This window comes from Tribolium castaneum, chromosome 11 (genome assembly GCF_031307605.1).
Source record: "Tribolium castaneum strain GA2 chromosome 11, icTriCast1.1, whole genome shotgun sequence".
Lineage (NCBI taxonomy): Eukaryota > Metazoa > Arthropoda > Insecta > Coleoptera > Tenebrionidae > Tribolium > Tribolium castaneum.
The window spans coordinates 4819758-4891846 of record NC_087404.1 but is presented as its reverse complement, the minus strand read 5'-3'; the positions used below and the strand labels follow the sequence as shown (position 1 = coordinate 4891846).

The 72089-nt window shown below is 32.3% G+C and overlaps 2 long non-coding RNA genes across 3 annotated transcripts; one reads left to right on the top strand and one right to left on the bottom strand.

The window, feature by feature from the left end:
* Nucleotides 1-38989: 38989 nt before the first annotated feature.
* LOC135267333 (uncharacterized) lies at nt 38990-39913 on the bottom strand. The gene is made up of 4 exons (XR_010335771.1): nt 39899-39913; nt 39773-39831; nt 39221-39719; nt 38990-39168 (listed from the first exon to the last, which is right to left on the bottom strand). It is a non-coding gene; the product is annotated as an uncharacterized LOC135267333 (long non-coding RNA).
* Nucleotides 39914-49173: 9260 nt separating this feature from the next.
* LOC135267319 (uncharacterized) lies at nt 49174-55074 on the top strand. 2 transcript variants are annotated; one of them, XR_010335745.1, is made up of 5 exons: nt 49174-49964; nt 50021-50756; nt 50812-50970; nt 51027-51506; nt 51559-54855. It is a non-coding gene; the product is annotated as an uncharacterized LOC135267319 (long non-coding RNA). The 2 variants fall into 2 exon arrangements; XR_010335746.1 differs by lacking the exon at nt 49174-49964 and adding an exon at nt 54911-55074 and having other exon boundaries at nt 50467-50756; nt 51559-51740.
* Nucleotides 55075-72089: the final 17015 nt, after the last annotated feature.

Genomic DNA, 72089 nt, shown 5'->3' with positions numbered 1-72089 from the left:
CATGCCGATTAGAAAAATCGGCGTTTAAGGCGCATAAACCCGCCGTCGCGTCTATTAAATAAACTGCTGTTCCACAAAACGAAAATGGAAAAATATGGCGTTTATAACACAGTAAAATGCAAATGGCGGCCGCGCACCCATGTGCCTGACCCGAGCGGGCCTCTAATAACGGACTTCGGTGCTGGACGTGATAATCTGGGGGGTTGGAGGTCGTCTGCCAGGATGAGACGAACGGATGGCCGTAGGCCCGCATCCTGCTGGATGATGCGCGCAGAAAACCGGAACCAAATTGCCTATTAGAGCTCGCTTCATTTCGCCTCAGTCATTTTGAAAAACTTTCATTTTAGATCGTGATCTTTTATGTTTGTTTTAGTTGGGCATCGCCAATATTACACTTATATATCGGCTGGCAGGCGTTACTTAAAGAAATGAGCTCGGACGATATCGAACCCCACTTGCCGGGAAATTGATATGGGGATATTTCCAGAAACTAAACAAAAAAACACTTTCTGGGATGAACTCCCATGTTACTCTAGCGTCCCAAAAATTAATATATTAACCGTATTTTTTTTAACGGCTAGTTTATAAAGTACACACAGATATGCCAATTAATAGCAATAATAGCGAAATAGCTATTATTTTTAGTCGACAAATCGGCTCAAAAAGGGTAAGTAAAAATAAAAAACATTGAACAAAGGAGTACATATCTAACTCGTACTCAAAATTCCACTTATAAAAAGAAAATTTTTGTGGGTGTTACGTTTTTAATTATAATAAAAGTTATGTTTTCTACTAGCTCTAATTTAGTGATGTGGGTGACCTTATTAAGAGAATGTAGAATTTATTAAGGGCACAAGAATATTGCATTAGTGTTGACTACATCGACAATCGCTTCCAATTTACATAAGGTTAGTGGCTAGTGGCAATGCGGAACCCTTGAAGATGCCATCATAGTTGTTTATTCAAACTATTAAACTAGAAAATGTAATCAATTTTGAAGCTTTACTTTTTAACATCAAAATTAATAGCGAACTAAATAAGAGTAATCGTATATAAAATCATTTATAAATAAATATTTAATTAAAGTATGTTCAATGGAAATTATGATTTTAAAAGGCTGCATTTGGTTTAATGAAACAAATAATAACAAAAACGTGATACAGACCTAACACAAGCTATAATAAACTTTATATAGCATTATGCAGGCTAATCCACAAGTAATAATGTAAATATTTTTGTTTATTTTTTTTTATTTAAGAAGTAAGACATCTAAGGATTCAACGCTAAAGTTTGAAGTTATGTTTCACCTTTACGTTCATCTCTTTTTCTCTCAAAACAAAAGGTATTTTCTCTTTATTAGAATGTGCCCTTACGTTTACAATTGGGCGCCCTTACGTACTTTTACCTTTTGCCGCATTATTTTCTTATTTCTGTCAGTTTTATGCTCCGCTTTACGTTTATACGTCTATGTGTTCTCTCAATATCTTATATTTGCTTACGTGTTGTTCCACTTACCTTTTCTACACTTTTTTTTATAGAAAAATTGTTACCCTGATCCGGGTTCGAACACCCGACCTCCCCCCGTCGTAAGTGGCGCTTATACCACTAGGCCACCGGGCCCCAGGTACTGAGCGTCTTTTGCAGATATATTAACACAAACTTTTTAAATAAATCAACATTACAAACTATATAATTGCAATAATTCACCTAAAATGCAAATGCATTCAGTTCAAAACTCGGCGAATTAGCTCGAGAAAACATTTTTTTCCACTTTTTTTCAATTTAATTCTCTAATTTTTCACCAGATTTCATCAAAAGATACCGGGCGCATAAGTTGATTCTACACTTTTAAAATTGTTTTATTTTTTTGTGACTTTTAGCATGTTTTTGACCGAAAATGGACGTAATTTCTCTAAAAATCACCAAATTTGTGTATTTTCTAGTCAAAAATAGTGGACGTGTGCAAATTCTACTGGATTTGCAGTGGCCATGATTTATATTAACAATGTTTTTCGGGACATGACTAAACAAACTGAGTCAACTAAAAATTTTTAGAAATACATTAAATATTATCGTTTAATTTTTTTATAATTTAAGAAGTAAGTCATCTCAGGATTCAACGCTAAAGTTTAAAGTTATGTTTCACCTTTACGTTCATCTCTTTTTCTCTCAAAACAAAAGGGATTTTCTCTTTATTAGGATGTGCCCTTACATTTACAATTTGGCGCCTTTACGTACTTTGACCTTTTGTCGCATTATTTTCTTATTTCCGTCAGTTTTATGCTCCGCTTTACGTTTATACGTCTATGTGTTCTCTCAATATCTTATATTTGCTTACGTGTTGTTTCACTTACCTTTTCTACATTTTTTTTCATAGAAAAATTGTTACCCTGATCCGGGTTCGAACCCCGACCTCCCCCGTTGTAAGTGGCGCTTATACCACTGGGCCACCGGGCCCCAGGTATTGACCGTCTTCTGCAGATATTTTAACACAAACTTTTTAAATAAATCAACATTACAAACTATATTTACGCATTAAATTGCAACTAATATAGATAAAAATCATATATTTTATTAGTAATTTAAAATAAATATGGTAATTGATTGAGAAGAAATCAATGGAAAATTCCTGCTTTTTGTCATACATGTATTTACACATACAGGTTCGTTAAAAAGCAGTTGTCCTGTACATGAAAATCAGCTTATTTATGGTGTCTGAGTATTTAATTAAAACAGTTAGTTAAAATGAGATTGGAGAACTGAAACCACTTTATGCGAAATCCGATTGAAAAAGCAGCAAAATAAGATGGCGAGTTAATTCATCATAATAAAACGAATCGGCTTGGATAAAGCGACATTGCGCTTTTATTCGCAAAACCGGTTACGAATCGGCTCTTTTTCCGGCTTTACCCTCGACTTTGTATGTAAAATATTTTTATTGTAGGCAATCTAAGCTTTTCGGTTTGAGCATTGTTATTCTTTAATTTTGGGGATTGTATCATTTTGGTTGTGAAGAGGCTCTTAGCGGAAAGAAAGCTTACGCACAATCCACAATCTTCCCGTTAAAAAATCCTAGAAGTACGTAACAACAAAGAAAATGTTGGCAATTACGAGCCACCCTCAAGTTCCTTCATACTCATTTAAAAGAGCGTTATTATAGCGGAGGTCTCTGCACGCATTATCGCCCACGATCATTTTTACTATTATTAACTTTTGGGCGAACTTAAGACTGTGATTAGTTTGGAAATGATAAGTAATCGCAATTTTCATATCCGGAATAATTAACATCTCGAGACACGTAAATTTAAAAACGACGCAAAAGAGGAGATGGAAGTGGGAAACTTATTTAATTTAATATAATAAACGAATTTACGAAGTTCGCGCTAATGAGAATGGCACGAAAAGAGAAAAAGTTTTCATTCTAAACAACATAAATAAAACTCGTCTGCCAGGCGTCAAACGAATGAAGTTTTTAATTGATATAATTAGTTAATTCTAAATTATTAACGTTCACAGTAGCGTATAATACCAAGTTCTCGGCATTTTACTGCAAACAAACCACCAGCCGCAAAACAAAATTAACCAAATTAAAACAAAAAAAAACATCGGGCGGATTAAATAAGATTAAGACCGTTTCGTCTCTTGTGGAAAAAGCGACACTCATCTTCCCCGATTTTGTTTTAACATTGACTCCTTCTCCCTTGCATTCCTCGTAGAGTCCGGCTTAATCAGGCCGGGATCGAGGAACTCGTTCCAGCCATCACTGAAAAATGCTAATGAATCAATCACCGAACTTTACAGGAACGAAATTAAAATTTGGCGCACAAAAACAGCCATTCCCGGTTTTGTATTCACACCAGCACGGTTTCTGTCGCTTTGAATAGCGATGTTTTAACATTTAATTTTGTTTGGAGTGGAATTAACCGAATTTTGGCGCATTAGCCGATGAACAAAGACGTGAGGAAATAATCAGACATGACCTAGACATGTGTCGAAAAGATTGTATTGATCCGCTTAACATTTTAGGCGGGCCTTCAGGAATCAGGAGGTATAACATGACCTAAGGCTTAGTTTTTAGGGAAGGGCAGGGTTTTACGATTTACTTTTTCGCAAGACAGTTCCAATTAGATTTTAAATATTTGTGAAGATAGGTAGTTTATGCATTCATTGCAAAATGTGGCGATAAACCACTGCATAATGTGTTCAAGGTTCGAAATAGAAAATCGCTTCAGGCCATCACATTAAATTGCATCTAACCCAACTTGAATGTATAAATTTCCTGTAATAGTTTACTTGTCACGATGAAACCACCGCCCCAAAGTACTAATTTCCTTCTCTCATTCATATTAATCACCGTGTAAATAATACATGTGCGATTTTATGGCGACGTTCCTGATACCTATTCCTGAAGAATAATTACTTTCGATACGTTTACGAAATTAAATTAAAATTTTACTACAGCGTGTAAACCAGCCAATTAGGCCATCGAGGTGCAAGTGTGAAATTTTCGCTTTATTGCTATTTTTAGCTGGTTAATAAGCCACAAAATTTTTTAATCCCCGAGCGTAAAACCCAAAATTTCTCCGTATAAAATACTTAAAATTATCATAGTCGATAAAAATGTATTCGCGTTAACGATAGGCGGGGTCACTGCCATGAAACCTATAAAAATTTTACGGCAACGTGATACTGCGGGTGTTGATGTTATGTTTGTAGTAACCGGAAGTTGCTCGACGAAGTTTATGGCCAAATTGATGCCTCTATGGTCTTGAATTTAGCGTCGATTTGATAAATGTCTACTTTATTCCGTACCTACGCATGAACCTTATTAAAGGCACATAAATAAAATCCGTTTACACGTTATTGAACGCCAGCCACTTGTACAAAATATTTAATTTGGCTCGGCAATATTTCTGCACAAAATAAATCTCAGGCTGCCAATGAAAACCTAATAAATCCTCACATCTACGTGTGATATAATTTATAAATCCATCCTCCTCTAAATAAAAAATATGAATTGTTTGAACGGGACAATGCGAGCAACCTTGACGCTAGTAGTTTCATTAGAGAAGCTTTCTGTTTAATATCTTGAAAGCTTCATCTTTTAACCGCTCTCACTGAAAATTTGTCACAAATCCGGCGAATGGTTTATTTTCAGCACCTTTTTAAAGTAAGGGTAAGGTGTAGTTGAGTTGTTATTTTATTTCTCTTAAACACTGCGTTTTTTACTTTTCGCGAAAATCTTAATTCTCTTTGTGGTCCATTTTGTTTAAGTAAATAGCTATTGGTTGATTTCCCAATTTTTCTACTCGGTACAAGATGAAAATTATTGATATTGTAACAAAACACATGCTTAAAAAAACATAAATTCTTTAATTAAATGAAACAGCGGATCCTTTACTTGCGAGAGCTAAAAGCACCTTTGTTTCGTTTCATACCTTAAAGGAAAATTAGGTGTTCTAATTACATTTACACCTTTGTTGTGCTTTAATGCCATAGTAACGTCCAATGTTTATCAACTGTTAGTAATTCTGTTTCAGCACACTTCATCATGGAATACGTAGTAAAGGTCAGGACTTAAATAAAAGAGCATTGATGTTCTCCCAAGTGTTAAACAATCTTTTTTGTTTCTTGATAGTGTCTGCATTGTGATACAGTTTCTCTGCACTAAAGTCGCGCTATTAAAGAAATTTCGAGAGCGTTTTCAGTACAAAGCGTTAGTAACACAAGCACATGTGATTCGGTGATTCCGAAACTGCATTTCAATGTAAATTCACTGAATCGAAAACGTAAAATGACCCTGATAAGAAGAAAGCAAACTAGCGCAAGTTGTGTAAGGACGAGGAAATTTCAGCAGCGCATCCCTTGATCGCAATATTTATTGATACAAACGAATGTTTATTTTTATTGGCCGTTGTTTCTAACTGAGTAAATATTGTTTCAGGAAGACAACCATATGAAAATCAACTAGAAGCAAGTGGCAATTAAGCGGTGAGTGCGCAAGGTTTGAAAAAGCAATTTCATGTAGGGGATGATCGAGTTACATGGCTTTGTAACACGAGTCTCAAAAATTTATTACTTTTTCGGAGTAAGAGTATCCAAGACAAATACAAGACGCTTTCAGTGCAGCGGGGCACATTTTGAAAGAGTGTCGCGAGTTTGTGGAAGGCTTCATTATGCATTGCCCGATTCGGGAATAAAGCATTGGGGAGGACAGAAGGGTGGGAACAACCCGAATTTACGCCAGGACAGGCCCTAAACGCCCAACTTAAATATGAATAAAAGGGCGAAACGTTCAAGGTGAACGCGACTTCATCTCTTTCCGACTGGCGCCATCTGGACAGGGTACACTTTCTTATATTGCACTCGAGGGAAAAATGTTTTTTCTTATTCAGATAAATCCTTCACTTTTAAATTATGCAAATACTTTTACATGAATTTGAATGGGTAACACAATTTTGGAATTATTATTTGATGCCTTTTCCTTCTTTCGGATGATGAAAGAAAATCATTACTTCTCCCGAGCGCTCGTTAATAATTAAAAGAAACGAAAGTTTGCGCCTCTCGCGCTTATTTAATAGAGCAACTTCGTGAGCATAGTTCTAAATTTCGGTATTTGTCCGACTTTTCAATCTTAGATTATTTCAAGAAGTTTCCCGAAACGAATTTAATAACTCTGAAGTTATGCACGACGATGGAGACTAATAACGATTAAAAGCTTAATGGTAGTTACAGAAACTGAAGCCTCACAATCTTGTCCTGTCAACAGACTTAGCAACATTGTTCGAATCCGGCCCGAAATCCCTGATTGCATGAAATAAACGCGACTGCGAAATTTAAATAGTTTTAACTTTGGCAAAATTAACATTGGTTTTGCGATTAGTCAAACACTCGTGATGTTACAGCATATTTCAGCTACTTTGAGCGTTCCTCCTGTTATTTCAGACAATGTTTTCACAAAGATTTGGATTGTGTGTTAAACGGATCTGTCAATCTTGTGTCAATACGGCCTCGGGGAGCGTGTCATGGATGACGCAGCCACGAATTAATAACAAACACAACGCATTTACATCGATGTCAACAAATTCGACACAAATGCCCAGCGTTTTTGTATCGATGATCAAAAGTTACACAGACGAGTGGCTCACCGCCATAACGAGATTCTGCCATGAAAGCAGATTCGAAAATTGTTGTCAAAATTAAATTAAAAACACACAAAGGTCTGCCAAGGATTATCTATTAGAGAGTGAAATTGGAATTTGCACATCGAAATTGAAATGTTTGATCAAGTGATCAACCGTCTCATTTATTTACAAATTAACGAATTAAACCATTTATATGTAATACCAGTGGATTCAGTTTATCGGCACTTTTTATTTATTCACTTTTGCCTCCATTTGTTAAACTATTTTTAATTCGTGCCATTTAATTATTCAATCATTCGTTGGCTTGTTGTACTAGACAAGCATTTCTCCCACATTTCGCAAAATAAAACAAGTAATTAAGCAAAAAATGTAAACCAAACAGAAATTGCTGCACATTCCGGCGCTCAAAATTTGCGTAAGGCCGAATTTTTTCTGTGTACATAAGCCAGAAGCGTTTTGCGCTTTCAGCGCACGAATTGTTAGCAAACATCTTTAATTCCTGCTTATTCAGTCCAGTCTTGTGCTGCGTCCATGTTTTGTTTCGACTATGCAAATTGAACACAAAGTTATTCAAATTTACTCAGATTATTACGTGCGTCTTTTATAGTGCAAATAATACAACCAAATTGATTAAACAAAGCTTTGTCTCTGCCCACTAATTACTAGCAACTAGACGGCCTAGAGACAAACAGTAAAAATGAGTCGAAATATAATATCAGGCCGAGCGCGATCAAAGAGGAGCAATATTCTGCAGGCATTGTTCTACATCGAACAGGGAGACAAATGGAAATCAAACATAATTTGAGTCGGTAAATATTAACCTTAGAACACATGCGATGTTGGCTTTCTGTTACATTAACTCAACGTTATTAATTTAACAATAATATTAGCAAAACTGCGTTTTGTATTAATTTTAATGCGACTTGTCTACTCGTAAAGGGCCTCTGGGCCCGCAGAACTGGCTTATTCGAGACTACGGCGTGCGATGTTTGTTCCACGAGAAGACCAGAATATTGAAACACTCAATTTGGCAAAAATCGAAATAAACGTGTTTTGAATTGAGTGCGAGTCGCGACCGCCGGCTTAATAACTTTCTTAGAGCGAGTGGTAACCAAGTGCCCTCATTTAGTCAAAATTAACACGCATTATGACAGGGCTTATGATAAGTATAAACAGTGTGCTCGTAAACCGTCCGTAGAACAGGCCCCAGGCCCGTACACACTGTATAAATAATTGTTTACACTTCCCGCTCCGTAATTAAATATTTGTTAGAGCTCGGAGAGTTGGGTGCGAAAAGTTTTAAGTGAAAATATCCGAAATTGGGTTAGGTTTTAACAAAAGCCATTTGTCAGAGAAGACTAGTTGGGGAAAGCGAGCGTGTGTGTGTATGTGCGAGTTCCGGGAGTCCGGGTTTAGAGGAAGTGTTGTGCCTTTGCTAGGATCGACTGTGCAAGCTTTGTGTGTTTTTGTTTCATCTGTCGCAGAACGCTGAACACCACCATAAATCATGTTCTGCAGATGTACGTGTTCGTAAATAAATCAAAACAAATCTTCGAACTGTTACGTCGTTACTGAATCGGCGAGTTGAGGAAAAAACGAACTAGACATTGAAGCGTTTTTTAATAATTGCAAATCTGGGTTGCGCGGAATTAGTGATTGATTGAAACCAATATAAGGCGAAAGAAAGATGGGTAGGAAGGACGGGAAAAGTCAACGGTCTCAGCATCAGCAGTGGTGTGAGCAAACTGCAAATTTCAAGCGGGTTAATTCGCAAACAGCAACCTTCGTCATCCTACACATTTGAAAGTGAGACCTGCTTCAGGAACAGACACAATGGTACGCAGGGACGTATTATGCCGTTTGTAAAATAGCACTTCAAGCAGAAGTCTACCTCTTAGTGAGTGCTAAAGTTTACTGTAACTTGTGTTGGAATAATACACCGACCCTACCGGGCCCAAATTCGGCTTTGTTCCAAAGTTTAACACTCTTCAGCAAAGAATTATTTGTTGTTTCAGCAACTGAGTAAATTTAGCATAATACTTTTACCCTATTTTGCGTTACATTTCCAAACTCGGGAACAAGTGTTATTTATTCAACTTGTAAACACTACCAATGCCTCTTTAGAAATTTACAATTCAGTGTAAAGAAACAACAAACAAATAACAAAACAGCGCGGTTATACCTATTTTTTAGCCGTGTACTCGTATTATAATTTGTAAGCTTTCAATACACAGTTCTTAATAAATGCAATGGTGTTACTTTAGCATTACCATAATATTATTTTTTGTTTTACGTTCATAGCTCATATTTGAATTACAAAAAATAGAATACCATGTTAAAGAGCCAGTAATGTTCCCGACATCTGCACCAAAATGGATGACGGGCAATTTAATTTTTGCATTTTTTGTAACATCCTATGCACCACTTTATGTCAGAACTACCCAAACAACTGTGTTTTGCTTTATTTTATCTTTAATTGCTTTAATAAAGTCAGCGAGAAATTTTCCCGGCGCCTCCACCAAAACTGATAACAAATTATTTTATGTTCAAAGATCAACTTTATGTTTAGCCATTTTTTATTTTTTAAGACAAATTACTACGAAACATAAACTATAATAATTAATAATGCCTAAACAATTATTGATTTACCCGGCGCATCCACCAAAATTGATATAATCACATGTATTTTTTGTGTATTCTTTACACAATTTTATGTTTTTAGCCAACGACTAAACGTTTGAATTACCCGAGTATTTAATTTTTTGCAGCAAATTACTACCCTAAATACACTTAACGTTAATTAGCAAGTAATTTTGCAAATAATTTTCCCGGCGCATCCACCAAAATTGATAATAAACGCATTATTTATTTGCAGCTTTGTGTTATTTTAAGCACACTTGTTATGTCGTAAGGTCAACGACAAAAACTCTTGACTTTTTCAAAATATTAGCTTTACTTGAAGACTTATATTTTATTTTTAGCAGCAAATTATTTTAAAAATTTGAATATAATATGTTGATAACATGTTATTACCAGACAACTCCACCAAAACTAGTACATTAAAATAAAAATAAACCGAAAATAAATCATCAGCAAAAACAAAAACATTGTATTATTGATTTATAAGGTGCTACAAGCTTACATAAATTTAGCTCAATTATTCAGACTGCTGTAGGTTTTTTATAATCACTAGCCTTCTTTCCACTCATGTCAGCTGTTGTTTTGTGTTTTGCTTTATTTTACCTTTAATTGCTAACCACTAAAAAATGTGACGTCATCCAACGAAAAATTTTCCCGGCGCCTCCACCAAAATTGGCAACAAATTATTTTTCCGTATGATCAAAGATCAACTTTATGTTATACAGTTTTTTATTTTTAACACAAATTACTACGAAGCATAAACTATAGCAATTAATAATGCCTAAACAATTATTGATTTGCCTGGCGCATCCACCAAAATTGATACAATTACATATATATATTTTTTGTGTATTCTTTAGACAATTTTATGTTTTTAGCCAACAACTAAACGTTTGAATTATTCGACTATTTAATTTTTTGCAGCTAATTACTACCCTAAAATTATATTAGAATTAATTCTTTTTTGCTCTTCTTGTATAATTTTAAGCACGACATTACGTCTTAAGTCAACAACTCATTTTTTAATTATTCAAATAGTGTTTTACATTCAAGATCCATATTCTATTTTTAGTAGCAAAATACTACAAAAGCTATGATATGAGATTTTAATGAAGCAAATAATTTTCCTGGCGCATCCACCAAAATTGTTAATAAACGCATTACTTATTTGCAGCTTTGTATTATTCTAAGCACACTTGTTATGTCGTAAGGTCAACGACAAAAACTCTTGAATTTTCCAAAATATTAGCTTTACTCGAAGACTCATATTTTATTTTTAGCAGCAAATTACTACGAATATGTAATATAATATGTTAACAACACGTTATTACCAGACAACTCCACCAAAACTAGTACATTAAAATAAAAATAAACCGAAAATAAATCATCAACAAAAACAAAAACATTGTGTTATTGATTTATAAGGTGCTACAAGCTTACATAAATTTAGCTCAATTATTCAGACTGCTGTAGAAGATTTTTTATAATCACTAGCCTTCTTTCCACCCATGTCAGCTGTTGTCTTGTGAGGAAGCACCAAACAATTTTTTGCTATAGAGTGGAAAAACTCGTGGAAATGAAGAAAAACAGCGAGATGTATCTAACTGAATAAATTTGTCAGTAACACTGTTGACTCGGAAAATTTATTAACAAATGCAATTCGGAACAAGAAATTAAATAAACTGCCCTTGATTAAAAGAGGAAAATAATGTCAAAGACACGCCGAAGAAATTGCATGTTCAGTGGAGCGCTGATTTCGCAATTTTCATGTTAATTTAGATGAACTTATTTGCGATGAAGATTGAAATGATGTTAATTAAAATATGGGCCATTTTATTTCAATTAAGGGTAAATTTATAGTCTCGCGGCATTGTATCCCTTGTCGCTGCGTTAATATACATCGTTAATCAATCTTTAAGAATTCACCGTAATCGGCAAAGGGTGTTCGTGGGGGCGTAACACTCGGCTAAATTACCAGATGACCCGACAATTACCACTGATTGTCGATTCAAGCCGTTTAATCTACAGAAGTAATTGAAAGACGCTACACTCCTTTGTACCTTTTCCCAATAGTCGCTATTTTTACTTTCGTTTAATTAAACAGGAGACACGGGCGACTTGTTTCGCACCAAAATAATCAAGGCGAATCATTCGACCCGATTTTTGTAATTTAATACGTATCGAATTCCTCGCTGGGTAAAGGAGACCGAGAGACGCGGAAAAGCTTTCTGATACTTTTAAATGCCGAAAATGATTTCCTTGTAATAAAATGCTCCATATAATCGGCGCTGCTTCGAGATTGTTCTTCTTTTTCCTCAAACAGTGCGCTGAAAGCTTCATTTAGCTAAAGGAATGATTAAAGGATGCCATCATCTGACCCGCTTAATTAATTAAACGTAGCAAAATCGCGACCTCCATAACTTTTATTTTCTTCTCACGCGTATTTTAGGAAAATTACTACTTTACGACCGGTTTCACTTTAGTGTTTTCCAGCCGTATAATATATTCCTATTTACTGCATTTCTGAAATGAGGTTCGGTCCGGATTAAGCACTGATTCTAGATCGTTGGTTATCGCTTAAATGCGTCGGCAGCCCGTCGCATAAAAACAAAAGGAAAAATAAAATTATTCCTGCAGGAAGCACGAAACTTCAGCATCACGAATACGGGATATAATTACGTGTTTGTTTACCATGTAGCTGGCCACCCCCACTTGATAACAAAAATAAGCTCCAAGCTTCCATTAAACCGGTCATTCCTATTAGTATGTTATTCGTTTATTAGATCAAGTTTAGCTCGCGTGTTGGTCACCGAATCCCAATAACGTTTATTCCACACGAGCGCCACGTTAACACCTCATAAATATGCATCTCCAGCACCGAAATTTCCTCAAATAAATTTTATGGATAACGTGTGAAAGCTTTTGTTACTTTTCCTTTTCCTAAGGAGGAGCTTTAATTACGACAACGTTTTTCAAAAGCTCTGTCTTTCTTCAAACGAACACTCAGCAGTTATCTGGTGTTGTGATAACATCGTCTCGTGTTAACTTTAGGCAAGTGGCGCAAATTGACAATGACTTGTCAACGGTCTGGCAAAATGAGTTGTACCTATAGACAGGAGACAGACAACTATCACAACTCCATTATTTACGCCCAAGTTTCGAATAGACGCTGAATACCTATTGGAAGTTTCCAAAGTGGGGCTGATAAACGACCAGTGTAACTATATTACGTACATTTGGCGACACAGTTTGTTCTTCCATGGTTAAGTAATAATAAAAAAATTAATTAAAACTAATTCGAGACGTACTGATCTAAAAAATCAATATTTGAGGTGTCTTATTTTATGCATATAAATCGAGGCAAAGGCAATCGAACAGTTCAAACGTATTTAGATTAAGTCAAAAATAACAAGCTACTTTAACCATTTTAAAAATAGAATTTATTCCAGTCAACATAAAACACAGCTGAAGAAGTGACTACCATATAATTCACCATATTTTATTTCAATTAGTGCATTAATAAATAAAAGACGGTCATTAAAGAAATAAATAAAACATTTCAGTGAATAGATCACATTAAATATCTATAAAAACTGAATAATGTAGGTACATATTTGATATTTGAATATATAATTATCTAAATATACAATGTATTCTTTTTATGACCCTTACATTAATAATAATAAGAAAACGAAAATACAGTCGAAATCTGTCGAGAGTTCAGATGAGTATCGACTTTATAAGACAAATATTTCAACTGTAATCGCTTATTAGAGTTTGATGAAACAAAGCATTAAATTTTACATTTTACGTAAGCATGGTATTACCTACGAAAATATTATTACACTGCATTACCAATGAAGGAATAAAAATCAGTAACATTTATAATTCCGAGAGATTTTCTTTATTGAACAATTTACTCTTAATCACAAATCATTAGCTAACGACATCAATATCCATTGTTAGATAATTACCGCCGCCATCAAATTAATCGAATTATCGATAACTGATAACAAATCTACATTAAATTCGAAGCATAAAAGAACGAAAATGGAGCATAAATCGTAACACCTCAGCGCTATTATTTATTTCTGAGTTTCAGTATACGAATATTTGTAAAATCAAATAGTGCCAGGTGAATGGGCAAATAAAATTTTGTCAACTAACTTTGATAAAAATATAAGGTATATTCCTGCTATGACCTATTTTGCTTCAGCACGCTTCTGCCGGGACAGGTAGCTAATTTTCAGCACTGGTAGATTGAACCTGTAATACCTTTGTTATTTTTGTTAAAATGCACGATTTCGCATGTCAAAAACTAAAGCAATTTTTATCGACACAATGTTTGTTCGGTAATTGGACTGAAATATCAGCTAATGGTCAGTGTGCGCTCGGTTCTTTTTTGTGTGTCATTTAAACCAAATCTCAGAGCTCCATTTGAGCAAAAATATTTGACATTTGTGTTTTTCCATTCGTCTCCCGCTTATATCAAAAATCTGAATTTGTGATATTTCACGCTACTGTTGTGCCTCGTTCTCACGACTCAACCAACATCGCCTTTGTTCAAATGCGGTAAACCAATGAAGCATTCTCCTTTCTCTGGGGGAAAGTAAAGACGTGTCAATAATACGGCTCTGGCATTAAATTGTTTTAACACAACTTTGTGCATAAACGACTCTGACTTTGTTAGCGTTATTATTAATCTTTGACTAACACAAACTTTAATTAAAAAATTGCAGATAGCGGATGGGATTGTGTTTAGTCGACTGCTAATACAGTTAAATAGAGTTATACGCAAACATCACGGAAAAAACGAATAAGTTAGCATTCAAATGATGAACGCCCGATAAGATTAAATCAAAAGCGGCCATTTTTCTTCTGGGCGAATCGATTATCACCAAGTTCAACTTATCTAATTGTGTTATCATTAAATTAGCTTTAAAGCTACGTCATCGACTTTGTTAGGCCAAGTCAAAGTTTTCGGAATGTATTGATTTTTAATTAAGCACGTTTTCTGGGCGAAATTATAAAATGCTGCGTTTCTAGTGTTGTGAAATGAAGCATTATCACACGGATATAGATGGACGCTAGTGCTTTAAGCACACACAAAGCTTTTCTCTTTGAACTTAATTACTACAAAGCGGATTGGATCTGGTGAGACGATAAGATTCCAACTGAAACTTTTGAATCTCCTGCAAATTTAACTCGAAATAAATCGTTAACTCAGAAATTTCGCTTTTTGGTAAAACGAAGTTTGGCTCTAATGACTAAACTTGAACTTAACAAGGTTTTGAAATGCAATACTCCAACAATCAGGATATGGCATGTGAGGGAAACACAACTGAAATACAAATACATAAACAGAACGATGTTGATGTTCCCAGAAGGGCGAAAAGAAATATCTAAATAAGGAAAACGCGAAACAATCCGAACGATTAAATTTGAATAGCTGCCTCCCATTCGAGCCAAACCGTGTTTAAGAAACCGAGAAAAGGTTTTATCAGAACAAAAAGGTTACAAACCCATGCGACAATTTACGGCTAAAACGAAAAACCTCAAATAATCTTTAATTGATTAATTACGTTTGTAACATCGTCATTGTGCTAAAAATCTGTTTGCAGGTGTAGCATCCACCAAACCGTTTAAATATAAATTTAGAGCCGGTTACTAGTTCAGCGCCGTTCGCGTAAGTTCAAGGAAAAAGAGAAGAATCGGTTTAAGCTTAAGCCTTAAGACCTGTTTGAAAACATTCTTTGCGTGTACCTACTCTAATCCGATCTTATGTTACCGTCCACAAGCTCCATTTCTAAGCGGTTTTTTATAACGTGCAGAATTATGAAAGTCGTATTCGTCACGAGAAAACTTCTAAATGATGGCTATTAAAAGTTGCAAAGTAGGTGAAAGATCCAGGTTGAAATATTAATTTCGAGTTTCGCCAAGTAATTAATTTATTAATTCTTCATACTCGACGAAGAACTATCTTGGATTAATTCAAATTTTAATTAAAATTCTGAACTGATATGCAAATGCGTACGAAATGCAATTATTTTCCGAATTAACTCTTTGAGCCAGCAAATGAACGCTTTACATAGAAACTTTTCAATAAAAATTACTGCAAGTGAATGGGCACATGCAAACTGACAAAAGTCATTGTTCACAAAAATCAATTAAATTTAACAAAATAGAAGTGGTAAAATTAACCGTCTCGTCTTGCTGTTTTAATTCCGGTAACGAAAAATTTCCCTTGGCAATTAATCCTTCTAATTAATGTTTAGTTACGTTCCTGTGAGTGAAATGCATTTGAAGTATTTAAAAGTTTTCGAGCGTTGGCGTTCTCGTGAAGGTCCAATGGTAAACAAAGTAGTAATTCTTCAAACATTTAATTTGAATTTCCCAGTTGAAAATTATGTTAACATTTTGCAGTAAACGCATTGTTTCGTTCCGGCGAGCAAATGTAGCAGAATAGCAAGTGAGTAAATGAAGTAGAATTAGTCGTGAGGCATTTAGCGAAGTAGTGGAATATTGATAAGGCACGGAAAATAACAGAGGGAAGCACCGAACGGCTATTAATATTCGGAAGAGGCACGAGAAACGGTTAATTCCAGTCAATATTATGAGCTGCGAAACATATTTCCATAGCATCCACTTTATATTAAAATTGTTCGCCGGGAAGTTTTGTACACGGTTTCCGACAAATAAACGCAATCGGTATTCGCAAAAACGCAATAATGGAAGACGCCGAGGTAAACCAAAGCCACAAACAACAAAACGCAAGGAAAAATTCGAACCTACAAAGGTTGTATGTTTGGTTGTGTGACGTTCCCGCTCGCATAGTTACCGAAGTTGCCTCCTGGATAGACAACTTCCTCCACCCTCAACAAGTTTGACTCCGAAACACATATCCACACACCCTAAAAAGCTTCCCTCTGGGTCACCGCGCTCCCCAAATAATCCATTTCCAAATATCTAAATTAGAATTAAAATGATTTATACAGCCGTAGGTGCGCAATATATTTTCCTCCATTTTTCCTCGCGATTTATTACATTTCAACAAACAGAAAACAAAACCAACCGCAAAATGCGAGATGCTTTTCAGTAGTCAGCACATTTTTATTACTTCTAGATAACATCAAAACGTCGGAAGTTATACACCACATATCTCATAAAACTCTTCATAAAAGTAATAAAATACGGATGTATCTAAACTATACACTTACTCCCAGCGCTCCGTCACCCTCCTTTCATATTTTATAACGAAATCATTGCTGCAGAGACATTGCAATAAGTGATTCCTTTCAACCCGCCTCTAATAAAAGCTCCACCGACTAACATTAATAACAGCTAAAGCGTTATCCTTATGGGTTTAGAAGATTGTAATTTGGGTTAGAACAAAACAGGGCTGTGATTAATAGCAAATAGCAATTTTAAATTTCCATTCAGCCGAAGATCTGGACGAAATTAAACGTCCACCTAACAAATAATTTATTACCTGAAAGGTTATTGAGGATATTGTATTATTTACGGAATTGTGGGCCAACTCCAGGTGGAATATTCCAACAATCAACACACCCAATTTTTTGTTCAATTTTTATGCAAATGAAATTTAAACAACTTTTTTTAATTTTTTATTATTACTTGTGGATGGTTGGGGCTTCGGTATTGTATTTAGAACAAGGAAGTTGAATATATGGCAACCTTCAGGCGACTGTTAGACTACATTAAATTTGGCAAATTCATAAACTCGAAACTGGCACTAAATTAAACTTTAGCAATATGTCATTTATTACTTGTTGCTACTTTATGCTCGCAATTCTCAACACAGGATACGTTTTTAGACATAAAACGTTGAAATCCTGACATTTCTAAAACCAAGAAAACACCAAAAAATAATTATTATTTTAAATTTAATTTTATGAGTGAGAAAATAATCAAAAACTCCAAAAATTAGGAAACTACGTCATGTTATTATTATTACTTTAAACACCCACCGAATTTAAGTGAAGTAGTATTTTATTAAGCAAGCCGCCAATTGATTATCTGCATATTAGCAAAAAAAAAATAAATCGCAATTTCGTTCCGAAACTGTTTTTTTTACGGTAAATTATTAGAAAAAAGAAGAGTGTTAAATATAAAATACCGATGTATACATAAATCTGTATAATTTCAAACAAAAATTTTTAGTTTTCCTGAAGGGAATATAAATGTGTGAATAAATATAATGTGGCAACATGTGCCAGCCGACTTTCTGTCGTTTCGAATTAAGTTTAAGGTTTGCGATGTTATCGCGTGCCCTAATAACCCATTTTCGGTGCGATATTACGTAAAAAGTTTTCTGAGTCTCGACGGGCATGATGTGAGAGTTAGGGTGGATAGCTTAGGTCAGGGGTCATCAGTGTGGCACCCCAAAGCCGAGCGTGCATTGGGGGATTATTGATAGAGTTTGGTCGGCCCAAATGTTTGTTTTTCCACTCCTACATCTAACGAAATGTCAAACCTCCCGATCTCCATTTCCGAAATTATCAAAGAAAAGTGCCGAATGCAATGGCTGTATCAAACGCAATTTGAGGTGAAAAGACCCGAGCGATTTCTGACAAGTGGGTGCTGGTTTGGAAGTGGGTTGATTTGTATTTTCGAATGCGATGCAGTCATCTCGTAGCTATTTTATATACTTGGAAGGCAATGAAGTGAGATCAAATATGTTCTGACATTCGCAACTGTATTTGGATCCCTTTCACAATGCGGGGACTTTTTCAATATCTCAAGGGTATCAAATATATTATAGATTACAGCAAAAACTCCTCGAGTGATTCCAACATCAAAATGAGATAAAATCGACGGCGGCGGAGTTTCCACTGCGCTCCGGGCTGACGAGAAATAGATATTCTCTTATTCCGGGGTGATTCCGGAGCTACTCCTCTACCCTCTAACCTACTACTACCCGGATTTGCTCTCCGCACTCACGTCAAGCGCGCCAATATTAAAATTCTCCCAAGGCGACATTACTGCATTTTATGATCCGTAATTTATAACACCCACATCCCGACATATTAGGTGCATACGGAAACATCTTGGAAACACCATCTGCCGACTGCCGCTACACCTCCAGGCCATTTATAGTGTTTATAGCACAAACTGCAATAACACCTTCGCAAGCAATGCAAACTCACGACATAATCTGGCAGAAAATACCGGTTATTATTTTATGAATCGATCAAGCGAAGCAGTAAAACCGAAATCACTTAACTAATCAAATTAAGGGTGTACACTTCACCCGGCTAATTTATAATCACTCACCGGAATTCAATTAGAAAAAGCGAATTAAAGTAAAGCAAAATCGAGTTTCTTCTAAATCAATTAAATCCCTCCAGGAGAGCCGATCAGCTTACGAGATTACCCTGCACGTGCATGTGCACTATTCAATATCGCGCCCAAAAAATGAATATTCCGCAAGTGAAAGATTCATTCGAAGCAAGTTCAATCTGAACGGCGTACATAAAAATCGGAGAAAATAAATAACGAGACTTGAGTGACAGCACCAATCAAAATTTAAATTGAAAATTGTCAACTGAAGCGCTTTTATAAAACGAGACGGAATTGTTGTTTCCGCACATTCTACGTACGATCTGATTTCGTGCTATATGTTGCAACGAAAAACAGATTGCGGATGTAAATGACCGTTCACATTGCCGCCATAAACGAATTAAACAGATAAACACAGCGATTCTCTTTTTACATTTTATACAATCACTAATGTAACGCAAGCTCAACAAAAGCCGGCATTTTTGTTTAAACGGGGATTTCGACCGTCATTTTCATTAAAATAATGACGAAAGGGGGGAATTACAGGCACGAAACAAAAAAGGACTCGACAAACCCAAAATAGTTTTCCATTGTTGTTTTAAACAATCTTATTATTATAATAATTAGATATTTACCTATCGTGCTACCATCTAAGAAATGTTCCCAGTTAACACCAAATTATCATTAAACCTTAATCCATAAAATAAAAATATAAAGACATGATCTAATGTTCTAAGATTTCTCGTCATTAGAAGTAAAAGTTCAAGAAGAAAAGATTTCCTTTTATATAATCTTATTTCAGTATTCGGAACAAACCTATTTGGTCAGAAAAATCTCCTATTACCAATCTACTGTGCTTTATTTATAACGTATGATCCCTTTTTTTAGGATTATTTATAGTAAGACGTCAATCAATTTAAATATATTGTTATTTTTTCAACTGTTGGAACTAGTGTTTTTTATGGAACCACATTAACACACATAAATAAACAACATCAAGCAATATTTTATTGGGAATATACAGAAAACTTGGTATCAACACAAGCTGCCACTGCTTAATTATAGTTTCTATTTCTATCCTAAATGTTAGTCATTCAATATAATCAATACGCCCAAAATAAGAACTTTTGCATAATTACAGCTTTCATGAAAATGTTAGTAACGTCAAACCTAAATAACATGCAGAGGTGTGGAATTAGCGAATCATGAAATACTTATTTGCATGACATGATATAGCAGCTTTTGGTTACATTTTATTTAAATGTCGAAAACACACTCTCTTTTAAATTTCTGATTTGCATAATATAACACCAACACTGAAATAAAATACACATGCAATCATAACAGGAACCTTTTATTTTTCTATATTTTGCATTTAATCTGCAATCAAATTGATACAGTGTGACTCAAAACAGAACATTCATAACAAGTGCACTGCACCATAATCAGCTCAATTCACTAAATTACACAACTAACAATAGTACACGATGGGCAAATCCAATTGCACAAATCCTGTTAAACTTGAAATGCGTTTAATTTCCACAATTGCACTAACTATTAATTATTAATTCTTTCACAATACGAGGTCTAGCGGAGAAGAAATTACATTGCTTGACCCCGCCCAGCTGATTTAAAGCTCATTTAATGGACAGTAATGTGCAAGGAGCGTGATTTACCAGGAATAACGAAATTTACCCGAATGTGTTTTTACGATGAATTGGAATTGTTTCTTATGAAGCCATTTACCAAATTAGGCGAAATCTAGCGTTCACTAATTAACTGACGTCATATGTGCGCTTAGTTTTTAACCCAATTTTCTGAATATAGTTTACTGGAGAGAAAGCCAATTGAAGGGAATTTGCAGTTTCCGGCTAATACAATATGTTTGTGGGTGAAAAGACAAAGTTTTAATAAGATGAGATATTTGAAAGCTTTCAGTTGTTGTATGCAAATTCAACGATAAGTGGTTTATGCACTTTGACATTATCATTTTTCAACACGGAATTGTTCGAGAATGCGAACAGCTGCTCACTTAAACAAAGCTAATTTTTTTCAAATTAAAATATTGCAGCCGTTCATCTGTGACTAATGAATCTAGGTCCGCTGCAAAAACCGTATTAAAGTCCTTGTTAATTGGATTGCCCCATGTCTGGGGGAGCCGAATTTGTCCGCAGGCTGCGGTGATGGGTTATAGCGCCCAGTGTGCCGTTGATTGATAATTGGATTTATTTCCGTTTGGTCGCTCTGGTTTCCCTTACGAACTAGTGTGTTATCCTTGAGAACAATTACCGAAGAGGGAGGATTACGTTTAGCATCATTCGACCTGCTCTGAATTAAGTGCTGATTCTGCCATGCCAACGTCTCCACCCAGGATAACGCCGTTCATTGTTATTGCCCCCTGGCTAGAACAGCTTTATTCAAAATAGACCGGAAGCACTCCACAATTAATTTTTACGCGTGCTCTTATCGACTGATCAAGCGCACTTCCGACCCCTCAACCTCCAGCAATTAGCATCCAAATCTTCAATTTTGTTTGCGCAGAGCGTCTTCGGGGCACGAATTATGAATTGGCAACAGAAGCTGAATTTTTATTCAGCACTCTCGCTTTTCAAATTAGTTGGTTTCACAAAAATACCACCGCGGTGTCTTTATCTATCGATAAAGGAGAATAAGTAAACAATTTTCTTCTAAAAGCTTTGGAATTAAATTACTTATTTCTGTTAGCTAATTTAGACAGAGTAGCAAGCAGGCAAGGTAATGAATCCAGATTTACAATGTCTAACAACTTTCTTTGCCAATACAGGTTACATAAGAAAATGAACTAAGTTTCAAGTAGTGATTTATCTAGAACCTGGGACCCAGTTTTGCTGATTAAAACCACTTTAACTTAAACTTAATCATATCAAATATTTAAGTAACAAATACCTAATCTCAAAGTAAAGTAACAAAGCCTAAACATTAATTACAACCGAATAAAGTCAAGCAACTAACTCTAAGTCAATGTAAATGAAGTTTTTCTGAGTTGAAGCTTACATAAAACGGAAGCAGTTCACTTAAATTAATTTTGTTCATATGTCGTGCTTATTAAACTTCTCTACGACGTGTTTCATATGCGAGCTCATTCCTCATTTTCTACTGAATTTTAATAGACTGATGCAACTAAAGTACAAATTTATTTCGTGTATGCGAGAAATTTAAGTTACACAAGTTACACAAAACTAAAATGAAAATCCAGTTTACCCAACAAAAACAGTTTTTTAACTTTTTCAGTACACTGTTTGATGTTATTACAAATTAGCTTTGATTAATTAGGAAGGCTTTAACATTATCTTTACCCTTTGGCTCAAACAATTCGGTAAAAATGTCTACGCAAGGAATTTAATCATTAATTATTCCTATGTTGTAATAAACAAACAAACTCAGCTGAAAAACACAATCCACCAACGTATCATTTCTAAAAATCTATGTTACCAAACAGTAAATGCTTTAGACGATTATGTTAGGAAATAAAAGGTTTTAGAATTATTAAAGTTATGTTCGTAAAGCAGCCAATTTTGTTAAAAGCGACTAAACACTGCTCGCGATGGAAATCCGTTTTACTTTTTTTAATAAGCAAAGCTTTAACATTTTTTCTAATGGACTGAGTTTATTTCAAATAGGACAAAACAAAAAATAGCAACCGTGGCCTAATAACGCCCACTCTCCGTTTTCTTGAGCCATCGCTTAATTTCTCTTCCTAAAATAATGAATATTAATGACTTCTTTCCGTTCCATTCCTCAAAATCTTTGTGTGAATTTAAGCCCATATTACTATTCAGGGCGCCAGCAACAGTTCCACAACTCGATTTTGATTTTCCAAATCAAACCAACTAACGATGTATTAACCTAGTTTGTGTTTAATAACTCATAAGCAACTCTCTGTCAAATATAAAACGCTTTAATATACACTTGGTCTAGCCGTACAAGTTCTTTATGCAACTGTAACTAAACTGTATTTCGATTAAATGAGCTTTCATAAACATTTCAATAGCAAACTGTTCAATAAAGCGCGAACAAGCTTGCCAAAGCTTTATTATCTCCATTCAGAGATTAATTTTCAAATGAATACATGTGTCTCAAATGTTGTCAAACGTTTTTTGTTGACACGTATTAATTATTCTTCGCGATGAATTTACACAAGTGTGTACAGTTGGACCTTTGATCTTTTTGTTGTATTTACACTACGTCGTTTCATTTCTCGTATGCAAATGTTAACTTTTTAGGTAATTTAACTCCTTAAACTAACTGATGTGATCAGGTATTATATCCTCCATTTGCTAAAATTCCCCGAACCATTTATAACCCTGGCCAAGTTATTATTATCGGTCAGACCCACACGCCCTGTATTACGTAAACTGAAATTCGTAGTCTCCAAAACCGAGCAACGCTCCAGTTCACAGAATAATGGTCTTCAAATTACATCTTATTTACTCCAACAGTCACAAGGCAACATTACTCCAAGGAAATGAGGGATCTCGCACACGAAAAACCCCTGAACAACACAAGGACATTGCGCGCCGACTGGCAAATTAAAATAATTAATCACAATCCAATCCTGCGATAATTATAAAATGTCGTCGAAACAGGACGAAGTGAAGCTCACTTTTTCGATATAATCCAGTTGAATGGAATTACAGCCATTAAGCAGCTCGTTTAATTGAATCTGGATCAGGCGAGTTATAAATGATCCCATCCCGTTTCGGTCATATCATCCCTTCCTTCGTCGCGCCCCTGATAAGATAGACGACACATAGCTATCACCAATGATGGTCAGCAGGAAGACGAGCAATGTTGGCCTTAATTAGGGCTGCGACCCCGTTTATTACACGAGAGAAAACCTGCCGTCATATCGTGGCAGTACGTGCGTAAGTGCGAGGTCAAGGAAGAATCCTGCTGATAAACGACGCCCGCAGGAATACGGAAATTAATGAAGTGAGAAGGCGGCTCCTTGCACTGGCCTGTTTATTCCGTCCTCAGCACAATAAATTATTTAATTCGAACGTATGCGCCCCACAAACCGATTCATCGATTCCTGGACATCTGTTCCTGCTGTGTTAACATAAACCTATTACCTTTGGTTGATCCCCGGAAAGAGTTGCAATTATTTATAATGATTAACCGATGATTAATACGGGAGTGGGTTACAGGGTGTAAAAGTTGACAGTTCGAAGGGCAATGCACCCCTCATATATCATGTGAGACGTGCTGCAAAAAGAGAATATTGGAAGATGTTCTGTTTCATGTATGAACCAGAGCACCGCTACTCCAGCCTGGAGCAAGCCAGATGCTATCTCTCCTTCACATTGTGTTAACGCGCAAAAAATTACGCGTTACTGTATTTACATTAGAATAAATGGTGTATGTTTATGCAAGATTTATGCCCATTTTAAATAACCCTAGCGCAAAAACGCTCTTATGTCCAAACCGCTAACTCAATATTAAAAACCTTGCAACCAAAATACTGATTACTGGCATGGAAATTTTCAATTAAACTCGCTACGTTATTCATTATGGTTTACAGTTCCTCGATGAACTCCGTTTAAAATTAATTATCCGGCGTGATTAAAAAATTAATAAATAGAGTTGGGTATCAATTTTATTACGCAAAATTGTCACATTGTAAATTACACACAACCTAATTTCCGTCAACAATGAGCTTTGTGAGATTAAGCTCTTCACCTCTAGATAACGCAGTGGTCCTCTCTTTGTAGGACATTCTACCCCTTTCATCACTAGATTATAGTGACTATTAGCAAGACTTGAAGTGATAGCGTGGACCCACAGCAGAAATTAATTATTCGATGAAAATTCGCAGCTCTCGAAACGGAAATGAAGGCTTTAGACTGGTGAAAGCGCCACAATGTATTCACATGTTTAAAATGTGTTGCTTTGTTGTAAGAGAGCGAAATTTTTCTTTATAAAAAACGAATTAAAAAACATACCTAGTATTAAAAACGAACAGTCAATTTCTTGTTAATTGTTGAGAAGATGGGGATTTATGGTTTTTACGCAAACTTAAATTACACGTATTGGATTTCTGGAAGCGAGGCGCAGACCTGACAACGTGACAACAGTAGAAAATCAATAATATTGCAAATGCAATAATAAACACCCTCTTTGTGCTCGTGTGCGTTGATTATTTTAAACTAAAGATTAAAAGGATCTATTACACTAAGTAGTACAATTACCGAGTAGAATTGCAAACAATTGGGAATTTTGTTGCGCTACTGTCGAAATAAATCAACAAGTTGAATATTGGATGATTCGGGATAAAATGAAATAGATGTAATGAAAAATCATTACCTTTTACTGTTCAATTGATTTTTAATTTAGTAAATATAAACACAATAAATTTGGATTGACATACAAAAATTTAAGGTTGTTTTTTATAGACTAATTTAAAGAAGACTTATATGTGATTTTGACAAATTAGATCTTTACGGGAATAACAACTCACTTATTCAAATGCCAAGAGCTTCTGTATAATTTTTAACAGTAATAGATGTCGCCATAAAGGGCACAAACATCAGAGAGAACAGGACCAACCTCATGGAGTGTGACTAGATTTCGGATGTATAGCGTCACAGAGAATACACTACCGTATTGTGAGGCTTAAATCCTTTACAACACTTGATAGCTTTAGTTGTGTATTACCTGCAACGTCTGCAATCTAATTGCAAAATCATGTTAGCTTAGTGCGAATAAAGGTTGATATTAAATGTAAATCTCTCAAGTACCTCCTCTAAAGAAAACTAATTTTGTGGGCATTAACACCCAGGCCTTGCCTAAACCTTAAAAAAACGTTCTGAAACGCTGCAATAATTTGGACACCTGTATATTACGAGGCTGTTAGTGTTAAATCTAAGCCATTACGTAGTCGGTAATGTACGAGAATGTCTTTGAAATCCCGGAGTAATCAAGAAAATAACCCAACCACAGAACCCGATTAAATAACGTTCTCATTACCTCCAGGATGGCACGATTTTAAACGAGGATTTATTGAAAAGTAGGGCTTGTTACCGTGGTAATATCGCCAGTAGTACGCGCTTTTACTGTGTATTAAAGCAGGATATATTTCCCTGTTTCCTTGGTAAATATCGAGTCGTATAAAATTTATGATGCGAGTTTTTTAGCACAACTGGAGCATCATTGTAACTTCCTTTCCTCGCCGTAATTTCCCCCAAATTATCTTTATCATTGATAGCATTATCGAGTGTTTCGCAAACCCTTTCAAATTCTCCACCGACATACATGGGAATATTTTGCACTGAACATGACCGTGCATCCGGAAATACATACATGCATAAATCTTGAACATTTTGCGACATAATCTTCCCATCCGAAATTCCTACCACGTCAAGTTTTTATGTCGTGGGTGAATTTTGATGAAGACAAAAATTGAATCGACTATGCAGATCGCGCACTCCCGACCTTATTAGAAAGGCAACTTTTCTATTTATTATTATAATTATATTTTTACGGCGCCCACACCAAATAAAAGTAATCTAATCTTGAAGCCATTTTAATCGAAATATAATAGCGCAGCGGCCCACACAAAATTAGCAGCGAGTAATCCATTAACCAATAATTATGTTATCAAAGACACAATTTGCATCCCAAAATAAGAATCAATTGTCTGGATCATTTTTATGGAATAGGGACAAAGAAAATGTTAGTTTACAGATGCCAGCAGAAACCACTGCATCACTAAATTAACATCAAACGGTTCGATAAATCATAGATGCGCACAAAGTGACCAAAAACAAGCCCCTATCAATGTAGAGACTCCGCTTCGTGACCGGAAAGGGATGCGGTTGAGGGAGAAATTCGGTCTATTCTAGCAGTCTGGTTAACCTCCCCTATACCTGTCCTGTTCCTACTAAATCCTAGTGCTGGCAAATGGCTCGCTACTAGAAATTTTCCGTTTAACTTACATCAGTATCAGTGGATTCTCTTCCACTCCAGTCGCTGCACAAAACTCTTAAAGAGAATTAAACTCCACCGTATGCATGAGCACGCACTACAAATGTCTCGAGTTCTGGTTTAATTATAAAAGAATGACTTCCTTCAGCCCGGCGCACGTATTGATGCACTCGACAACGAAATTTCATTAAAACCTTTGTGTTCGTTGTTTACCGAATAATTTCCAGTGGCTAACAAGTGATAAATGTCATTATAAGAAGCTTTCAACTCTGGAATAACTGAAACATGAACTCTCTTTGTTAAATTGACTTTGCAAATAACAAGGAGGCGGACTGTTTTTCTTAAAAGATGTCTCCGTAAACAAGCTTTTGAGTTTTTGCAAATTTTCATAACAACTTTGCGTATTTCACCGAACTAATTAACCACAAACGGTTACAGCCCTTTTCAATCCGGCATTAGAGAGAAAATATCAGCGTTATTGCGGACGTAACCACATGGCCTAATTATCAGAAAATTTCCCCACGGGGGCGATTACCAAATCCCTGTTACACACTCCAAAGTAAAAGTGAAATAAAGCCGACAATTTCGTAATAATTATAACTCCAGCTAAGGTAGTTTTTGTGTTGAGGTAATGCAACCCAATTACACGTCCGCGAAGAAACTTCATCAGGGTATGAGCTGCTGCACTACCCCGGGAAAGATAATGCATATCGCAATATCCTGGCAGGAGCTGCAAACGTACATCACTGGATTATGGCCTCCATCCTCATGTATTATGAGGAGGACCGTCCAGTTTCGCAAACTCTAATTTCGCTTTTTAGAGGTAAAATACCTTCCCTGCCATCGGGAAATTTTTATGCGCGTATGTGTAAAATTCTAATCTAGAATAAACAAAGCCCACACGAGCGCAAAATACGAAAACCAAGGGCAATTAGAGCGCCGGACGCCATAAAGGCGCTGTAAAACCCCAACAGTTTCGTTTAACAACAGTGTTAGTCTGATTTGTCGCCCGCTTTCGCCGAAATCACCGGATTTATGGGCCAGACTGGTCCCAGGGTTGACTTGCCGTGCTATTGAGTCAAACACTAAAAGAAAGGATCACTTGAAAAACTATACATATTAATGGCCGCCGAGCTGTTATCCTTCAAATGAACGCGTCTGGAAAGAAAGGATGTTTTCGGGACGACTGGGCCGTTTTATTCGCTGTGTTGGCACAAAGGAAATAAATAAAATATAACGCAGCTTAGGGCACACCTTTGGTGGTTGTCGACTGACAGATATGTGGATTGGTGGATAGCACTTCTGTACGGTTCATTGTATAGATGTCCCTGAGAGGCTTTTGTATGGTAATAATGCTTGATCTGCTGTCACCGAAAGAAAATTGAGGGCCATATAAAACCAAGCGATATTTTACCCAACTTTGCCTAATGATTTTAGTTGCAAATTAATAACCTGGAAAATTGGTGCGAACAAACAGCCAAACAATAAACTTGGAACAAAAATCAGGCAATGTACATAAAACCAAATCAATTTCAGAACAAATATAAACATTTGTTTGCAGACACAGCTCAAACAATCACTATAATCCCTCATCTGCAAATTAAAAGGAATAACTGAGTATTCAGCGAATGTTTTTGTTTGTGCTTCACCACAGAGGAGGAATTAGACCTAACAAAGTTGTTTCCAGGTTACACCATGTTCCATTATTGTAAGAAGATAAAAAAACATGCAATATTTATTTTTACGTAAATCGCAAAACAGGCTAAATGTGATTTTTGCACGATATGTAATTTAATAATTTCGAAATAATAACAATGCGCCCAAAAATAAACACAACTGTTCAAGCTGAATTTGATAATTTCATTTAACACAATTGCACAATTTTTAGTTTTAAATCCATTTCACATTCATCCAATTAAAAAGTGTAAAATTCTTTTAAACATAAACGCAGTCGACTCATATTTGAATGTTGGGATTTAACACAAAGTCCGCACAAAATCGAGGATTCTTGTGTATGCTGAACGGCCGGCTATAAAGATTAGTCTCTCTTGAAATAAACTTCAATTTGGCACTGTGTACAACCTGCACAGCTTTGCTAAATCCCACTAATTTCAAAACTTAATTTGTGACATGACAGGTGTATTAATTGCACTAAATAAACCAAGAAGCATTTGGTATCAGCTTCTAACTTAATTACTTTACTGAATTACGTGGCATTAGTCACTTTCACTTGTAGTAGGTAATAGGTAAACAATAAATTTTCGGTAGGCACTCTATCAACTCAATTGATTCATGTTTGAAATAAATAAAATAGTAACGTTCCAGGCTTGAGAAATTACGTCTGCTCATATGCTAATTTATTCCTAGTTTTATTAAAGCTTTACGACTCCTCTTATTTCCACGAAAGATCTTTATTTGGTTTTGCATATGATAAATACGTGCATTTTAATAATATATTAAGCGTCGTAAAATGTAACAGCTAATTTTTACTGCTAGATGCGAGTGTGTATATAGGGTAATCAATATGTTTACCGAGTTTAAAATGTGGTAGGGGATTATAAAAACTCAGGAAAATGTAGGAGTATTAACAAAATTTGTATTTGTGTTTCATTTGAACTTTCACCTATACATACTTGTGTTTACTGAACGGTAAAAACTTTTGTGCATGGAAAAAATAAATTAAAAATAAACAATATCACTCAGCAAACCTAGATTTTTATTTTCTCAGAAAGGGACTGTGTTTTATTTGACCCAACATTCCGATAAGTGTGGTGTACCACGTTTCCTCGGACAATATTATGAATATTTCGGAGCAAATTGTTCATTCACATCAGAATTTTCCATAGTTTCATTCACCTCCTACCCGTTGTATTTTCGTGGACAAAGCGTTTGCTCGAAGGTTAACGGGATTAAAAAATTTAATCTGAACTTTGTCAACCTTCAGGAGAACTATAATTTCGCAAGCGCCGTCTCGCCGTTTTAAAATGTGTCGTTTTGACAAGTTACTTACGTATACGAGATGGCGACGTTTAGATAGCATGGAATTCCTTGCGAAAAGATGTAATTAAATCGTAATACAAACATTGCATGTTTCATTCAGAAGTAAAAAGTAAATTCAATTCAGCCGTTAATTACACACTTGAATTTTTCCCGAACACAATCCGATAATCTGGCATTGAGATTATGGATCGTTTCATTGAAACTGTGAATACATTACTCTGACATTTCACAACGCTCGTAAAATTGCGTGCGTTCGATACAAAGCGATTCGCGCTGCAAAAATTCTCCCGATCCAGTTAGAGTTTCCACCTAAAGGGTATCAAAATATTCATAGAGGGGTGGCTCTTTTTGTTTTGATCGGGGCTGCGCCAATTAACTCGTTATAAGTAGCTATCTGCAGGGAGATTTGCATAATGGCCGAGGAAATTAGCGCGAAGAGAAGCCTAGGACGGGGGCTGGGAGGAACACAATGAACTCCCAGGATATCCGACTGTCGGAAGACGGGAATCGAACACGATCGCGCGGCAACGCCCTTTTGGGCCAATTATACACCGAGGATACGTATATTATCTGCCCGTACCCGAACTAGGTGCCAATTCACTCAATAAAGGTTTACTTGAACCGCTTCCAAATCGACCGCTAGTTCGGAAAAGATGGACTGATAAGTGCTGATGACGCTGGATTTCTAATTTCAGGCGCTCTCACCTTCTTTCTAATGCGGCTCAACACTCATTAATCTCACGAAAGGGATCGTGACCACAAAGGAAATTGTTTTATTACCAAGAACAGGTCTTCATCACTTCATCGATTTCTTGCTCCCATAAACTGCTTCATCATCGCATATTTCACTTTACTCAGTATTTGTCTTATAATCTGGTACTGAAAAAATTAAGCTACGAATAAAAGCTGACCTATAAAATTAAAATAAAATTACTCTAACACAAATTGGTTTTCAATTACCAAGTTATAACGCTTTGTGTCCGATGCACCTCAATTAATTTGAAATATTTATTAAATTAGGCACCAAAATCCAATTTTGGGGGCAATTTAACTAATTATCGCACTTTTGATTTTGCCCAATTATTTCATCATTATTTCACCCGTACCATAATGATCGCAAGTATTCACTTCCTGCCTGCCATTGTAGATTCTCAAAATTCCTATTTGCTCTGTAATTATTAATTTCTTTCATCTCTGGTCTTTTACAAGAATTCAATTATGTCAAAAATAATGGAAGCAATTCCAAAGAATCAATAGCTGCGGAATTTATAACTCGAAGTTATTATGCAAAATTAAAATATTCACGTTTCGAGCCAATAAACGGAAATGAAAAATGTTCACAGCATGCAATATGTCAAGTCGTGTACATTATTCCAATAATTACTCTTAGAGAATCATTCAATACATCAATGCTCAGGTGCATCTGCCAAAGGCAGTTTATGTATCATCACAATCAAGGAGATAAATACGAGCTTTATTGTCCGGAACAAATCCCCCAAAATTGCAAATGTTTCGCCTAAGTAATAAAAATCCCTTAATTTAGCATCGGCAATGTGTGAAATTACCAACCGGCAAAAGTTTTCGCTTGGCAGAAGTTCGCCGAGTTGGAGAAAAATATTTATATGGATTAATCATCCCGTGATGGATTTATAATCTGAGATTTAAGATTCGGAATGAAATTTATAATTCAAATTCCTCCGAGTTGAATTTTCAAAGTGGGTCGGGTAAATATAAAATTGCAATAAATTGATTTATGAATTCGTAAGTTTAATTGAAATAAAGCGTTAGCGCTGTAACGTTCTGTAACCGTAGAACAACAAAAAACTTTTCCCTAGAAATTTCAATTCAATTCCAGTGTATGTCCCTACAGGGAGCAGCTTTATTCCTATCGATTTCAAATTCGCAACTCACTGTGGTTTCAGCTTATCTCCCGAAAACATTAAAAATTAATTCGGCCACTTTTTCCCACAAATAAAAATACGAAAATCAATACCCACTTCCAAAAGATGAATTTTAATCAATGGAGGAACTAATTACACACAAAACTTGGTGATTAATTAATACGAGACCGTCAACGCATAAAAGATTGATGACGTATCATCTTGTGACAAATGTGCCCTGGCCAAAGACATTCATTACGGTCTTCCTTTCAATAAAAATGCAAAAGTTTTCGCAATCCCGTGTACGAAATTATCATTCGAGAATTAAATAAATCAAAAAATAAAATGCGTAAACTCGCATTGAAAGTTCCTTACTATTTCTTGTTGGACGTTATAATGCAACATTTTTTGTGCTTTTAGCCTTTCAAAACCTGAAATTGATGGCTGAATTGCTAAAATGCTTTACAAATTCAACTTCTCATCCATCATTTCCAAAAAAAGCTGTGAATCTTTTACCACGATCATATCGAAAGCTTAAATTATGAATTCTACTCGTGTTACCCTTATCATCAGAGTTACATAAATTTTGCAACTGCAGGGAGAAAAGCTTCTGCAAATTATTAACAGCACGGGTGACAGGAGTCATGACCTTCGGCTTGAACAAATAGCAAATTGCTGTTTTCCTCCTTGGACGAAATTTTGATTTGAATACGTAATCTACTCAAGAGCAATTGTCTAATTCTGGAACTGCAATTAAGCACTAATACGGCCATATTATTGCTGTTTATTATTTGACGGCAGGCATCAGTGCGGATTTGCATTAATATTCGGCTTTAGCTATTATACATAAAAGCTGAACTGGCATCACATGTGCGTTAACTCTAACAATGACTTGCAGTTACTTTTCTTTATGACTGCCATAATTTGTCACCTAATAATCCTGCAGCGTCATAAGCAAAACGTGCAAAGGAAGCCTTACCTTGATCCTAGAAAGTTGGAACAATTAAATGCAGAACATATAACAAAAGAGATCATTTACATAAAAATCCACGTCTCATAAATTATTCCCGCATTCACGCTCTTCGCTTCCAGTCGACGATCCAAGGAGCATATTTCCAGCTAAATAATTCAGTCCCTAATCAGTCATTTTGTGATATGTTGCCCACCACCCGCAGGTGAAATGTGTCACCGTTCGTCCAGCAACAGATTGGACAATTTGTTCGTGCTAATTTCGCGACACTCCCCCTATTAGATTATCGATCTCGATGAGTAGCACAAAACAAGCTGTTGTGAGCCTATCACAAAGTAAATCATGTACAGATTGTTTATTTCGCAAAAGTCGCTTTTATTGCAGTATATATCATGAATGTTTGATCCTAAAGCAATGAAGAAAGTCACGACCAGCTTACGATTACTGGCCCGGCTATAATCGGATTTATTTCTGATATTAAATTTCATCTATTATGTTGCTTTTATCTGTCGACCAAACCAATATTTTCTTTTTCCCAGTTTTGCGAGACATAAAAATTGAAAAATGTTGCACTCATCTCTGCTTCTGGTCCGCTGCGTTCGCTTTTTCGATAAGGTGTTACAGCTGGCCAAGTAACGTGACCAATCACTGGAGTGGATCTATGTATGTAGTGACACGACATTGCAATGGTATACCTTGTCACGCCATTGTGGACATTACTGTTTAGTTACTGCCACAATTGCCGACATGCTGTTTAAACACAACGACAAGAATTATCTTTTTCCGACCATTAAAACCTTGTTCGAGTGGATTTTTATCGCTCGCGCTAAAGTTTACTTAAATTCCTTATTTACTTTATCAACCATCAGTCTAAATACCCTCACGTCAATACATTTAACAGATTAGGGAAAAATTGCGTTACCTCAACCTGGGAATTTCTGCTCGCGTAATAACAGACAAGTCATTAGACTGTAGCTACCAATCAGTGTTAAACCTAACAAACTTCTAAACTAATTGAATCAAATTACTGGCAATAAGATAACGTCAGATATAATGAGTTGAGAATTTTATTAAGCCACTGATAATCCTAGACTTCACAGGATCGAAACAAAAACCGTAACTCAGTTTCAGCGAAAACTTTGCAGTTTCAAGCTTGATCAACAAATACTTATTAACACAATACATTTTTTTATAATTAATTCGTTTTTGGCTTTTTATTTCAAATATGCAGAAATAAAAGCCAACGTTAGCTAGACAATAATTTTCAGTTTTCAGAGACTTGAATTTTTAAAGCTACGTTTTTATTAGTTCAATTTTAAAATATTACCATATCGCCGATCTAAATCAGAATTTTCTACCACTTTTCAGGTCAGGGCTACTAATGCGCCACCTTATATCTCAATTATAATTTCACTTTTTTGTTAAAATGTAAACTATTTTATCAGTAGAGTTATGTGTGAATTTGCATTAAATTTATGCACAAGCGTTCCATTTCCACTGCACTTGCTGATAACTAGTGAAACGAAATTGCCAAAACTGGCAAGACTTTCTGGGTTGGCCAACACAGAATATTGAACCCCAATCTGATTATTACGTCTGTTACAATCATCCACCGATTAGATCAATCTAATTTGATTTGCGACTATAACAGCGCCACATTGCAATTAAACTTGCATAAAATAATGTGTAAACACTTTAATTAATCTGTATGTATAGTTACAGCAACCAAATCGTCAAACTGTTTGTTTGGCAATTTAACGAACTCAACAACTTTATCGGTTTTTAAATGCCAACGAAAACAAAATATCTAAAGCAGAAGCAAAGGCTAGATTTGAAGCGAAATTAAATTAATGCAGATTGTAGGCAGTTTCGGAGTCGTTTAGCCATTAAGTAGATTAACCTGAAAACGTCTGTAGGACTCGTCCTGAGCTTATCGAATTATTTTTTATAGCTCCTACCTTTACAATACCTCACCGCTCCGCCATACAGCCAATGAATAATTTATCAAGCAGTCAAAACAAAAAGTCACGGTATTGATTGCGTTTTCAAAGTGCAAAACTAAAACAAAATTTAGCAAAGGGGGAATGTTTCGCTAAAAACGAAATAGTCAAGTTCTATCCATAACGCAGCAGCAGCACCATCTGCATATCAGTTCACGCTCTATTGGTCCGATTACTTTATGCATTATGTATCTGGCACGACTACCTCCATCTCTTTTGCCGAAAACTGGTTGACGAGATATGAAACACCAGCGGGGAAATAGCCGTGACTGCTAATGCCAATTCGGATCGCAATTATCCTCATTATGATCGCGTTCCGGTCTTGAAAAACGGCCGAACCACAGGTTAAAATGTAATAGCAACCGACCATTAGGCGGGCTTCGATTCTTCTATTTGTTTTCGATGCGAGCCCGGATAATGGAAGGTATTGATGCATAATGCATAGGATATGATTCAATATTCGCTTCATTATCAAAAATAGCCGACGCCAACAGACCCGGCATTATTTCAGAATTTAACGAGAATTGCTCGTTACCAACCTGGCGGTTGAGAGATTTTCACTAAAATTACACTCACACGGCTTAAAATCAAGAAACAATTTGTCACGTACGGCTTTGTACCACTGTCATAATTTTTTATTAAAGACACAATTTTCTTTTTGTTCCAATACTCAGAGCTGCAGTGATGGAATAAAATATGCACGTAATTATTACAACAAAGTGAGTTTTCATATTGTTGTTTGTTTATTAAGCCATTAATTTATATAATCATCCATCACGTGTTCAAACTGACATCGGCCATTTATCACCTTCCACCCTGTTGTCCTAGATGGACACAACTACAGAAACATCATTTACATGTACTTGATAAATAATTACGCACTGGGCTTCTAATTTATTGCAACATTATGTCCTATTGACAGGAGTTACAAAAAGGTAAATAATTAACGTGTTGGGTCCAAACCGCTCTAGCCCGGCGCCTCCACCATTTGTGCTAGCTAGCGTTGTCGCAAAATAGTTGCGATATAACAGACAATAGGTACTCGGTGAGGCAATTTTTGGCTCAGAAACCTCCATAATCATAACGAACTGCTATTTACTGTAAATAGCTTTCAGAAAGTTGGACCCTCGTCAGCTGTTCCTCTTGAGGTGAAAAACCGCAAGTTAGCTTCACAAACCGCCATTCATATTATTGCCGTAGGCTCTAGCGTAATCAACACTACAAGGCAAACATTTCTGGTGCTCGACAACACATTTTGTAAAGCTTCGTCGACGACTATACAGCGAAAGTTAAATTGTCGAACCATTACGTGTTAGTAAAATAAAACTTAATGAGGGAAAATTTTAAAAGAAAACTTTCGTAATGTCGATGCGACTTTTACCTAATTGCATTTAAGGAAACAATGACACTCATTATTAAAAAGACGAAAGCGGGAATCATAAAACTAATATTGTAATTAAATTTCATTGTTACACGGTTTATTCTAATCGTAAAACGTGCAAATAAACTTTTATCGTCAAAGCTATTACTAAAGTAATTCTCATTATCCAAATTTAATCTAACGTTACAGACGTCAGGCAAGTTTTTACATTTTCCACTATTTGAAAAAATTATTTGATTGAGTGCTGAGTGCTTAACGAAAGTAATAAACTAAAAACCTGGAGGTAGTTCTGCGAACTATAGCAGTGTCATCAAAAACTAAACTGCAAACGATGTAAAAACATTTAAATTGCAAACTTTCTCATACAGGGAAAGCTGGAAGCAAGTTATGTCATGAATATTGAACACTGTTAGCACCATGTGCAAAATAGTCCACAATCACCCATTTATTTGAACAACGAAATTCAATTTTAGTTTATGTGACCCTCACATGTAATGCTTAATGATTATTGAACATATGATTCTCTTAGGTACCATCAGTATGTAATGGTAAACTTCACAAAACCCAAAGAACTATTGTAACTATTACCACAGATTAATTATCCTTTTTTCTCTAAAAATTATTAAAAAACATAAGAAATCAGTTATGCTTGAAAAAGTAAATTGTAACATTAAAAAATCAAGACTGACGTTGTATTTCCGGTCTTCCCACAATTTCAAAGTAATAATCCCAAATATTGTATACAAGCTTTCAGTGATTTTGAAAGCACTACTTGCCATTGCTTGTGACTATTGAGTACTTTAATTACAACCAGTTTATTAAATAGCTTTTATATTTCGCTGATCAATTAATCAATAATCCGATTAATAAATTAATATGGACACAAAAGCCTATGTTGCTGTCACTTTACGACCACTTCAATATTTATATCCAATATTATGGCGGCGCTATTAGGAAAAATGTACTTAAAGATTTATAACTGGCACGCAACCACTTCCAATAATAATTAATAACAGGGAAAGTACGAGTATCATTAAATTATTTCAAGAACTCTGTTATTAACCTTAATCTACTTATGTAAATACTCGCTATACACAAAACAATTTAATCCACTTAGCACAGGGATGTTAAAATTGTAAAATCTATATTTAATAATGACCGCAAACAATGTTTCCGTATTTTGGCGTAATTTACTAATGATTTTGTTGTTTTCAGGCCGCCGCCATGTTGGCCGATTACTGGCGTCTCCTCCTGCTGCTATGGATTCCCCCAATTCTGCTAGCCACTTCAATGGAAATAAGTAAGTATGAAATCAAACACACAAAAACAAACATATTAGAAGGCAAGGGACTTGTTGATGGTAAGAAAATTCTGAAGTATAAGTGAGCAAACACTCGAGAAATATTGACTAGCTGCTGCAGTCCTTGAGGAAGACAAGAGGATAATTCCAGAGACAAAGCCGAATATTGGCGGAAGTTCCTAAATTCCGACACCACACTGTCATAATATGCGTAACACACGTTCTCCAGCCGAGGACGAGAATTTATGGAGCAGTACATTGTTCGTTCGGCGGAGTGAAACTGTTTTTAATTTAAGTCGGGGCGGTTTAATTAATTTTATTGCGGCTAAGGGGGGCCCAAGTAGCCGGTAATAAGGTAAAGTAATAAGTACGGACAATTTTCTGGAGCTTCGCGCTTTAATATCGCGGCATTTAGGGCTAAATAGTGGCCTCTTTATCTCTAGTATGGCAGTGTGTCAAGCAGGAACTCCCCCAGGTCTCATATACATAAAAATATTCGTATTTATCCGGCACGGCAGCTGCATATCTCCGTTATTAATTCCTACAATAACCATAGACAAATTGCCTTGGACCCAAGCTGCCGTATTTTTATCTAAATGTGCGCCGAAATTTCAGCCATGATAGTAGATAGAGATAGCCGGTTCAAAAACCACCTCCACCTCCCTCTACTGCGCATGTGTGAAAATTGTGTCAGTCAGCCGCAGACGCAAGCGCGTAATCGCAGCTCGCTGGCCTGCGACCAGCTGGTCAGCCGGCCTGCGGCCGACTGACGCCATTTGTGATGATGCAAATATATTTATGTAGTATAATAATAATAATAATAATAATAATCGTCGCCATCTTGGAAGTTTGAAAGTCGGCGGCGGTCATTTTTGTTTAATGGTAAATTGGCGCCAAATTTAAATTATTTCAAAATTAATATTTGAAATTAGTCGGCCATGTTTGTTTGTTAAAAAAAATGGCGCCAAAATTTTAATTTATTTAAAAATTAATATTGGGTGTAATGTTGGTAGCGCCGATGTCGTCACAAATTCCGCCTAAATTCTCACGTTAGATGGCGCCACGGTCTGCAAACTTTTCGCTAGATGGCGCTGCCGTCAGCGCAGCCGTCAATCAAAGATGGCGCTGGCCTCCATTTTTTTTTTTAAACACACCCCCCGCCCGTTTGCGAATATGCAACCAAGAAAACAAGTAGTAGTAGTAGTAGTAGCTTTTTGGGGTTGTGAAATTTTTGGTTTTTGGGGTTGTGAAATTTTGAATATATGATTTTTGAAATGTGCAATTTTGAATACATGAAGTATATATACAATACATGCTGTATTGAGTTAAGCAAAATATCAGAAAATCATCGCGCTTGTCACTAATAACTAATAAAGGAAAGTCATTATTTTATCGATAAGGAAAAAAAACCTAGTATATGTAGTTTTTTATTTTTGTAATGTTGTTTGCCTAACTTGTCTGTTGCGCACCAAGTTTATTTTGTTATTTGTTTAAAATATAATGCAAAAAAAGTTGTTGTTGTTGTTGTTCCTTCCATGGGGAGTCGAACCTCAGGTAGGTAGAGTGGATAGTGCTGTCTATTTTGGAAACCTGAAAAAAATCATAAATTAGTTTTTTAAATAGAGGTGAACATGACACTTACCAAAAAATTTTACATTAATCTTCGTGAACAATACGTTCGAAATTAAAAATGTGGGCATCATGTTCCTGATTTCCATTAGCTTGCTTACGTCCCATATAAATCAAATAAGATCCGAGTCCTTCCATTAGTGTCGTAATTATGGTATCATTCATAACTGCTGTTAGTCGTTTAGGTAAAAAAACTTTACCGACGTTGTCCAGATATGCTACCATCATAACCCCATGTTGTGTGTTTGCCTTGGTTAAATTGATGATTTTATATTTCTTGTTCACTTCCAAATCGTTGGCACTGACATATGTATCAGTATATTCACAGGCAGCAATTTTATTCAGATTTAATAGTTGATCAGCCATTACAGAATCCTTTGAAATTTAAATGCAAAAATACACAGCGGAGCACATACAACTTCTCACAAAGATAGTTTTAATAAAACTGGTGAAATGTGTAAAAAACGGAACTTTTATAATCAATTTTTGCGGTTAACAGATAACACGCTTTCCTAAAAAATAAAAATGAAATAAAATATGATTTAATACTAATTTTGTGGTTTACCTTATCGTAGGAATTTTGTGACGCACTTTTTGTTTGATAAAAATTTGATAAAAATTTTCCTAAAAAATTAAACACATTTTTAGCAATCAAATGTGGTAAACAAATTTAAAAAATTAAAGAATTTACCAAAAAAAGATTATTTATGTTGGTTTTAGAGAAGAATTCAGTAGTCTGAATCGGAAGAATTTGTGGATGAAGAACTTGTGCCGAAGTCAATATTTTCGATAAACTTACGATGCGTCTTTTTGGCACAACTTTTGTAGGTCTGAAGCTGAAATTAGATGTTTAAATTAGATGTTTAGAAAGAACGTTTTATTAAGTTGTAATATAAACTTACTGTAAACAAACACTGATGAATACACCAACTACACCAACTATCTTCTTCACGAGTATAATCTGTTAAATTTTCAACCAGGACTGCATTGTGTGTAATAATCTTTTTAAAAGATAATTTTTTCAATTGAATTAAGATGGGTTCTCGCGGACAATTAATGTTAAATATAGATAAAGTTTTAGGTCCCGCTTGTATGACACTCTTAGTAAACTCATCATATTCAAAGTAATTATTTTCATTAAAAAAGTACAGCTTTCCGTTTAAATATCTAAATGTCCTTGTTATTTTATTAGGAACACCTTCAAATAATTCGTTTGTTAAACCAGGAACATTATATCCAGAGATGCAACTAGATAATGTAATATATGTATTATCTCTGAGAAAAAGATAAATACCACCTGAGTAAGTTGTTATCGCTGCCGAAATTGGACTTGATATTTTAAATTCTTCGCTTATAGATTTCGGATAATTAGTTTTAAATCTAAAAGTAGATAATGAAAAAAATATAAACTTCAGCTTTTACAATAATTACTATATCATCTGTTGAGGGTTTATGATAAATTGTTGTAAATTCTTCAAAATCTTTTGGTAAAAAATGTTAACCGCCCAGTAATTAATTAAGGTTTTGGATATGAATTTTTACCTATTTCAATTAAACAAATCCACTTTTTTTATAAAAGATGTATAAATGTGTTTTAACTATTAGAAATGTATATATTGTTTGTAAACTATTGGATATAAATTTTTTGGGGAAAATGATTGTAACGATAAATTAATAATCAAATACAACTGGATATTTATAAAATTTTTGATTCATAAATTTACAAGAAAAAAACGTTAGACAGGAAATAAGATCACAAAAATAATCAGAATGAATATTATTTTTTATTATACATAAAACAAACTACATACTTAAACTAAAAAAGTCATACACCTAAATAAATTTTTAATTGCAGTTTTTAAGCCAAACCTAACGCTATGAACATCATAAAAAACGCTATGAACATCATAAAACGATCCAACATGTATGAGGTTTAATGTACCCATACCCAAATGTCAATTATACCCCGCTCCTCATCGGTGTCTATCGCGGCGGTCAAGCGCCCCACGGTAAAAATATCAAAATAACCTCCAAGGGATGGGGGCGGTTCCAGTCGCAGATAGATGTTAATAAGGGAAACCCACTCGAAGGTGCCCGCGGGAATTTGGGTGAGGAGGTGGTCCACCTCCTCTTCGGTTAACCCAGCGTGGTTAACAACCAAATCTGGGTTATAGTCCCCATAGTAACCTGCGGGATGTTCTGTAACAAAAGAAAGAGAAATTTAATAAATAGATTACATTAATTTATTAAGACTGATGATGAAGTGTTGTAATTAAATTTCAAACAATTGATTCGGAAAAAATTTAAAATAAAATAATGTAAAAATTATTTCTACTTACTAGACATGATGGTTGTGTTGACTGTTGATATTTCAATAAAAATTATTTCACACACTAAAAGTTGATCCCTTTATACTTTTTGTAATCTTAACTAGAGTGGAGAGGGCAGGTTAATGAAGTAGGAGAAGGAAACGAGATTAAAACTTTAAACGTTTATTTCGGTAAATTCTGAATTACATAATTATAAATAAACCGTACATTATTAAGACTACAGATACATATTTTAGTTTTTAAGTAATGATGCATACATAACGGAAGTTGTGGTTGCAATTTTGGACAAGAGTTTGCTTCCTCCAAATTGATGATCCTAGGGTAAAAGTCCTTTGAATCGAAAAATTGTCTTAAAAAATCCTCTTTAACGCTTCCTTTTACGTAAATAATATCGATAACATCATCGATAATATTTTCTTCTAGTATGTTATAAATATTTTCATAGTCGATATTTCCACTGTTGTAACGTAATAGATGATGATTTAATTCTAAATATTTCACTTGTTTTTTTACATCTGCACTTAGTTGACGAAACGGCACCGGTGATTTAAACAAATAGTGACCAGTTCGATGTCCATCAAATATTGTTAATTCTTTAACGATGAATTCAGGTATATAAAATCCTTGAACATCAATCACTACTACCTTCATGTTGAACACTTAAATCTAGACTGAAAAATTTGTTCACGATGAGCAGAATTTAAGATCTCCTTTAAAATATTTTTCATTTGATTAATTCTAAACTTAAACCTTTCTCTGTCTGCAGCGCATTGTATCCAATAGTTTCCTTTTCTAGCATCTTGATAAGCATATGACCAAACTATTAGATTATGTACTTCCGGAGCACTATCACTTATAGTAACACTTTTTTTCATCCTTATATCAGTTGTCTAATTATTCCTGTTAACGGATAGTACTGCATTATTCTATCATGAATGATAATACAATAAGCTCTTGTATCGGCTGGGAAATTATTATCGCTTTCAAATTCTAAGCTGATATCAATGGTGGAACTTCGAATTGCTTCGTTTTGCTTGGAACAGTCTAATACAAATATCGGTCTTTTTGTATAATCTGTATAGCTTAATATAGGTTCAGCACGATCTTTTCCATTAAATTCCTTATAAAAATCAACGTAAGCTTGATATGCTTCTAAATATTTATTTTTAGCAAATTGTAGTTTCCATGTTTCATATGGATAAACATTTGAATTCAACCATAAACGTACGCTTCTTACATCACAATGATCAAATAGAGTAACATCAGACTTTGGATTATTTTTTCGGTTTGTTTGAAAGCAAACGATAATAAATCTTGGTCTTTCTAATTGAGTAGATGTTTTAACTCTCCAGATGTCGTTATTAGTTTGTCGAACTGATGGAAGTTCATGAATTTCCCATTTTCTGAACGGTAACGATATAACACGATCTTTGTTGATCCCTTCTAATATAGTTAATTTAATTTCATCATTTGGGTAAACATGTTTTGCTTTTAATTCAATATTGTTAATCTTAAGTGTCGCTTTTCTCGTTCCGGTAGAAATGAAACAATTAGCATCGTTACGACTTCGTATTAATCGAAGTTTTTGATGACCGCTAACTATCCGATGATAATCAAATGGTAAATTTAACAGATAAGATAAAGGGATTCTAAATGAAAACGTATTATCAGTTTCATTAAATGTCTTCAGTTGTTGACTTTCTTGATCATTCCATCCAGCGAGAGTTAATGCTCTTACTTCATCTTTGCCATAACATAGAAAAGTTTTGATTGTAGATACTGTTCCGACTTCACGTACACTATCTAACTCAACATTATTCAATTCATAGCTTACATTCTCAAATAAATATGCTGCTGCATTATTAGTCAAGGTTACATTTCCACCGCCAGTTTCCGGTACCGGATCTGGTATGAACTCACCGTCCACTTGTATAAATGATTCAAAGAGAGAAATCCAAATATCTCTCTGATTAATTATAATTTCGATTTCATCATTGTTATCGAAAGATCTTACTTGCGGACTATATGTATGTTCTTCCTCTTTACTTATGCTGTCGTCTATTTCCGGTGAACTGTAAACCTGAAGTTTGCTGGCGGACATTATATCCTAACGATTTAAGAATCTGCACGCTCTGATGTGATAATGTCGACTGATGACAAGATACTGACTGATAATTTGATGGATTGTATGATTTTTTATATTGATTTTGAAACACTAAACCCATGTTTATGCTTCTTTTTTCAGAGCAAGACGAATATTGATTGTTTGACCGTTAAAATCTATAGGACAATGGTCTTGATCAACAATATCAATAGTTAGGTTAGGTATATTGGATCTATTAATGATAGGTAAATAAATAGGATTTAATGGTTCCACAAAAATCTGTTCGGCTGGACTAACACTTAAAGCAGTTTCATAAAGAGTATGAGATTCTTTGTTTTTGTAGAAAGAACCTCTTACAATATTACACTCGATACGTATTGTATTAACCTTAATTATGTTAACAGGTAAATCACTTTCATGTAATTGTCTTGCTTTAAGTTTCCTTTTAGAAAAACCTAACAATTTACCAATACTATCTTCGTGAGCGAAATTAATGTCGTAAATACTAAATATCTCACACTTTAATGTGTTTTCGTTAGCCTTCAATGAAAATGTATTCTGTTTTTGAGCATCAGTTGCAGATCGTCCACTAAGAATAATTTGTATATATTTTTCTATAGCAGCTATTTCATAAGCACCTTTCGGAAATGTTATCACTTTTTCTTCAGTAGTGTTCGGAGCAAAATAATAAAATTTATTTGTACCCTCTTCTATATTTGGTATATTATTGTTAGTATAAAAACCGATTAAAGCTATAGAATAATTCGAATTTTCTTCAAGGTCAATGGGTGGCTCATAGTGTTCAGACAGCGTACTTTCAACACCTGTTAGGGAGAATGTCTTATACATGACTGAATAAAATACATGATTATCTCATCTTTTATTATGTAAAAACATCAAACATAAATGTCCGCAATTATATGATAAAAATTGATAACGATCATGATTAAAGTAAATATTACAATTTCCTAAGTATCGTACTAATTCTAGAGGTGGCTTTAGATTTCCATAACTATCAAAATAATCAACCTGTTTATTTGTTTTTCTATAACAAACCCAATGAGTTCCGGATCCTTTTTTAGAGTCCAAATTAATGATAGCACATTCTGTCTTATCAGGTTTCATATGAATTAATTCATCTCTCATAAAAACGCCTTTAAATTTGGGTAGTTTTAATAATTTAGCATATCTTCTTAAATCATTATCAGTTAGTGCCCTATTAGGCAGTTTTATTGGTAGTTTTTTGGAAATTTACGTAAATACAATCCATAACCTCGTGGTTGCTTTCGAAGATATAAACCACTTCCCGCCTTCCCGATAGCGATATCTTCCAGTACTTTATTATGACGTTTATTCTCATCTAATTTCTGTTTCGCTGCTTTAGCATCATTTACAGCTTTAGTTATAGCAGCAGCACCTCCGCCCATAGCCCCTAAGGCACTAAGTCCTCCAAAAATTAATGGTAACAATGGTAAAAATCCTCCTGTTTTTATAGGTATAATACGAGGAATTTTTATACGCTTACGACCTCCAGATTTTCTAACTGCTATACGAGCAGCTGATAATGCAGATTTTATATTATCATATCCCTTATTTTCTAAATTTGATAAAAGAGCTTTATGAAAAGGTTGTTGTTTTTTCTGTGTCCTCTTTCTAGATTTCTTTGTCTTCCTTTTCGATTTTTTCCTTTGGATTCCCATACCTAATTTCCTTTTGACTTTCATTGCGTTAGTTACAAACCAGGCACTTGCTTTTTCACCAAATGAAGCGTCTTTAGACTTAACACGTGACCATGCACTATCTTCTAAAATTCGATCCGCTTGATGTCTATCTTTTAAATCGTTGGAATTAGCGTAAGCTATATCGTGCGTTTTACAAAAGCTGTCAAGCTTGTTTATTCCAGGATCACCTCGTTCTAACCGTTTCTTAAGTTTTGTACCAGGTCCGCAATATTGATATCCTGGTAAATGTAATTCAAAAGGTAATTTATTGATTGCAGTATTTAATAGTCCTTCCCCTTTGAAAGACAACATTTAACTGAACTTTTTTCCCTATATAAACCTTCTTATAAATGTTTTTAATTTAGTATGAAAATGAAAGTGTTAAAGCAAAAATTACAATTACCTATCATAAATCATGATTATAATAATGTTGATAATAAACATAAAATGTCTCATCGACATGGTACACTTTTACCCGAATCAATACGTTGTATAATTTGTGGACCTTCTGGTGGAGGAAAAACTAACATATTATTGTCTTTATTGTTTGATCCCAACGGATTGAAATTTGAAAACATATATATTTATTGTAAATCATTATATCAACCGAAGTATAAACTGCTTAGTGATGTGCTACAAAAAATTAAAGGAATGGAATATAACCAGTATGAACATAATGAAGACGTGCTAGATCCAAAAGATGCAAAAAATAACTCTATTTTTATATTTGATGATGTCATAATGTGTAATCAAGCTAAGATAAGGGATTACTTTTGCATGGGCCGGCATAAAAATATTGATAGTTTCTATCTCTGTCAAACATATACAAAAATACCGAAACATTTAATTCGAGATAATGCAAATTTATTGGTAATATTAAAACAAGATCTGTTAAATTTAAAACATGTATATGAAGATCATGTTGGTGCTGATATGAAATTCGAACAATTCTGTGAAATATGTCAGGAATGTTGGAAAAACCAATATGGTTTTTTGGTTATATGTAAAGATAATGAATTAAATAAGGGTCGATATAGAAAAGGGTTTGATCATTTTATTCAAGTGTAGAGTGATATCTATTTGAGAACGTTTCCAGACCGGTTAATATCAGTTTCACAGCGGTTAGTATCGGTGCGATATCGGTTAATACCGGTTCCAAAGCGGTTAGTATCGGTTAGATACCGGTTAGAGACCGGTTAATATCGGTCTCAGACCGGTTAGTATCGGTGTGATATTGGTTAATACCGGTTCCAGAGCGGTTATTATCGGATAGAGACCGGTTAATATCGGTTTCAGACCGGTTAATGTCTGTTAAAAAGCAGTTCCTGATCGGTTTGAGATCGGTTAATATCAGTTTGAGACCCGTTATAATAGCAGTCGAATAAGAAGTTATATAAACAATAATTCTGATTTGTTCGGTTAGTTTATAACATTAAGCGGTAATGATGGGTACCAAACCAGATCAAAACCTTAAAAGACATATATTAAAAGCAGCTGATTCAATTCGAAAGAAGTATAAAGCCATAAAGTTAAACAGCAGTGAAGCGGATGAGTCAATTAAAAAGCTTTTTCAGCCTGTTATAAATCCTTTAGAAGAAATTTCAATAAAATTGGAGAAGCAATCTCCACCACCACAGCAACAACAACAAAAACAACACAAAAGACCAAAACATCATATTCAAAAGCAAAGGAAACAATTTCTTAAACTACCAAAAAAAGAAAAGATTAAACAAGAACTTGAACTACCAGTTGAAGAAACATATGAACCTAGTACATCACTGCGACAACCAGAAGAAATATATGAGTCATTACCAGAAATAAAAGAAGAAGATGAAGAAACCAAATCTGACACTATGGATGATTTAATTAATAGCAGACATATTTTAGATGAATTTTTAGAACAATATCCTCCAGTTGCGAGAAATGCAATAGAAGCAGTTTTAGAGAAAACCAGTGATCAGACATTTGGTCCTAGATATAATTCAAAAGAGAATAAACTATTTATGGGTAAACATGAATTAATAATCAGTCAAAATGGTGATTTAATTTTAGATAATGAATCATTTCCTGGTACTCCTGGTTTATACAGACTAATATTTTTTAAAAACCCTGAAGATAAATACACTCAAATTACAAAAGAGGATCGGTCAGCATACAAAAAAATACTTGAAATTTCTAATACACATAGAAAAAATAATGATCCCACAAAACAACTAAAAGGTCATAGAGGTGTAAAATATACTCAAATTGTGCAACCAATGTTTACTTCATTTCCTAAATCTCCGTTTATTGGTGAAGGATTATTCACTAATAAACGTGTAGAATATGTTTACTGGGATGACATAAATGAATTAGTGTCACGTCTAGCATTATTACATGCAGCGACAAAAGCGGGTAACAATTCCCATCTGAATGAAATTTTATCAATAGAAGAAGAATTAAAGGAATGTGGTGTAATATATTAGGCTTAAGTTTTTTTCTGGTTAATCCTCAGTGTTGAAATGCCCATTGATCTATTCGGACGTAAAGTGTTATCAGCATCAAGTGCATTTTTTAAATCTACACCATCACCTTTTGTTTTCACTGCTGATGGTGACCTTGATTTAAAACATCATAGAATCTGTAACATTAATGATCCAACAGAAGACAAAGATTGTGCGAATAAGGTATATATTGATTTAGTAAGTAAACAAATATACCAAAAGATGGAAGGAGTAATAGCTGCTTTAACGGATTTAAATAATAATGTTCATAAAGCAGATGCTATATGGATGGATAAATTTAATCAGTTAAACTTAACCATGAATGTTAAGTACAAAATACTTGATGAAAAAATTGATAATATAATTGCTACAATTCCTCACACGATTGAATCAGAATTGCATAACAAACATTTAAGTATAAATTATGAAATCGATAACAAGTGGAAAAAATTTATGAATAATTCAAATGAGATAACCAGACGAATAAAAAAACTTGAAGAACGCTTTGAAGGAATCGATAGTATTAAGATAAAACCAGAAACCATTTCCAAACGTTCTAAAGCAGGTGATACAGATCAACTTGAAAATGTACCTATATCAAAGAAAAGGAAAGTAACAGATTCATATGAAAATAGTGAAAGATAGAACCCATGCCTCATAATAAAAACAAGTGTCCTCCAGGTCAAATGTCAGATCGTCATGGAAATTGTAGAGAAGTGTACCGTAAATAAGCAATGGTTCGACTAAAGCAAGTTAGTGATGTAAAGCAAAAATTGGTAAACGAGATATTTAAACCTGCACGCAGGAATTTTAAACGAAGACGTACTATAATTAAAGGATTGGATGATTTATGGCAAGTAGATTTAGCAGAAATGCAAAATTTATCTTATCATAATAATGGATTTAAATATATTTTAGTCGTAATCGACTGTTTTTCTAAATTTTTATGGACCAGACCACTGAAATCGAAATCAGCTAATGAGGTTAGCAGAGCTATGGAATCAATACTGAAGAATGAAAAAGAACGAATACCAAAGAATTTACAGTCAGATCAAGGAAAGGAATTTTATAATACCACTTTTCAGGATTTGATGAGACGTTATAATATTAATCACTATAGTACGTACAGCGTTAAAAAAGCAGCAATTGCTGAACGAGTTATACGTACTTTAAAATCCAAAATTTATCGATATTTTACGTTATTTGCGACACATAAATGGATAAATAAATTGCAAGAGATAACCAAAAATTATAATACTACAATACATCGAACAACAGGAAGGAAACCCACAGAGATAAACGCTTCGAATCAAGGAGACATAACAGCATATGATCATCTAAAGATTGTTGATAAAAACAGAAAAAAATTTAAAGTCGGAGATTTCGTAAGAATTAGCAAAGAAAAGATGTTATTTGAAAAAGGATATACACCCAATTGGTCAACGGAAATTTTTAAAATCAGTAAGATTAATCTAACCAATCCTGTAACATTTCTGCTAGAAGATAAAGAAGGTCAACCAATCAAAGGAGCTTTTTATATTTGGGAATTATCAAAAACTCAATATCCTGACGTCTATTTAGTTGAGAAAGTGATTCGACGTAAAGGAACTAAATTATTTGTGAAATGGTTAGGTTTACCAGATAATCAGAATAGTTGGATTGAAATGAAAGATATTACCTAATAAATAAGAAATATATATACGATATAATTATTTAACGTCTAATTTAGTTCCATTTAAGATGGCAACGAGTGTAGAACCTGTTATAAAAAAAGTGCTGCATTTTGAAAAAACCATAAGCGATATTCGATTACTAATGAAACTGGAACTACTGAAATTAGGACCGTGCCAGTTGATGGATATATTTCATAAATTACCGGAAACATATCAACAAGATCATGATATAAAGCTGAATCTACCATGTTTACAACATTATTATAACAGTTTTGACGAAGATCAGTTTGATGGTCCTCCTTCATCAATAAATAATTGTGTTTCGTGTATTTTAGATGATACAGGAAGCCAACAACAACAACAACAACAACAACAACAACAACAACAACAACAACAACCCACTGCGTTTCAAGTGTAATGCCTCTTTTGAACTCATCACTCATCTTGTTTGTTACTCTTATACAAAATGTGTTGTACGTGCAAAAACCGTTAGATGTTGTAGATATGTACATCGTCTTCACTAGTGAAAGTCCTAACAACACAAGATGGTCTCCTCTCTGGAAAAGTTTATTTTTCAACGATGTTGATTACCAATGGAAGAAGATGAATCTGGGTTATTTGAGCAATACTGCAATAGAAATATTTAAATATGAAAATGTTTCTATAGCAAACTCTGTAATATATTTTAAATTAAGACTAGTTTTTACCAATAGTAATTATATTGATACTGACTGGAAGAGACTTATACTTAATGATCATGATGTAGTTTCAATAAAAAATTGTTTTAATCATGTTCCTACCTTTTTAGCAATGTTTGGAATTGTTTGTACATGTTGGATCGTTTTTATGATGTTCATAGCGTTAGGTTTGGCTTAAAAACTGCAATTAAAAATTTATTTAGGTGTATGACTTTGTTAGTTTAAGTATGTAGTTTGTTTTATGTCTAATAAAAAATAATATTCATTCTGATTATTTTTGTTATCATATTTCCTGTCTAACGTTTTTTTCCTTAAAAACGTTAAATTTTTATCAGTTATATTTTGAATTTTTTGAATTTTTACGTAAGGAACCACAATATCCGGTTGCAAAGTTTATGGAATATAAAATCATATCGCATCAATGATTAATTCATTTCTACTTCGACTGTCCGTGTATGAAAGTAATCATGTTCAAGTGCTCTCAATGCGATAACAAGTTTACTCGCAAAGATGCTTTAACACGTCATGTAAAAAAACATAGTAAGTAAATACATTTTACGTTATAGAAATTGTTTTAATTAAGAGCATTTTTAAGGTGATAAATTATCTAAACTCACTTGCACCGGATGTAAAACGTCATTTACGAGATTTGATAACTATAGGCGTCATATTACAAATTCATCATTGTGTTCAATGGATTCGGATGATATGACTCCTAAAAAAGCCCGCCTGACAACTAGAACACCTTTACAAGGTATTTTTGTAAATATTCTTTATATTATTATTATTATAACTTGTTTTTGTTTTTAGAAGTTACTACTAACGCTCCATCATGTTCATTTCATCAATTTTGTGAAATATGCAATAGTCACTACAGAGGATCCAGATTAAACCATTTACGTTCTTTAAAACATAAAAGTGTCATCTCCGCCAAAATTAATGATGATGATGATTTCGTTGAAGAATATCAAGTTGCCTTCAAATCAAGAATTACCTCATACCGATTGAAAAATTCACAACTAGATGACTTGGAAGTGTGCAATTTTTTTGAAAGAAATCAAGATAAACTTATCACTTTAATAACTAGAAAACTGAGAGAATTTAACCAACTTAAAATTAATTTCGAACTTTTTGCTAAATATATTTTACCTTCTAAAGACATTATCGAAATCAAATCATTCAACACTAAAAATATCATCATTTCAATATCGACAAATATTAAGGTAGAACTGGAAGAAATATGTGGCGTCATAAAAAACAAAATGAGTGAATTCTTGGAAAAAGATAGTGGTAAGTAATATCAATTTTATTTATAAACATATTATTGTATTAAATTTTTTAGGTTGGATTTTAATGGAAATTTTGTTTTTGGAACTTAATATCAACAAATTCAATCCACTACGTGCATCAACATATATACCATTACCGAAGGACATAGCGAAGCGGAGAGCGGTTATCAATATTCATAATGATGATAATGAATGTTTCAAATGGTCTGTTTTGGCACACCTTCATTCAACTGAAGTAAATGTTAATCGACATCGAGTTGATGCTTATCGTGAGTTTGAAGAGGAATTAGATTTTACAGATATTTCATTTCCGGTTAAATTAACTGATATTTTTAAATTTGAAGCACTTAATAATATTAGTGTAAATGTCTATGGAACAGAGCAGCGTTTTGATCATGAAAAAGGTAAATGGGTATCAGATATTATAGGTCCCTTTTATTTAACTTCTAAGAAACGAGACATTCATGTAAATTTATTACTTATCGTAGACGATGAAAGAATGATCAAACATTACTGTCTGATAAGCAACATTTCTCGATTAATAAGTTCACAACTTTCCAAACATAATCATGCTAAATTTATATGTAACGGTTGTCTATTATTTTTTTCGAGTGAACAAAAATTAGTTAAACATCGTAAGTATGCTTGTAATGAAGTTGTCACTACATTACCAACTTCTGATCTGATTATAAATAAATTTGGTAAAGAAGTGCCTGGTAATGAATTAACATTTCAAAATTTTGATAAATCTCTTAAAGTTCCTTTTGTATTTTATTTCGATTTTGAATCTATTTTAAAACCTTTACGCAATGATAATTCAGCCGATAATATCCGTACAATTGTTACACATTTACATGATCCATATAGTTTCGGATATTACATAAAATGTGCATATAATGATAATTTATCAATTTATCGGACTTATCGAGGAAAAGATGCTCCTAAAATTTTTGTGAAATGGTTGCAAGATGATGTAAATAGACTTTATCACGATCACCTCAAACATATCGTACCACTTGAAATGACTCCGTTAGATGAATTGGTTTTTCAAATATCTACCCATTGTCATTTATGTAAAGAACCTTTCAAAACAGATTACGGAAGTCTAAATTGTGATAGAGTTCGTAATCATTGTCACTTAACAGGTGAATTTTTAGGACCTGCACATTCTATTTGTAATTTAAATTATAAGATTCCAAAATATATCCCTGTTTTTTGTCATAATTTAACTAATTATGATAGTCATTTATTTATTAAAGCTTTAGCAACAGAAAAGACCATCATTAATTGCATTGCTCAAACTAAAGAAAAGTATATTACATTTTCAAAAAAAATTTTAGTTGATAAGGTCATGAACACGACTACAAATACAGTTGACAATATTTTTATAACGCTTAGATTCGTAGATTCGTTCCGTTTCCTTTCTTTTTCATTAGATAAATTATCTCAGACTTTAACTTCTAATGAATGTCTAACCATTCGGAAACACTTTCCGGACGATAACCAATTTAATTTGATAAGACAAAAAGGTGTTTTTCCATATTCATATTTGGATTGTTTTAATAAGTTAGATGATACCAGTTTACCATTGATTCAACAATTTTATGATAATCTTAATAAAACTGATATCAGTGAACATGATTATGAGCGAGCACAGGAAGTCTGGAATCTATTTGATTGCAAAACGTTAGGTGATTATTCCGACATTTATTTAAAGTCTGATGTTTTGTTACTAACAGACATTTTTGAAAATTTCAGAAAGGTTTGTCTCAAAATTTATGAACTAGATCCAGCTCATTACTTAACAGCACCTTCATTAGGCTGGGATGCTATGTTAAAAATGACTGGAATTAAATTCGAATTGTTAACTGATATAGACATGGTACATTTCTTTCGAAAATCTATTAGAGGAGGACTTTGTCAATGTTCAAAACGTAAAGCAGTAGCAAATAATAAGTTTTTATCAAATCATGATCCTTCTAAACCAACTTCTTTTATAATGTACCTTGATGCAACCAACTTGTATGGAGCAGCAATGTCTGAATATTTACCTTATAGCGGTTTTCGATGGGAAGATCCTAATGAATTCAATGATAACCTAATTCTCAATTTGACAGATAACGCTGATGTAGGTTATATATTCGAAGTTGATTTAGAATATCCTTCTGAATTACATAATCTTCACAACGATTTACCATTTTGTCCTGAAAAATTTATTCCTCCCTCTAGTAAAACTGAGAAACTTTGCGCAACCTTGAACAATAAAGTACACTATGTTTTACATTATCGAAATTTAAGACAAGCTATACAAGGTGGTTTAAAATTAATTAATATTCACCGTGTTTTAAGTTTTAATCAATCACCATGGTTGAAAACATATATTGATTTAAATACAGAAATGCGTAACAAATCAAAAAACGCGTTAGAAAAAGATGTATTTAAATTAATGAATAATTCAGTTTTTGGTAAAACCATGGAATCAATTGATAAAAGAGTAAACGTGAAATTGGTAACATCATGGAATAATATAGGTAGAAAACCAGGTGCTGAAAGTTTAATTGCACGACCAAATTTTAAAAATTCATCTATCTTTACACCAAATTTTGTAGCTATTCAATTAGAGAACGAAAAAGTTTTCTACAATAAACCTCTGTATGTAGGTTTTACTATTCTAGATATCAGTAAAACTATTATGTATGATTTTTATTATAATTTCATAAAACTTAAATACGGTAACAATGCAACGCTTTTGTATACCGATACTGATAGTTTAGTAATTGAAATTTTTTGTGAAAATATTTATGATGATATTAAATCTAATATAGAGCGTTTTGATACTTCAAATTATAAAGCAGAAAATATTCATGGAATACCTGTATCGTCTTCTGTCATCGGGAAGATGAAAGATGAATATAAAGGACGTGTAATATCAGAATTTTTAGGAACAGGTGCTAAAGCATATTGTGTGGATGTTGAAGGTGAATTATCTAAAAAAGCTAAGGGTATTAAACACAATGTAATTACAAGTGAATTACATAAAATTGACTACCAAAACGCAGTTACTGTTCCAAACACTGAAATTATTAAAGAAATGAATATCTTTCGTTCGAAGCTTCATAACATTTACACAGAATTAAAGAAAAAAATTGCTTTATCTTTCAAAGATGATAAACGTTACATCTTAAACAATTCTGAAGGTAGAACATTATCTTGGGGTCATAAAAATATTCTTCCTCAAACTCAGGAATAATATTTAATTTGTATTGTAGTTATTGTATTATAATGTTTATGTATTATAATATGTATGTATGTATGTACTTATATTTAGATGTAATAAACAATTAAAGTAATTTATTGTTTTTATTATTATCCATTAACCAAATAGCTTATGTGAATTTGTTTCAGGTTTCCAAAATAGACAGCACTATCCACTCTACCTACCTGAGGTTCGACTCCCCATGGAAGGAACAACAACAACAACAACTTTTTTTGCATTATATTTTAAACAAATAACAAAATAAACTTGGTGCGCAACAGACAAGTTAGGCAAACAACATTACAAAAATAAAAAACTACATATACTAGGTTTTTTTTCCTTATCGATAAAATAATGACTTTCCTTTATTAGTTATTAGTGACAAGCGCGATGATTTTCTGATATTTTGCTTAACTCAATACAGCATGTATTGTATATATACTTCATGTATTCAAAATTGCACATTTCAAAAATCATATATTCAAAATTTCACAACCCCAAAAACCAAAAATTTCACAACCCCAAAAAGCTACTACTACTACTACTACTTGTTTTCTTGGTTGCATATTCGCAAACGGGCGGGGGGTGTGTTTAAAAAAAAAAAATGGAGGCCAGCGCCATCTTTGATTGACGGCTGCGCTGACGGCAGCGCCATCTAGCGAAAAGTTTGCAGACCGTGGCGCCATCTAACGTGAGAATTTAGGCGGAATTTGTGACGACATCGGCGCTACCAACATTACACCCAATATTAATTTTTAAATAAATTAAAATTTTGGCGCCATTTTTTTTAACAAACAAACATGGCCGACTAATTTCAAATATTAATTTTGAAATAATTTAAATTTGGCGCCAATTTACCATTAAACAAAAATGACCGCCGCCGACTTTCAAACTTCCAAGATGGCGACGATTATTATTATTATTATTATTATTATACTACATAAATATATTTGCATCATCACAAATGGCGTCAGTCGGCCGCAGGCCGGCTGACCAGCTGGTCGCAGGCCAGCGAGCTGCGATTACGCGCTTGCGTCTGCGGCTGACTGACACAATTTTCACACATGCGCAGTAGAGGGAGGTGGAGGTGGTTTTTGAACCGGCTATCTCTATCTACTCTGGACAAAACTATAACGTAAATTATTTCTTTGAGAGGAAATTTAAAGTTTTCATTAAGTTTTATACAAGTTTACTCTATTCTAAGTAAAGGAGTAATCAGGATAAATTGCTTTTATCTAGAGTAATATATAATTTGCAGTTTTCAGCCAGAATAAGACGTTTTTAATCTTTTTAATGTAAGTTTTTGTATTCAAAACAAAGGATCGTCTAAAGTAAGCAGTTTTTGTCCAGACTGAAACGTAATTCAGATTTCTGTGACTGAATAAGGGGTTTTCAGTTACTTTGATGTAAGGTTTCATGTTTGTAACAATGAATTAACGAAAATAATTGGTTTTTATCCAAACTGTGGCATGAATCGTTTTTAAAAGGCGAAATAAGATGTTTTTCCTCTGTACAGTGAAAGTTTACTCGTTTCAAAGCAAAGAACCGTTTGAAATTAACAGCTCTCGTTAAGACTATAACGCAAATCTTTTGTTTTGTGCTAAAATAAGACGTTTTTAGTCAGTTTGATATAAGTTTTCTTGTTTAAAGCAAAATATTGTCGAAAATCAACCGTTTTTATCTAAACTGATACAAAATTCGGTGGTTTGTGTCCGAATACAAAGTTTTCAGATTCTTTAATGTTAGGTTTGCTGCTTCTAACAAAGAATCAACGAAAATATTTTGTTTTAATACAAACTGCAATATAAAATGTCTTTATAGGACAAAACATGATGTTTGGCATCTGTTTAATAAAAATTTACTCGTTTGGAAGCATAGAATCATTCCAAATAAGCTATTCTCGTCGAAACCATAATGTAATTTGTATTTTGTGCTAGAATACAGCGTTTTTGTTAGAATTATTAACAATTTTGTCTATTTTAAGCAATGAAACGAATAGGATTAGCTGCTTTTATCCAAAGTGATACATAAATTGCTCTTTTATGCCAGATTAATACGTTTTTAGTCTGTTCGATGAAAGTTTTCTTGTTCAAAGCAAAAGATCGTCTAAAATAAGCCGTTTTTGTTTGAACTGATGAACAATTCAGACTGAGAGTCAACAAAAATAATTTGTTTTAATCCAGACTGATACTTTTTGACCCTATAAGAGTCCTATAAGAGAGCGAGATACGCCGTTCTGGTCAAGTCTATAACGTAATTCGTTTTTTTGTGTCAGAATACGACGTTTTCTGTCTGTTTAATATAAGTTTTTAATAATAATAATAATAATAATAATAACAATAATAATAATAATAATAATAATAATAATAATAATAATAATAATAATAATAGTAATAATAATAATAATAATAAAAATAATAATAGTAGTAATAAAAGTAAGCTTAGTTTTCTAAGCAAAAATGAAGCTTATTTTGTGTGTTATATGAGCGTTTTCTCATTTCCATGCAAGAGATCATCTGTGATCTGTGTTTTTAGGCAAGAAATTGAATAAAATTAATAACTCAAACTGGTATAAAAACATTTACTATACAAAAGTTAATAATAATAATAATAATAATAATAATAATATTAATAATAATAATAATAATAATAATAATAATAATAATAGTAAAAAATAATAATAATAATAATAATAATAATGATAATAATACTTATAATAATGAATTTTTTTCTAAATTAAAGCTTAGTTTTTCTAAGCAAAAATGAAGCTTATTTTGTGTTATCTGAGCGTTTTCTCATTTCTATGCAAGAGATCATCTGTGATCTGTGTTTTTAGACAAGAAATTGTCTAAAATTAATAACTCATTTTAAAACTGGTATAAAAACATTTACAATACAAAAGTAATAAACGGTTTTTAATAATATTAATATTAATAATAATAGTAATAATAGTAATAATAATACTAAAAATAATAGTAATAATAATAATAATAATAATAAAAATAATAATAATAGTAGTAATAATAGTAATCTTAGTTTTCTAAGCAAAAATGAAGCTTATTTTGTGTTATATGAGCGTTTTCTCATTTCTATGCAAAAGATGTGTGATCTGTGTTTTTAGGCAATCTAAGCCATTTTATAGATTTTAGGCAAGAAATTGGCTAAAATTAATCACTCATTTTAATACTGGTTTAAAAAACAATACTATACAAAAGTTATAATCGGTTTTTAATAATAATAATAAAAATAATAATAATAATAATAATAATAAAAATAATAATAATAATAACAATAATAATAATAATAATATTAACAATAATAATAATAATAATAATAATAATAATAGTAATAAAAGTAAGCTTAGTTTTCTAAGCAAAAATGAAGCTTATTTTGTGTGTTATATGAGTGTTTTCTCATTTCTATGCAAGAAATCATCTGTGATCTGTGTATTTAGGCAAGAAATTGTCTAAAATTAATAACTCATTTTAAAACTGGTATAAAAACATTTACTATACAAAAAATAATAATAATAATAATAATAATAATAACAATAATAATAATAATAATAATAATAGTAATAGTAACAAAAGTAATAATAATAATACTTTTAATAAGGAAAAATAGAGTTTATTTTGTGTGTTACATGAACGTTTTCTCATTTCTATGCAAAAGATCATGTGTGATCTGTGTTTTTAAGCAATCTAAGCCATTTTATAGTTTTTAATATTTAACAAAAATTTGCTTTAAAATAAAATGTTTGAAAAATTAAAATTAAACTAAATTAATTGTGTCTAACACTTTAGTAGAGAAAAATGGAGAAGACATAGAAGTCACTGAAGTTTTTAGAGTCGTTTGTAAATGCTGCATTTTCGTCTTCGACGACAGTTACTGAACAAAAATGTAATTCAATTTTCAATGTTTGAGACGAAGACGAAAATGCAGCATTTACTGTCACCTCCTTTTTCTTCTAATTAAGTATTGGACCCATAAAATTAAATGTATTTTAAATCACAAAACATTTTCTGTTAAAACACATTTTTTTTTAATTATTAATTATTTTTAAACTTATATCTCGCTTATGGTTAGTTCTACATAAAAAATGCAAATAACTATTTTGTAGGAAATTTTATCAAATTTAATTTTGGTGAAAAGGTAAAAATTGATAGGAGTAACTGTTTTCGAGATATAAGCAAAAAACAAAAAAACTCTTACCTTAATTAAGCGCTTGCATATAAGCAAATTTATTACTACTAGTATTGTTATTATAATTGTTATTGTTATTAATATGACGACTAAAGACAACTCTAAGACTTTAGTGACTTTTATGTCTTTTATGTGACTTTTCTGTCCTTTTTCCTCTACTATAGTGTTAGACACAATTAATTTAGTTTAATTTCAGTTTTTCAAACATTTTATTTTAAAGCAAATTTTTGTTATATATTATTTATATCCAACACTATAACTCGCTTATGGTTGGTCCTACAAGAAAAATGCAAATAACTATTTTGTAGAAAATTTTATCAGCATTAATTTTGAATAAAAGATAAAAATTGATAGGAGTAACTGTTTTCGAGATGTAAGCAAAAAACCAAAGTGAAAACTGTAACAGTTACTGAACAAAAATGTATGTCAGTTTTCAATGTTTGAGACGAAGACGAAAATGCAGCATTTACTGTCACCTCCTTTTTCTTCTAATTAAGTATTGGACCCAACAAATTAAGTGTATTTTAAATCACAAGACATTTTCTGTTAAAGCACATTTTTTTTTAATTATTAATTATTTTCAAACTTATATCTCGCTTATGGTTAGTTCTACATGAAAAATGCAAATACCTATTTTGTAGGAAATTTTATCAGCTTTAATTTTGGTGAAAAGATAAAAATTTATAGGAGTAACTGTTTTCGAGATATAAGCAAAAAACCAATAAGAAAACTGTGACTGTTACTGAACAAAAATGTAATTCAGTTTTCAATGTTTGAGACGAAGACGAAAATGCAGCATTTAAAAACGACTTTGAAGACTTCAGTGACTTTTATCTCACCTCCTTTTTTTTCTAGTAAAGTATTGGACCCAATAAATTAAGTGTATTTTAAATCACAAGGCATTTTCTGTTAAAGCACTTTTTTTTTAAATATCAATTATTTTCAAACTTATATCTCGCTTATGGTTAGTCCTACATGAAAAATGAAAATAACTATTTTGTAGGAAATTTTATCAGCTTTAATTTTAGTAAAAAGATAAAAATTGTTAAGAGTAACTGTTTTCGAAATATAATCAAAAAACCAAAGTGAAAACTGTTACAGTTACTGAACACAAATATAATTCAGTTTTCAATGTTTGAGACGAAGACGAAAATGCAGCATTTAAAAACGACTCTGAAGACTTCAGTGATTTTTATGTCACCTCCTTTTTGTTCTAATAAAGTATTAGACCCAATAAATTAAGTGTATTTTAAATCACAAGACATTTTCTGTTAAAGCACTTTTTTTAAATATTAATTATTTTTAAACTTATATCTCGCTTATGGTTAGTCCTACATGAAATATGCAAATTACTATTTTGTAGGAAATTTTATCAGCTTTAATTTTAGTAAAAAGATAAAAATTGATAGGAGTTACTGTTTTCGAGATATAAGCAAGAAACTGTTACCTTAATAAAGCGCTTGCATATAGGCAAATTTACTACTATTAGTATTATTATTATTATTAATGTTATTGTTATTAATATGACGACTAAAAACGACTCTGAAGACTTTGGTGACTTTTAGGTCTTCTACTTTTTCCTATATTAAAGTGTTAGACTCAATTAAATTAGTTTAGTTTCTGTATTTCAAACATTTTATTTTAAAGCAAATTTTTGTTAAAGATTATTTATATCTAACTCTATAACTCGCTTATGGTTGGTCTTACAAAAGAAATGCAAATAACTATTTTGTAGAAAATTTTATCAGCTTTAATTTTAGTAAAAAGATAAAAATTGATAGGAGTAACTGTTTTCGAGATATAAGCAAAAAACCAATAAGAAAACTGTAACTGTTACTGAACAAAAATGTAATTCAGTTTTCAATGTTTGAGACGAAGACGAAAATGCAGCATTTAAAATCGACTCTGAAGACTTCAGTGACTTTTATGTCACCTCCTTTTTCTTCTAATAAAGTATTGGACCCAATAAATTAAGTGTATTTTAAATCACAAGACATTTTCTGTTAAAGCACTTTTTTTTTAAATATTGATTATTTTCAAACTTACATCTCGCTTATGGTTAGTCCTACATGAAAAATGCAAATAACTATTTTGTTGGAAATTTTATCAGCTTTAATTTTGGAAAAAAGATTAAATTTGATAGAAGTAACTGTTTTCGAGATATAAGCAAAAAACTAATGAGAAAACTGTAACTGTTACTGATTAAAAATGTAATTCAGTTTTCAATGTTTGAGACGAAGACGAAAATGCAGCATTTAAAAACGACTTTGAAGACTTCAGGGACTTTTATGTCACCTCGTTTTTCTTCTAATAAAGTATAAGACCCAATAAATTAAGTGTATTTTAAATCACAAGTCATTTTCTGTTAAAGCACTTTTTTTTTAAATATTTATTATTTTCAAACTTATATCTCGCTTATGGTTAGTCCTACATGAAAAATGCAACTAACCATTTTGTAGGAAATTTTATCAGCTTAAATTTTAGTAAAAAGATAAAAATTGATAGGAGTAACTGTTTTCGAGATATAAGCAAGAAACCAAAAACCTGTTACCTTAATTAAGCGTTTGCATATAAGCAAATTTTGTACTATTAGTATTATTATTAATAATGTTATTGTTATTCATATGACAATTAAAAACGACTCTGAAAACTTTGGTGACTTTTACGTCTCCTCCTTTTTCCTCTACTAATGTGTTAGACCCAATTAATTTAGTTTAATTTCGGTTTTTCAAACATTTTATTTTAAAGCAAATTTTTCTTAAAGATTATTTATATCCAACTCTATAACTCGCTTATGGTTGATCCTACAAAAAAATGCTAAAAACAATTTTGTAGGAAATTTTATCAGCTTTAATTTTCAAGAAAAGATAAAAATTTATAGAAGTAACTGTTTTCGAGATATAAGCAAAAAACCAAAGTGAAAACTGTAACCGTTACTGAACAAAAATGTAATTCAGTTTTCAATGTTTGAGACGAAGACGAAAATGCAGCATTTAAAAACGACTCTGAAGACTTCAGTGACTTGTAAGTCACCTCCTTTTTCTTCTAATAAAGTATTGGACCCAATAAATTAAGTGTATTTTAAATCACAAGACATTTTCTGTTAAAGCACTTTTTTTTTAAATATTGATTATTTTCAAACTTACATCTCGCTTATGCTTGGTCCTACAAAAAAAATGCAAATAACCATTTTGTAGGAAATTTTATCAGCTTTAATTTTAGTAAAAAGATAAAAATTGATAGGAGTAACTGTTTTCGAGATATAAGCAAGAAACCAAAACACTGTTACCATAATTAAGCGTTTGCATATAAGCAAATTTAGTACTATTAGTATTATTATTATTAATGTTATTGTTATTACTATGACGTTTAAAGACGACTCTGAAACCTTTAGTGACTTTTATGTCTTCTTCTTTTTCCTCTACTAAAGTGTTAGACACAATTAATTTAGTTTTTTTTCAGTATTTCAAACATTTTATTTTAAAGCAAATTTTTGTTAAATATTATTTATATCCATCTCTTTAACTCGCTTATGCTTGGTCCTACAAGAAAAATGCAAATAACTATTTTGTAGGAAATTTTATCAGCTTTAATTTTAGTAAAAAGATAAAAATTGATAGGAGTAACTGTTTTCGAGATATAAGCAAGAAAGCAAAACACTGTTACCTTAATTAAGCGTTTGCATATAAGCAAATTTACTACTATTAGTATTATTATTATTAATGTTATTGTTATTAATATGACGACTAAAAACGACTCTGAAGACTTTGGTGACTTTTATGTCTTCTCCTTTTTCCTATACTAAAGTGTTAGACACAATTAATTTAGTTTTTCTTCAGTATTTCAAACATTTTATTCTAAAGCAAATTTTTGTTAAATATTATTTATATCCATCTCTATAACTCGCTTAATCTTAGTCCTACAAGAAAAATGCAAATAACTATTTTGTCGGAAATTTTATCAGTTTTAATTTTAGTAAAAAGATAAAAATTGGTAGGAGTAACTGTTTTCGAGAGATAAGCAAGAAACAAAAAACTGTTACCTTAATAAAGCGCTTGCATATAAGCAAATTTAGTACTATTAGTATTATTATTATTAATGTTATTGTTAATAATATGACGACTAAAGACGACTCTAAAACATTTAGTGACTTTTATGTCTTTTCCCTTTTCCTCTACTAAAGTGTTAGACTCAATTAATTTAGTTTAATTTCGGTTTTTCAAACATTTTATTTTAAAGCAAATTTTTGTTAAAGATTATTTAGATCCAACTCTATAACTCGCTTATGGTTGGTCTTACAAAAGAAATGCAAATTAATATTTTGTAGGAAATTTTATCAGCTTTAATTTTGAAAGAAAAATAAAAATTGACAGAAGTAACTGTTTTCGAGATATAAGCAAAAAACCAAAGTGAAAACTGTTACAGTTACTGAACACAAATGTAATTCAGTTTTCAATGTTTGAGACGAAGACGAAAATGCAGCATTTAAAAACGACTCTGAAGACTTCAGTGATTTTTATGTCACCTCCTTTTTCTTCTAATAAAGTATTGGACCCAATAAATTATGTGTATTTTAAATCACAAGACATTTTCTGTTAAAGCACTTTTTTTAAATATTAATTATTTTCAAACTTATATTTCGGTTATGGTTAGTCCTACATGAAAAATGCAAAAAACTATTTTGTAGGAAATTTTATCAGCTTTAGTTTTAGTAAAAAGATAAAAATTGATAGGACTAACTGTTTTCGAGATATAAGCAAGAAACCAAAAAACTGTTACCTTAATTATGCGCTTGCATATAAGCAAATTTAGTACTAAAAACAACTCTGAAGACTTTGGTGACTTTTGTGTCTTTTCCTTTTTCCTCTACTAAAGTGTTAGACCCAATTAATTTAAGTTTAATATCGGTTTTTCAAACGTTTTATTTTAAAACAAATTTTTGTTAAAGATTATTTATATCCAACTCTATAACTCGCTTATGGTTGGTTCTACAAAAATCTAAACTAAATTAATTGGGTCTAACACTTTAGTAGAGGAAAAAGGAGAAGACATAAAAGTCACCAAAGTTTTCAGAGTCGTTTTTAGTCGTCATATTAATAACAATAACATTAATAATAATAATACTAATAGTACTAAATTTGCTTATATGCAAGCGCTTTATTAAGGTAACAGTTTTTTGGTTTCTTGCTTATATTTCGAAAACAGTTACTCCTATAAATTTTTATCTTTCCTTCAAAATTAAAGCTGATAAAATTTCCTACAAAATGTTTATTTGCATTTTTCATGTAGGAATAACCATAAGCGAGATATAAGTTTGAAAATAATTAATATTTAAAAAAAAATGCTTTCACAGAAAATGTCTTGTGATTTAAAATACACTTAATTTAATGGGTTCAATACTTTATTAGAAGAAAAAGGAGGTGACATAAAAGCCACTGAAGTCTTTAGAGTCGTTTTTAAATGCTGCATTTTCGTCTTCGTCTCAAACATTGAAAACTGAATTACATTTTTGTTTAGTAACAGTTACAGTTTTTTTATTGGTTTTTTGCTTATATCTCGAAAACAGTTACTCTTATCAAATTTTATCTTTCTTCCAAAATTAAAGCTGATAAAATTTCTAACAAAATAGTTATTTACATTTTTCTTGTAGGACCAAGCATAAACGACTTATAGAGTTGGATACAAATAATATTTAACAAAAATTTGCTTTAAAATAAAATGCTTGAAAAACCGGAATTAAACTAAATTAATTGTGTCTAACACTTTAGTAGAGGAAAAAGGAGAAGACATAAAAGTCACTAAATGTTTCAGAGTCGTGTTTAGTCGTCATATTAATAACAATAACATTAATAATAATAATACAAATAGTACTAAATTTGCTTATATGCAAACGCTTAATTAAGGTAACAGTTTTTTGGTTTCTTGCTTATATCTCGAAAACAGTTACTCCTATCAATTTTTATCTTTTCTTCAAAATTAAAGCTGATAAAGTTTCCTACAAAATAGTTATTTGCATTTTTTTGTAGAACCAACCATAAGCGAGTTATAGAGTTGGATATAAATAATCTTTAACAAAAATTTGCTTTAAAATAAAATGTTTGAAAAACCGATATTAAACTAAATTAAATGGGTCTAACACTTTAGTAGAGGAAAAAGGAGAAGACATAAAAGTCACCAAAATTTTCAGAGTTGTTTTTAGTACTAAATTTGCTTATATGCAAGCGCTAATTTAAGGTAACAGTTTTTTGGTTTCTTGCTTATATCTCGAAAACAGTTACTTCTATCAATTTTTATCTTTTAACTAAAATTAAAGCTGATAAAATTTCCTACAAAATAGTAATTTACATTTTCCATGTGTGACTAATCATAAGCGAGATATAAGTTTGAAAATAATTAATATTTAAAATAATTAAATAATTAAGATTTAAGAAAAAGTGCTTTAACAGAAAATGTCTTGTGATTTAAAATACACTTAATTTATTGGGTCCAATACTAAATTAGAAGAAAAAGGAGGTGACATAAAAGTTGCTGAAGTCTTCAGAGCCGTTTTTAAATGCTGCATTTCGTCTTCGTCTCAAACATTGAAAACTGAATTACATTTTTGTTCAGTAACTGTAACAGTTTTCACTTTGGTTTTTTGCTTATATCTCGAAAACAATAACTCCTATCAATTTTCGTCTTTTTTTCAAAATTGAAGCTGATAAAATTTCCAACAAAATAGTTATTTACATTTTTCTTGTAGGACCAAGCATAAGCGAGATATAAGTTTGAAAATAATTAATAATTAAAAAAAAATGAGCTTTAACAGAAAATGTCTTGTGATTTAAAATACACTTAATTTATTGGGTCCAATACTTTATTAGAAGAAAAAGGAGGTGACATAAAAGTCACTGAAGTTTTCAGAGTTGATTTTAAATGCTGCATTTTCGTCTTCGTCTCAAATATTGAAAACTGAATTACATTTTTGTTCAGTAACAGTTACAGTTTTCTTATTGGTTTTTTGCTTATATCTTGAAAACTGTTACTCCTATCAATTTTTACCTTACTTTCAAGATTAAAGCTGATAAAATTTCCTACAAAACAGTTATTTGCATTTTTCATGTTAGACTAACCATAAGCGAGATATGTTTGAAAATAATTAATATTTAAAAAAAAATGCTTTAACAAAATATGTTTTGTGATTTAAAATACACTTAATTTATTAGGTCCAATTCTTTATTAGAAGAAAAAGGAGGTGACATATAAGTCACTGAAGTCTTCAGAGTCGATTTTAAATGCTGCATTTTCGTCTTCGTCTCAAACATTGAAAACTGAATTACATTTTTGTTCAGTAACAGTTACAGTTTTCTTATTGGTTTTTTGCTTATATCTCGAAAACAGTTACTCCTATCAATTTTTATTTATCTTTCAGAATTAAAGTTGATAAAATTTCCTACAAAATAGTTATTTGCATTTTTCTTGTAGGACCAACCATAAGCGAGTTATTGAGTTGGATATAAATAATATTTAACAAAAACTTGCTTTAAAATAAAATGTTTGAAAAACTAAAATTAAACTAAATTAATTGTGTCTAACACTTTAGTGGAGGAAAAAGGAAGAAGACATAAAACTCACCAAAGTCTTTAGAGTCGTTTTTAGATGTCATATTAATAACAATAACATTAATAATAATAATACTAATAGTACTAAATTTGCTTATATGCAAGCACTTAATTAAGGTAACAGTTTCTTGCTTATATCTCGAAAACAGTTACTCCTATCAATTTTTAACGTTTTACTAAAATTAAAGCTGATAAAATTTCCTACAAAATAGTTATTTGCATTTTTTATGTAGGACTAACCATAAGCGAGATATAAGTTTGAAAATAATTAATATTTAAAAAAAAGTGCTTTAACAGAAAATGTTTTGTGATTTAAAATACACTTAATTTATTAGGTCCAATACTTTATTCGAAGAAAAAGGAAGTGACATATAAGTCACTGAAGTCTTCAGAGTCGATTTTAAATGCTGCATTTTCGTCTTCGTCTCAAACATTGAAAACTGAATTACATTTTTGTTCAGTAACAGTTACAGTTTCCTTATTGGTTTTTTGCTTATATCTCGAAAACAGTTACTCCTATCAATTTTTATCTTTCTTTCAAAATTAAAGCTGATAAAATTTCCTACAAATAGTTATTTGCATTTTTCTTGTAGGACCAACCATAAGCGAGTTATAGAGTTGGATATAAATAATCTTTAACAAAAATTTGCTTTAAAATAAAATGTTTGAAAACAATAACATTAATAATAATAATACTAATAGTACTAAATTTGCTTACATGCAAACGCTTAATTAAGGTAACAGTTTTTTGGTTTCTTGCTTATATCTCGAAAACAGTTACTTATATCAATTTTCATTTTTTTTTCTAAAATTAAAGCTGATAAAATTTCCTACAAAATAGTTATTTGCATTTTTCATGTAAGACTAACCATAAGCGAGATATAAGTTTAAAAATTATTAATATTTAAAAAAAAAAGTGCTTTAACAAAAAATGTCTTGTGATTTAAAATACACTTAATTTATTGGGTCCAATACTTTATTAGAAGAAAAAGGAGGTGACATATAAGTCACTGAAGTCTTCAGAGTCGATTTTAAATGCTGCATTTTCGTCTTCGTCTCAAACATTGAAAACTGAATTACATTTTTGTTCAGTAACAGTTACAGTTTTCACTTTGGTTTTTTGTTTATATCTTGAAAACAATTACTCCTATCAATTTTCATCTTTCTTTCAAAATTAAAGCTGATAAAATTTCCTACAAAATTGTTATTTGCATTTTTTTGTAAGACCAACCATAAGCGAGTTATAGAGTTGGATATAAATAATCTTTAACAAAAATTTGCTTTAAAATAAAATGTTTGAAAAACCGAAATTAAACTAAATTAATTGAGTCTAACACTTTAGTATAGGAAAAAGGAGAAGACATAAAAGTCACCAAAGTTTTCAGAGTCGTTTTTAGTACTAAATTTGCTTATATGCAAGCGCTTAATTAAGGTAACAGTTTTTTGGTTTCTTGCTTACATCTCGAAAACAGTTACTCCTATCAATTTTTATCTTTTTACTAAAATTAAAGCTGATAAAATTTCCTACAAAATAGTAATTTGCATTTTTCATGTAGGACTAACCATAAGCGAGATATATGTTTGAAAATAACTAATAGTTAAAAAAAAGTGCTTTAACAGAAAATGTCTTGTGATTTAAAATACACTTAATTTATTGGGTCCAATACTTTATTAGAAGAAAAAGGAGGTGACATAAAAGTCACTGATGTCTTCAGAGTCGATTTTAAATGCTGCATTTTCGTCTTCGTCTCAAACATTGAAAACTGAATTACATTTTTGTTCAGTAACAGTTACAGTTTTCTTATTGGTTTTTTGCTTATATCTCGAAAACAGTTACTCCTATCAATTTTTATCTTTCTTTCAAAATTAAAGCTGATAAAATTTCCTACAAATAGTTATTTGCATTTTTCTTGTAGGACCAACCATAAGCGAGTTATAGAGTTGGATATAAATAATCTTTAACAAAAATTTGCTTTAAAATAAAATGTTTGAAAATCCGAAATTAAACTAAATTAATTAAGACTAACACTTTAGTAGCGGAAAAAGGAGAAGACATAAAAGTCACCAAAGTCTTGAGAGTCGTTTTTAGTCGTCATATTAATAACAATAATATTAATAATAATAATACTAATATTACTAAATTTGCTTATATGCAAGAGCTTAATTAAGGTAACAGTTTCTTGCTTATATCTCGAAAACAGTTACTCCTATCAATTTTTAACTTTTTACATAAATTAATGCTGAAAAAATTTCCTACAAAATAGTTATTTGCATTTTTTATGTAGGACTAACCATAAGCGAGATATAAGTTTAAAAATAATTAATATTTAAAAAAAAAGTGCTTTGACAGAAAATGTCTTGTGATTTATAATACACTTAATTTATTGGGTCCAATACTTTATTAGAAGAAAAAGGAGATGGCATAAAAGTCACCAAAGTCTTCAGAGTTGTTTTTAGTACTAAAGTTGCTCATATGCAAGCCCTTAATTAAGGTAACAGTTTTTTGGTTTCTTGCTTATATCTCGAAAACAGTTACTCCTATCAATTTTTATCTTTTCACTAAAATTAAAGCTGATAAAATTTCCTACAAATAGTTATTTGCATTTTTCTTGTAGGACCAACCATAAGCGAGTTATAGAGTTTGATATAAATAATCTTTAACAAAAATTTGCTTTAGATTAAAATGTTTGAAAATCCGAAATTAAACTAAATTAATTAAGACTAACACTTTAGTAGAGGAAAAAGGAGAAGACATAAAAGTCACCAAAGTCTTGAGAGTCGTTTTTAGTCGTCATATTAATAACAATAACATTAATAATAATAATATTAATATTACTAAATTTGCTTATATGCAAGCGCTTAATTAAGGCAACAGTTTCTTGCTTATATCTCAAAAACAGTTACTCCTATCAATTTTTATCTTTTTACAAAAATTAAAGCTGAAAAAATTTCCTACAAAATAGTTATTTGCATTTTTTATGTAGGACTAACCATAAGCGAGATATAAGTTTAAAAATAATTAATATTTAAAAAAAAAGTGCTTTGACAGAAAATGTCTTGTGATTTATAATACACTTAATTTATTGGGTCCAATACTTTATTAGAAGAAAAAGGAGGTGACATAAAAGTCACTGAAGTTTTAAGAGTCGTTTTTAAATGCTGCATTTTCGTCTTCGTCTCAAACATTGAAAAACTGAATTACATTTTTGTTCAGTAACTGTAACAGTTTTCACTTTGGTTTTTTGCTTATATCTCGAAAACAATTACTCCTATCAATTTTTATCTTTCTTTCAAAATTAAAGCTGATAAAATTTCCTACAAAATAGTTATTTGCATTTCTTTTGTAAGACCAACCATAAGCGAGTTATAGAGTTGGATATAAATAATCTTTAACAAAAATTTGCTTTAAAATATGTTTGATAAACCGAAATTAAACTAAATTAATTGAGTCTAACACTTTAGTATAGGAAAAAGGAGAAGACATAAAAGTCACCAAAGACTTCAGAGTCGTTTTTAGTCGTCATATTAATAACAATAACATTAATAATAATAATACTAATATTATTAAATTTGCTTATACGCAAGCGCTTAATTAAGATAACAGTTTCATGCTTATATCTCAAAAACAGTTACTCCTATCAATTTTTATCTTTTTACTAAAATTAAAGCTGATAAAATTTCCTACAAAATATTTATTTGCATTTTTTATGTTGGACTAACCATAAGCGAGATATAAGTTTGAAAATAATTAATATTTAAAAAAAAATTGCTTTAACAGAAAATGTCTTGTGATTTAAAATACACTTAATTTATTGTGTCCAATACTTTATTAGAAGAAAAAGGAGGTGACATAAAAGTCGCTGAAGTCTTCAGAGTCGTTTTTAAATGCTGCATTTTCGTCATCGTCTCAAACATTGAAAACTGAATTACATTTTTGTTCAGTAACTGTAACAGTTTTCACTTTGGTTTTTTGCTTTTATCTCGAAAACACCAAAATAGTTATTTACATTTTTCTTGTAGGACCAAGCATAAGCAAGTTATAGAGTTGGATATAAATAATATTAAACAAATATTTGCTTGAAAATAAAATGTTTGAAAAACCGAAATTAAACTAAATTAATTGTGTCTAACACTTTAGTAGAGGAAAAAGGAGAAGACATAAAAGTCACTAAAAGTTTCAGAGTCGTCTTTAGTCGTCATTTTAATAACAATAACATTAATAGTAATAATACTAATAGTACTAAATTTGCTTATATGCAAGCGCTAAATTAAGGTAACAGTTTTTTGGTTTCTTGCTTATATCTCGAAAACAGTTACTCCTATCAATTTTTATCTTTCTTTCAAAATTAAAGCTGATAAAATTTCCTACAAAATAGTTATTTGCATTTTTTTTGTAAGACCAACCATAAGCGAGTTATAGAGTTAGATATAAATAATCTTTAACAAAAATTTGCTTTAAAATAAAATGTTTGAAAAACCGATATTAAACTAAATTATTTGGGTCTAACACTTTAGTAGAGGAAAAAGAAGAGGACATAAGAGTCAACAATGTCTTTAGAGTCGTTTTTAGTCGCCATATTAGCAACAATAACATTAATAATAATAATACTAATAGTACTAAATTTGCTTATATGCAAGCGCTTAATTAAGGTAACAGTTTTTTGGTTTCTTGCTTATATTTCGAAAACAGTTACTTCTATCAATTTTCATCTTTTTACTAAAATTAAAACTGATAAAATTTCATACAAAATAGTTATTTGCATTTTTCATGTGTGACTAACCATAAGCGAGATGTAAGTTTTAAAATAATTAATATTTAAAAATAAGTGCTTTAACAGAAAATGTCTTGTGATTTAAAATACACTTAATTTATTGGGTCCAATACTTTATTAGAAGAAAAAGGAGGTGACATAAAAGTCACTGAAGTCTTCAGAGTCGTTTTTAAATGCTGCATTTTCGTCTTCGTCTTAAATATTGAAAACTGAATTACATTTTTGTTCAGTAACAGTTACAGTTTTTTTATTGGTTTTTGCTTATATCTCGAAAACAGTTACTCCTATCAATTTTTACCTTTCTTTCAAAATTAAAGCTGATAAAATTTCCCACAAAATAGTTAAATGCATTTCTTTTGTAGAACCTACCGTAAGCGAGTTAAAGAGGTAGATATAAATAATCTTTAACAAAAATTTGCTTTAAAATTAAATGTTTGAAAAACTGAAATTAAACTAAATTAATTGAGTCTAACACTTTAGTAGAGGAAAAAGGAGGAGACATAAAAGTCACTAAAGTATTCAGAATCGTCTTTAGTCGTCATATTAATAACAATAACATTAATAATAACAATACTATTAGTACTAAATTTGCTTATATGCAAGCGCTTAATTAAGGTAACAGTTTTTTTGTTGTTTGCTTATATCTCAAAAACAGTTACTCCTATCAATTTTTACCTTTTCACCAAAATTAAAGCTGATAAAATTTCCTTCAAAATCGTTATTTGCATTTTTCATGTATTATTCATGTATTA